General features: G+C 37.6%; 1 long non-coding RNA gene across 1 annotated transcript; it reads left to right on the top strand.

Annotated features, from left to right (window-relative positions):
• The first annotated feature begins 32,725 nt into the window (after nucleotides 1-32,725).
• Nucleotides 32,726-68,874, top strand: LOC126059361 (uncharacterized). The gene is made up of 3 exons (XR_007513432.1): nucleotides 32,726-32,805; nucleotides 66,882-67,106; nucleotides 68,787-68,874. It is a non-coding gene; the product is annotated as an uncharacterized LOC126059361 (long non-coding RNA).
• The last annotated feature ends 3,215 nt before the right edge of the window (nucleotides 68,875-72,089 follow it).

Here is a 72,089-nt window from a genome sequence, read left to right as displayed (position 1 = left end):
TATACAGTGGGATTAGCCTGAGTTTATCCATATGGGCCCACTAAGCACCCCACTCGATGGCAGTGGGTTTGGTGGGAAGCACAGATTCTTCATTTAATGTTTCAGCTCAAGAGTTTAGAAAAGGATCTCATAGTTTATTTGGTTGGGTCACTGAAGCATGAATTATGCTAAATAAACTTGAAGTGCCACACCTGCCTTGGTATACTGTAGAAGAAGGAATCCAAATGCTTAGGGAAATTGGCATGCTAGAGTGAATTTTATCAGGTTAGACTCACAGACCCAGTCCCAGAGGACACAACTTTTACCACAATGGTGAGGAACAAATTTGTGAAAGGAGCCCCAGCATTCTTGAAGACTGCTGATTGCTATTTTATGTAAATCAGGTTTGACAGTGGGAACTGCCCTAACTGAATTAAGACACCTAACTACAATGGGGCTGATTGGACCCCGTGGTGGTAGGGGCCAAGTGGTGGCACTCAGTCAACAAAGACAAGATGGGAATGATTACTATAATGGACAGCTGAGTCACAGCAATAGAATAGTCTGACTCGTATGGACTTAAGGCATTGGGTACTTAGTTATGGTGTCCCCGGGAGTAAAATAGACGGGAAATCTACTAAATATTTACTCGATTTGTACAAGCAGAAGAATTCTAGGCCAAGTGAATGGCAGCCTAACTTGAATCACCAGGATAGAGAGTCATGGCCCCTCAATCAAATCCCAGACTTGAGCCAGTTTGTAGACCCACAATCCATTTATGAAGAGGAGGCCATGTCCTCCTGAGGAAGGACCCCACTACACTGCCAAAAATTTATACTGTTAATCCTTCTTCCAGCCTGGCCCAAAGGGGTCTACATACAGCCTTTTACGAGAGTGACTGTTCAGTGGGGAAAAAGAAATAATCAGACTTTTCAGGGATACTGGCTCTCAACTGACACTAATTCCAGGAGACCTGAAATGTCACTGTGGTCCATCAGTCAAAGCAGGAGTGTATGGAGGTCAGCTTATTAACGGAGCCTTAGTTCAGGTTCCACTCACAGTGGATTCCCGAACTCATCTTGTAGTGATTTCCCCAGTTCTGGAAAGCATAATTTGAATAGACATACTCAGCAACTGGCAGAGCACCCACATTGGATCCCTGACAAGTGGAGTAAGGGTTGTTATGGTAGGAAAAGACAAGTGGAAGCCATTAGAACTGCCCCTGCCTAGGAAAATTGCACACCAAAAGCAATATTGTATTTCTGGAGGGGTTGCAGAGACTAGTGCCACCATCAAGGGCCTGAAGGAGGCAGGGATGGTGATTCCCATACATTCCCATTCCACTCATCTATTTGGCCTTTGCAATAAACAACAACAACAAAACCAGATGAATCTTGGAGAATGATAGTAGATTATCAAAAACTTAACCAAGTGGTTACTCCAATTACAGCTGCTTTTCCAGATAACGGTTGCATTGCTTGAACAAATTGACACATCTCCTGGTACCTGGTATGCAGCTATTGATCTGGCTAGTGCCTTTTTGCCTCTTTCTCCATACCTGTTTCTAAGTAACACCAGAAGCAGTTTGCCTTCAGCCGGCAAGGCCAGAAATACACCTTGATTGTCTTACCTGAGGGCTATATCAACTATCTAGCCCTATGTAATAATTTAATCTACAGAGATCTTGATTGCCTTTACTTTCCACAAGACATAGTAAGGAAGAAGTGTCAATGAGTCTTGACTTATTGGTAAAACATTTGCATGCTAGAAGGTGGGAAATTCATCCTACAAAAATTCAGGAGCCTTCCACCTTAGTGAAATTTCTAGGAGTCCAGTATATAAGACATGCTGCAATATTCCTTCTACAGTGAAGGATAATCTATTGCATCTGTTGTCTGCTCTCACAACTAAAAAGGAGACACAATGCTTGGTGGGCATCTTTAGATTTTGCAGGCAATATATCCCTCATTTGGGTGTGCTACCCCAGCCTATTTATCAAGTGACTCCACAAGCTGCTTATTTTGAGCAGAATCCAGACCAAGAGAAGATTCTGCAAAGGTTCATGCTGCCGTCTCAGGGGCTCTGTTGCATGGGCCATATGATCCGGCTGAACTAATGGAGCTTAAAGCATCAGTGGCAGATAGAAATGCTGTTTAGAGTCTTTGTCAGGCTCCTATTGGTGAATCACAGCACAGACTCTTAGAATTTTGGAGCAAAGCCTTGACATCCTCTGCAGATAACTACTTTTCTTTTGAGAAACAACTTTTGGCTTTTTACTGGGCCTTACGCTTAACCATGGGCTACCAAGTCACCATGTGGCCTGAGCTGTCCATCATGAACTGGGTGTTGTCTGACCCACAGAGTCATAAAGTCAGATGTGCACAGCAGCACTCAACCATCACATGGTAGTGGTATATACAAAATCAGGCCTGAGGAGGACCTGAAAGCACAAGTAAGTTGCATGAGGAAGTGCCCCGAATGCCCATGGTCTCCACTTCTGTCCCCTTATCTGCCCTTTCCCAGTCTTCAACTATGGCCTCTTGGGGAAGTTTCTTATCAGTTGACTGAAGAAGAGAAAGTTGGTGCTGGATTTACAGATGGTTCTACACAATATTCAGGCAATACTCGAAAGTGAACAGCCATAGAACTACAGCCCCTTATAGGGACCTCCCTGAAGGCAATCCTCCCAATGAGCAGAACTTGAGCAGTAAACCTGGATGTTCATTTTCTTGGAAAGACAAATGGCCAGATATGCAATTGTATGCTGATTGATGGACTGTGGCCAATGGTTTGACTGGATGGTCAGGGACTTTGAAGGACCATAATTGAAAAATTGGTGACAAGGAGGTTTGGGGAAGAGGTATGTGGTTTGACCTCTCTGAATGGGCCAAAGAAGTGAGGATATTTGTGTCTCATGTGAATGCTCTCCAAAGTGTGATCTCAGCAGAGGAGGATTTCAACAATCAAGAGAATAGGATGACACATTCTGTGGAAATCAGTCACCCTGTTTCCCCAGCTGCTCCCGTCATTGCCCAATGGGCTCATGAACAAAGTGCCCATGGTGGCAGGGTGAAGGTTATGAATGGGCTCAGCAACATGGATTTCCACTCACCAAGGCTGACTTCGCTATAGCCACTGCTGAGTGCCCAATCTGCCAGCAACAGAGACCAACACCGAGTCCCTGATATGGCCCCGTTCCTTGAAGTGATCATCCAGTAACCTGATGACAGGTTGATTACATCAGACTGCTTTTATGATGGAAAGGGAATCATTTTGTTCTTACTGGAATAGACAATTACTCCAGATATGGATTTGCCTTCCCTGCATGCAGTGCTTCTGCTAAAACCTTCTGTGGGCTTACAGAATGCCTTATCCACAGTTATGATTTTCCACACAGCATCACCTCAGATCAAGGGACTTACTTTACAGGAAATCAAGTGCTGCAAAGGGCCCATGCTTATGAAATTCACTGTTCTTACCATGTTTCCCATCACACTGAAGCAGCTGGCTTGATAGAACAATGTAATGCCCTTCTATTGTGCCAGATAGGTGGCAATACCTTGTAGGGCTGGGGCCATGTTTCGTAGGAGGCTGTGTATGCTCTAAACCAGTGTCCAATATATGGTGCTATTTCTCCCATAGCAAGGATTCATAGGTCCAGGAATCAAGGGGTGGAAATGGGAGTGGAACCAATCACTATCACCCCTACTGACCCACTTGCAAAATTTTTGCTTCCCACCCCCATGACCCTATGCTCTACAGGCCTAGAGGTCTTAGTTCCAAAGGAGGAATGCTACTTCCAGGAGACATTACACTGATTCCATTGAACTGGAAGTTAAGAATGCCACCCAGCCACTTTGGGCTCCTTAAACCTCTGGATCAACAGGCAAAGAAGGGAGTTACTGTATTGCCTGGTGTAATTGATCTTGATTACCAATAGGAAATTGGATTTATATTACATAATGGAGGTTGTCATGGATTGAATCGTGTCCCCCAAAAATATGTATATCAGCTTGGGTAGGCTATGATTCTCAGTATTGTGTAATTGTCCACCATTTTGTCATCTGATGTGATTTTCCTATGTATTGTAAATCCTATCACTATGATGTTAATAAGATGGATTAGTGGCAGTTATGTTGAAGAGATCTACAAGATTAGATTTTGTCTTAAGCCAATCTCTTTTGAGATAGAAAAGAGAGAAGCAAGCAAAGAGACAAGGGGCCTTGTACCACCAAAAAAGAAACACTGGGAGTATAGTGTGTCCTTTGGACCTGAGTCCTTGCACTGAGAAGCTCCTAGACCAGGTGAAGATTGATGACAAGGACCTTCCTCCAGAGCCAACAGAGAGAGAAAGCCTTCCCATGGAGCTGATGTCCTGAATTTGGATTTCTAGCTAACTAGACTGTGAGAGAATAAACTTCTGTTTGTTGAAGCCATCCCATTGTGATAGTTCTGTTATAGCAGCACTAGATATCTAAGTCAGAAGTAAAGAAGAATATGTCTATAACATGGGAGATTCCTTAGTATTTCTCTTAGCACTACCATGCCTTGTGGTTAAAGTCAATGGAAAACAACAGCAACCCAATTCCAGCATGAGTAATAATGGCTCAGATCTTTCAAGAATGAAGGTTTGTGTCACCCCACCAGGTAAAGACTCATGACCAGCAGAGGTGCTTGCTGAGGGTAAATGGAACACGGACTGGGTGGTAGAAAAACGTGGTTCTAAATACCAGCTACAACCATGTGACCAATTGTAGAAATGAGGACTGTAATTGTTACAAGTATTTCTTCCTTGTATGTGTTCATCAAATATTTTTGTTTTCATCATTTATAAAATATACGATACAAACAGGACTAGTGCATTTTTGGTATGTGTATTAATTGTATCATATTAGATGCAAGTATGACTTTATAATTGTTTTTATTTAGAGATGTGTATGGGTGCCAAGTTTATAAGGGGTGGACTGTAATGCTAAAGGTTATGTGGGACATGATTCTCAGTGGTTTGGCAGTTATGTAGTTTGGAAACTATGTAATAATACAATCACCTCAACAATGAGATCTGTTATGCTCAGCCAATCAGTTGAAAGGGATTTCCCTTGGGGTTGCGGCTTGCATTCAATAAAGGTGGGGTTTTTTGGCAAAGCTTGTTGGCTCTTGCTCACTCTGGATTCTGCAGCTGGCTCCTCCACTGGTTCTTGGGACTTGAGCTAGCAGCTTACCTGCTAATCTTGGGATTTGTCAGCCTCCACAGCCTTTGAGCAAGAGGTCTGCTGTCTGACCTGCTGATCTTGGTTTCACCAGCCCCTATAACTATGTGAGTTAGCAGAAACCTCCAGCCTGACCCATGGACTTGGGACTTTCCAGCCTCTATGACCCAGTGAGCCATTTCCTTTATATAAATCTCTCTGTATGTATTTATACACTTCGCTGGTTTTGCTTCTCTAGAGAATCCAGCATACATTCTACTATGATATTTATAACAATATGGGGCTTGGTGAGTTGTTTTTATATTTTCTAAATGAATTGATTCACTTAATCATCTGCCAGATCTATCTGGAAATCCACTGGCAGCCTTAAAAAATTGTATACTAAGGAGAGTTCCATAAATAATTTGTCAATTATCTTTTCTCTGTTTATCTGTTAAGGTTTATGGGCTTAGTAATAATACAAGTATAGTTAATAGTCGTCTTGAAGTTTGGGATTTTTTTCCCTCACTCATGCTTTATAATGAAAATTTTATAGCTCCATTAATGAATCAAAATAAAATTTAAACACTATACCATGGACAACCACCAATCTGCTTGCTCTTAATTTCCCATTCACATTTCTGTGTTCCTGTGTGTGTGTGTGTATGTGTGTGTGTGTGTGAGTGCATGCCTGCAGAAAGTAGAGAAAGTCAATGCTGACCAAACCAGAAGGAAGTACTTGGAAAGAAGTATTAGAAAAGGATGTGAATTTATCCTTTTATTTGACTTTAGATTCCTATTTTTCCCTCACTGTTCCTTGATTTACTGTGCTCTCATTCAAGTAGCAAATAATATTATTTGTGGTTTGAGGCTATGTTTGTGGTATGACATTATGTTATATGTCTGATGGAGGCAAGAGAGTAATAAAATCTAAGATCAGGAAAGATGTACATATTTAAAGTCTGAACAATAAAAGGTTAGTCTTTTCTTTAGGGAATGTACTTCTAGTGCAGACACATAAACACACGTTTACAAATCACCACCAAAAAAATTTTATATAGTCATTCCAGAAATTATCATTTTAATTTATTACTCATCCTACTTTCTATTTTTCAAAGTCTTCACAAGTCAAATCTAAAAATTTTGCTGAAAGTGAAGAGGACTTGAAGCACTTACTGCTGAAGATCAAAGACTACAGCCTTCAGTATGGATTACACCTCAACATAAAACAAAAAAGAAAACAAAAATCATCACAACTGGACCAGTAAACAACATCATGGTAAATGGAGAAAAGATTGAAGTTGGCAAGGATTTCATTTTGCTTGGATCCACAATCAACATCCATGGAAGCAACAGTCAAGAAATCAAATGACGTATTACATTGGGCAAGTCTGCTCAAAAGAGTTCTTTAAGTGTTAAAAAGCAAAGATGTCACTTTAAGGACTAAAGTGCACTTGACCCAAGCCATGGTCGTTTCAATCATCTTATATGCATGAGAAAGCTGGACAATGAATACAGAAGACCAAAGAAGAATTGATGCCTTTGAATTATGGTGCTGGTGAAGAATGTTGAATATATAGTAAACTGCCAGAAGAAGGAACAAATCTGTCTTGGAAGAAGTACAGACAGAATGCTCCTTAGAATTGAGGATGGTAAGACTTTGTGTCGTATACTTTGGACATGTTATCAGGAGGGTCCAGTCTCTGGGGAAGGACATCATGCTTGGTAAAGTAGAGGGTCATCAGAAATAGGAAGACCCTTAATGAGATAGATTGACACAGTGGCTGCAACAATGGGTTCAAGCGTAGCAATGATTGTGAAGATGACACAGGACCGGGCATTGTTTCATTCTGTTGTACACAGGGTCGCTATGAGTGGGAACTGACTTGACAGCACCTAACAAAAACAACTATCAAAGCTATAAGTCCTTGGGTGGTACAAACAGTTTGTCCACTCATCTATTAACTCAAAGGTTGGCAGTTTAAACCCACCCAGTGCTACCATGGAAGGAAGGCCTGGTGATCTGCTTCTATAAAGGTTACAAACAAAACATCCCTATGGAGCAGTTCTACTCTAACACATATGGGGTCACTATGAGTCAGAATAGACTCAATAGAATTTTTTTTTTCTTGTTCTCTAAGCCATATCTTATAGGGAAATGGTATCTGATTTTTTTCCCCCCAGATACACCAGTTTGCTTCCCACCTCTGACTCTTCATACATACTGTTTGCTATCAGGAATATCAGTCATATGACTGATTCCTTTTCATCATTTATATCTAATACCATTTCCTGAGGCTTTTCCTCATTTAATCTGTTTAAGTTAGCACATCCATTCCTTGACTATCCTAGCTGAAACAGAGAATTTACTGACCAGCTCATTACCATGATTGAAATTCTTCTTTGATAACCACCCCCTGGCACTCATACACTTGCATAGTCCCCTCACAATATACCAGAGGTATTCTGTGCGACTAATAGCATACAGCAGAACACTAATAGCATATGGCAGTGGCTTCTGAGAAGAAGGTGTAGGTCACTCAAAGCTTGGCATTTTGGGGAAACTTGGGGGTTGGGATTTGGAAATTTAGAACCTGAGACAACTTTTACTTTGTTAGTTACATGCTCTCATTTCTGCTTCTTACTATATGTGTTTGATGTTTTTTTGTTAAACATCTTTTCTCCATTCAACTTTCTTTCCTATTCTATTTTCAAAAATGTTTTTGGCTACTACAGAAGTGGACTGTTAGTATGGCTACATACCTATTTTCACCTACATATGTGTCTGTTCCTAAGATTAATTACAAAGCTTCCAGATATGTAACTGAGAATATTTAAGAGTTAAAGAATTCATTTTTGGACTATTTTCATCCTTCTACTTATTCCTATAAAAATATCAAGATCTCTTTATGTTATGGATTAAATCCAAAATATATGTTGACGTCCTAACTCCTCTACCTGTGAATTTGATCCTGTTTGGAAATAGAATTTCTCTTGTTATGTTAGTGAGGTCAGAGAAAAATAGGGTAGGTCCTAAATTTAATCCCTTTGAGTGGTGTCTTACAAAGGAGAGTACAAACACAGAGAGGAGGTAAGCAGCAAAAGAATGCCAAGGATTGCTGGCAGTCACCAGAAACTAGGAGAGAGGCTCACAGAAGGAATTGACATGCTGAGGCCCTAATTTTTATGTTTAGGCTCTAGAACTGTGAGAAAATAAAGTTCTGTTCTTTAAAGTCACCGTTTTAAAGCCATCTTATGGTGTTTTATTATGGTCAAGCAAACAAAGATACTTTATTAAGTCCTGGCCACAATTTCCTAAATAAATCTTAATAATTCTTGATTTGTGTAGATTTGTTTTGTCCTCTTGGTTTTGTGTCTTTAAGGTATGTACATAAATAGTAACTTAATTAATTTAGTTGTGGTTCCCTCTAGAATTCCATATAAATACAGAGGATTTTGTGAGCAGTTAATAAGGGCATATATAAAGCCAGTGTCTTCTGCCTTCCAATAGAATTAGATGCACTTAAGTTCTGTATAATATCTGCTGCCAGTACATATGCTCAATGAAATTTCACAATAGTTCTGAATTTATTTCACAATTTTATCTCAGTTCTTAAATGATTATTCTATAGTATAGTTATTACATTGGATTTAGGAGACCAAAAAAAAATCATACTTTGCTCTAGGGAAGATCGTTTTTTGACTGTAGTCTGTTAGAGTTCTTCTTGGAAGGAGATTTAACTCCTTGAGAATAGTATTCATCTTATATCAATTTTCTTTCCTATCCATGAGTTTTGTATATTCAATAAGTGTTTAATGAGTTGAATTAAATTCTTCTATACTCTCACAGGAAGGCAACCTTCTTTTTCTTCTAAATTCTAAAATAGAAAAGTTTGCCAACAATTGAAAAGCAAGAAATGATATTCCATTATCACCCATCATGTGACTCACTCACTCTGATACAACAACCCTTGTCAGCATCCTTGCCATCAGATCTTAAGCTCTTTCATCTGTCGCATCAAATCTTGTGGTTAGAGAAGGTAAGGAGTTGGAGAAAAGAGGCAGTTATTCAAAGCAATGCTAAAAGGATATATGAAAAAAAAACCTTAAATGCTTTATGGTTTCTACACCCTTCTCAATGTCACCGGGATGGATGGGCAGTGCTGCCTTTTAATTTAATGGGCATATCTGTTGGAGTATTGTTTGAAGGCTTCTTTAATCCCATTAAGACAGTTTTTCTTTTTGTAATAACAAACATGCTCTCTCTTGGATAAAAAACAGGAAAACAGAGACAGACAATGTGATCCGTCATATGCATAAACACTTCGCATAGCTGTAAGTATCTCTTCATAAATTACATTCTGATTAGAAATGCCTGATCTACAGAGCTTTCCAAAAATTTTCAACTTGCTCCCTTCCTTTCTTTGGAATAATAATCCACTTAGGAAGAATACCATGGAAGAAAAAGTCATAGCGATTAGTGAAAACCCAGTTTTGGGATTTGCATTCCCCAATTCCCTTAAGAATTTCTGTTCTCAGGGGGAACATAATTCTTCAGCCTAAAGGACACAATTACCATTGCCATAGGCATCCAGACAAGGTGTGCATCAGAACTGTATATAGTTCCCAGTATCTTTCTTTTCCTTTCGACTTTTTAAAATAACCACTGCTGTTGAGAACTTAAGAGGAGTGTGCAATGCTCTTACCTCTTATTTAAACTTAAAATTCTGATTGCCATTTGGTAGATATTGTCTAGACTTGCATTTGATCCCAAATGTTTTTATCCTTACAGACCAAATAAATAAATAAAAACCTGCCTGCATGGTCCTATTATCCTGTTGCTGCTAGAGCTAGCAGGAGGCTGTTCTATCTCATCTATGAATGATCCGAGTCCAGACTAACAGAAGGGCATAAGGGCTTAAAGAAAATAAATAACAAAGCCACTTGGCTAATGTCAAAACCAACACTAAATACTAAGTCTCTTTATTCAGGATTAGTGGATACAAAAAATGTGCTTTCTCTGAAGCAGCACTCTACAGGGGAATATTAAAATCTATCTCTGTTATTCTTCAGCTAAAAGGAATAGAGTGGAGCATTCTGTGTAATTTTAACCTTGTTATGACAAATGCTGCATGAACTCAAGTGAGACTCTGCCTGCCTTGAGAGCTGAATGAAATGCATCCTGCCCTCCGTCGATGCTGCAGCAGGGTATTGGAAAGAGTGACAGAAGGAAGAGATGGGGAAGAGGCAAGAGTTCAGAAGTGAGGGCGAGACAGACACAATGGGAGGGAGGAGGCGATAAATGCCTCTCAGGTCTTTGAAAGAACAGAAAATGAAGGCACGTGGAGAGGCTGCAAGTTGTGATACTCTGGGAGTCGATTTATAAGAAATACAGTTTAGCCTAGGTGACTTGCAGTATACTGTATGCCCTTTATTTCCTTTCCTGCCTCAAACTTGGCAAAATCTTTGACTAATTTCCCCATGAACATGAATTACTGCCACAGTGCTTAGTTTAACTACGTGCATTTCTCAAAGCAGTATCAGGGTATTCCAGTATACCTTAAATATGTTTTAAGTACACGGTTTGCTTATATTCAAATTTTTAAGGGCCTATATAAACACCATCAGAATGCCTCCTTATGATGTATTGATGTATTTCCAAGGCTAAAAAGAAAATGCTGCTAATGCATATATGAACAGAAAAAGCCTTGTGTGTTCAAGAAGGAGCCCTGGTGGCGCAATGGTTAAGTGCTCAGCTGCTAACCCAAAGGCTGACGATTCAAACCCACCAGCTGCTCTGCTGGAGAAAGATGAGGCAGTTGGCTCAGTAAAGATTACAGCCTTGGGAACCCTATTGGGCAGTTCTATTCTGTCCTATAGTGTTGCTTTGAGTTGGAATCATTCAAAAGCTATGAGTTTAGTTGAAACGGGTGTGTTCAAGGGACTTCTGTTCCTAGAGCTCATTGCTGTATGAAGGTTTCTGCCTTTATGAAGGAAAATGTGTAGATTTTAACTAACTCTGTGTTATATCTGTGATTTATGAAAGAAAAATATGTTTCTGTAGTAAAATAAAATAATTGTAATTAAAACTTTAAAGAGCCCTGGCAGTGCAAAGGTTAAGTCCTCGACTACTAGCTACTACCCAAAAGGTTGGTGGTTCTTAAACCACCCAGTGGCCCCACCGGAAAACGACCTGGCGATCACTGTCTGTAAAGATTTCAGACTAGAAAACCCTGTGGGACAGTTTTACTCTGTCACATGGGGTCGCTAGAGGGAAAACAACAACAATCAAACTTTTAAAATTAGCACTTGGAAAAGAAACAGGACTTTCTCATGTTGTCTCCAAAGTGTTTTTTATTTGTTTGTTTTTAATTTTATAAGAATTCGGTCTTTGACTAGGATTCTCAGAACCTTACAATCCAACTGAGAAAGTCAGTGAGTCCATTTGTGGAGTTCTGGCTTGTCTCTCAGTGAGATACTAAATTTAGGATCAAATCCTCAAGGAGATTGAAAACTGACCGTCGAATTCCACTTTGGTTATCCCTAGAGAGGACTCCATTCATTCATTCTCAAAAGGAGGCATTTGTCTGTACCTCCTCATCGTGTAGAAGATGGCAATCAGTTCTCATCTCCTTTGCTATTGAACTGTATTAAAGTGTTGATCCTTGAGCTCCAGGATAATGCTTTCTCTCACTTTGCTCCATTGCCAAGATAGCTTTCAAGATTTATCCTACCCAAAATCATTTTCTTTTAATTTTTAAAAACCGGGGTCAATTTCTTCACTCCTTTGGTAGCACATTCAGATATACTACCCAAGGCTGGCTGGGTTAAACTGTTAAATTTCTCCTCCAGCTAATGTTCCCTCAAAATCAGTCAAATTAGGCAGATTGGACTATTGAAATTATTTCAAAAGATAAACAGTCAGAGGAAGGAAATAAACTACAGAAACTCGGGAACTTGAGCAACTAAATCTCCTAGGAAATATTTATAGCAGATGGTAAAGTACCCAGTCTTATTATAAATGAATCTCAAAGATATTCAGGGCAGCTCTACAAATTCTTACTACAATAACAAATGTCAGCCAACCTCTGCAGTGAACACAAGTGCTCTACCACTCTTTGTACCTTCTTAAATTAAGCCTGTTTCTGCTTACACCGAAAATCTGTCTGTAGTAAAGCACTGCTTAGAGAATATGCAAGCACATTAATCTAGAAGCCACAAGCGAAGCCTGCTTTGGAAAACTTCATAATACTTTCCTTGTGAATTATTCTCTTTATGTTTTTCAGATAATATTGCCAAGTTCTCATAAAATGTATTTTATTCATTCCCCAAACAAGGTAAGACTCAAGTCATTGCTGGAACGCATGCACTGTCTAAATATGAGTTTGTATGCTCCTACAATGACTCTGGAAGCAGTACACATGAATGCGACCACTACTGCTATATGACTGGGATCAAAAGCCAACCCCTGCAACTCACTGGCCATGTAAATGGGGGAATGTGGCTATTCAAATCCTCTAAGGTTTAACCGCTTCAACTCTTAAATGGATTCCCATCTATTTACCACATAAACTATTTGCATGGATTAATTTTTGTGCTTAGAACATTCCTGACTCATAATTTATTAATACAACATTTATCAATATATAATTTTAATGCAGATTATACTAATCCGGGCCATACATTCAATATTTAAACACCAGAATTATAATATCATGAACTTAACTTTGTACCAAGATTAGCTAAAAATTAACCTTATAATTATCTTGTACATTTATTTTTATGTCATTGGTTCAATGCAATGACATATTCCTGTATTGTACGTATATATTTATTTATGCAACTAATAGTAAAGTGCTTAAGATCTTTCACAGGGACTGAGGTTTGAACCCAGGTGCACCATTTAACAGCTGTGTGTTCTTGGACAAGTTGTTTAATTTCCCTGTACCTCAATTTCCTCATCTGTCCAATGTAAAAGTACTTACCTTGTAGCTTTGTGGTTTGTGTGAGAGAATCCACAAAAGAAGCTTTGCACATTTACTGGCACACAGTAGATGCTCCATACATTTCAGACATCTGTATATGATTAATATATGAAACCCCAAAACTAACCATAATCTCTGAAAAGACATGTCATATGTCTTTGTACGCTCCCTGCAACTGGCACAGTGTCATGCATATGTTAGGCATTCAGAATTTATTTGGTAATTACTTTTTTTTCCTCCCTGCAAATACCACCATAAAATTCTGCCACTCCAATTCACATACTACAGTGTTGAAAAGCAATTCAGTGCTTGTTTTTGTTTTAGTGAATTTATATAGCGTTAATTTGATACTTCTTTGCTCTCCACGTGCTTACCCTCTGCCCTCTAGTTCTTCAGGACTCTCTCTGTGACCCTGTTCTCTACAGATACCCTGTATATCACCCCTCGTCTTAGCCACAGACAACATTAAAAAAAAAAAAGTCCGAATGTGCCTGTACTCCAGTCTACGAAAGTTCACATTCTATCTAAGCTCTGACTTCAGCTAACTCAATAGAACAATATGAGATGATAAACTAATTTATACTAAAGTGATAACAAGGCAAGGCTTTTATCTAGAACAACAACAAACTTTAACTGTGGAATCTTAAGCAATGAGTTCTTTAACAGGTTATGGATTCATTTCCACAAATACTTATAATTGGCTTGGGAACATAGGAAAGGCAACTATTATATCTATTTTTTTTTTTCTATTAATTCTACCATAACTGCTGGGATTTTGTATTTTTAATATCATTAACTGGGAAATTTAAGACTATTATAAGACATTTTTTCTATTTCTAATTTCCTATCCTATTTGTAAATTGCTTAAAGTAAGTTGGTAGCATATGCTATGATATCTCCGAATGTATCAAACATTTTTTAATATGTTCAGAATAAAAGCAAAGACATTTGTTACTAATCCACATAAAATATAATCTGCTGCTATTTATTAATCTTAGGTAAATGATTTGGGTTCAGGAATGTTTATCAAGTTTTTATTCCCTTTCATTTAATGGTACTTTTTTGGTTGTTAAAGTTTGTGTTGAATTGGAAAATTTGATGACTTTTTCTTATAGTTTGTTGTTATTTTGTCTCTTTGATTTGCTTGTTTGTTTTTTAAAGTAAGCTTGAGATATAAAACTGTATACTACTTAAATTTCAAGTTCAAATCCAGCCAGATCTCGGTTCTAATCCAATGCCAATTTACTCAGTCTCTCTAAAAGCCTCAGTTTTCTCCCTGTGAAACTGGAATGAAGTCAGTAACCACTTCTTAGGGTTGCCGTAGAATTAATTAGATAATGCTGTTATACCATTTGACAGCCTGAAACTTTCTGGTGACAATAAGCCTTGGGGTTATTCTACTTAACACCTAAACTGCATGCTGACCATCAAGTTGATCATAATTTCCTTTCAGGAAAAAATAAAAATTAACAATGTTTTATGAAAATGTAATTCTCAGACCCAGTATAACACACCTGAGGGGCAAAGGTGGTAGCTGACTGAGGTAGAGGTAGAAACCATTAATTTTGTAACTGAGAAAGTAGGAAACATGATAGAATATGAAGTTACCCTGCTGATGGTGAAATATAAATAAAAATTCTATTTATTATACAATAAAATAAAATTTAACATTGTTTTTGTTAAAGAAAAAATTGAAAATAAACACTATCGAGTGTCATCTAATGAAGAGAACATCTGTGACATCTTGCAGTGTCTTAACCCTCAACCTAGTTATTTAACTCTGGGAAATTATACAAATTGACGTATCATCACCTTACTATGAATTCTTTTATCCCACATACTGCGCAAACATCACCTTGGTGTGACGAGAATAAAAGGAGGAAGATAAATTCTTGAATATGCAAGAGTGTCTAATAAAAGAAGCAGAGTTTTGAGAACCAGAGAGTAGGATGACATCATGAAACAACAGAAGGGCAGGAGAGAATGGACTGGAAGAGCACAAGCAACAGTTCAAAATGGTGGCTAGGCCTGGAGGCCCTGGGGCAACATACCTGGGATATGAATCCTGACTCGACCACAAGAAATATGACTTGGGGTAAGATATTTAACTTATCTGTGCCTTTGCATCTTTAACTGAAAAATATAGATAACAATCATCTCTACAACACTACAAACCCATTGCCATCAGGTCGATTCTGACTCATAGCAACCCTATAGGACAAAGTAGAACTGCCCCATAGGGCTTTCAAGGAGTGGATAGTAGATTCAAACTGCCAACCTTTTGGTTAGCAACTGAACTCTTAACTACTGCACCATCAGAACTGTGATAATTCTGTGCATGAAAAACATGCAGGGCCAGATTAAATCATGGGAGTACCCTAAACACTGATAATCTTTACTGCCCTCTTCTTTGCTTACTCATATATTCAAATGGGATATGTGAGTTAAATATATACATATCTGTGTGTGCGTGTGTCCTAACTATCCATGATATAACTTCTTTTTAAATGCAACTATAATATTAGTGATGTAATGCAAAATGGTGTATGACATTTTAAGGAAATGAGATAACTGGATTACAAAACTTTTTGTGGATGTGGGGTACTGAGATTTTTACTATATACCACCTTTCCTACAAAAATAATATTCCACACATTCTATAAGAAAGAAAATGAGTCAGTTAACTCAGTTGTTTCGACAATCAATGTAAAATTCTCTTGATCTCCCACAAGGAATTATTGACTTTTAACCCATTTTGCTTTAGACACAGTTCAATTTTGAGGCTCGTTTCATAATAAGTGCTATCACTGTAAGTGAACAAATGAAAAGATGTCATAAATGAACATTTAATGATCAGAAAACAAATATTACAACAAATTTCCATATTTTATTTTTAGATATATGTTTAGTCTCCAACTTGTTATAATTAACATTTTTATTCTTTGCTTTTACAAAATTCTTCAATAATTTTGTCACAGTTAAGCTGCCGAACAGTATCTACTTCCATACATAATAAGAATAATGAACTGAGTCTTTCTTGAATCATTGTTGTACACTGAAGTTTTTTGAGTCTCTTTAGGGATGAAAATGAGCATTCTATTGTGCAGGGTCACTATGAGCCGGAACCGACTCAACGGCAACGGGTTTGGTTTTGGTTTGGTATTGCGCAGTTTGTGATCATTAAAGTTAGGAATATGGGTAAAGCAATTTCAACACTGGGAAAAACGCATTGTATTTTGTCTTCTATTATGGAATCATACCTTCCTGTGTGAGTAAAATTTGTCTTTCCTGAATCTGTTAACTTAAGTTCTCATGTAAGAATGACATTGCTGCACCTCTCTGTAAAGCATATTTAAGTCACCAGGAAAAGCCTGCACTAATTTCTGGGATGCCTTTATGCATTCTTTATCAGGTATATTCACACTGTTTCAGAAGGAAAATCTATTTGAAAGAACATCATACACTTTTGCCCTTCTTTTCGTGCAAGAGTCAAGTATGTCAGTTACGGTGTGATATTTGGTTATGTGGAATGGGTCTCTGGCACTCAATACTTCTGGAACATTTACTTCCTTCTTTCTAATGCTTCTGTGATGGTGACTATTTGGCAGTATTTGTTTTGTTGTGTTTTAAAAATAATTTTCAAAATCTTCTCTTAAATTATGTAAATACAGTTTTAATGACTGGTAAAGATCTGTGCATGTCTTTATACTTACATCTGAGCTTGGCTCATCTGATGAAAATGCTGCAATATGGTATTCCTCATAACCAACATAGATACATACTCTAGTGTTTGCATGTGGTCAGTGATGTTTTCAGCTTCTCTTTTGGTATCTCCTTTTTGGGTCCTGTCGTCAGCAATATTTTCTAAGCAATCCAGTGTCTGAGTGTACCATTCTAGAATTGCACTTGGTGCTACAGCATGTGCTTCCCAATGTGTATTAGAAAGACATTTTAACACTGAAACATGGCCTAAATATGTTTTAAGAACTGCCCATCAGTGAGGAGAGGTGGCAAAAAATCTGTAGAGTAACTGAATGCTAGAAAAAAAAAAAAAATCAACTGCTTCTGCTGTGCTACATCCTACAAGATTAAGGGAGTGCGAAGCACGTGGTACGAAAATGGCATATTCCTTATGTTCTAAAATTTTCTGTTGCTTGCTTTTGTAATGTCCTGATGTATGAGCAGCATTGTCATATCACTGGCCTCTGACAGACAGGCACATTCTCACACACTGAAGCTGGTATGAGTTTCATTTAATGCCCTGCAAATTCTCTTTCACTTCGGGGCTCACTTTTCCTTGTGTCCTGTCTGCTTGGCATTTATGGGTCTTTGCTTTGGGTAACTGGTGCCCCTGTTTTGTTGATGCCCTAAGCACATGTTTACCTTGCTTACTGGGTAATCTGTCCCTGCATACACGTATCACTCATTCACTCATTGCCGTTGAGTCAATTCCAACTCATAGAAAAATATGTATAGTGCTCGGCATTTAATTCAGTTAAAAATTAGCTACTTTTGATACCTAGCTTGTCATAATGTTGCCTGAATCTGACCCTATAAGAAGGTCTTCACCACCAGAAACAGGTCTGGGAGTTATCAAAGAGCAGTAAAAATGTATAAAAATAAATGTAACAGAGGGACAGGTACATAAAACCATTTGAAAGGTCCACTAAGCTCAGAAAGATGGCACATGTTCCCTTTGTACATGTGACTTCCTTCCCCATGGGTCATCACACTGTCTTCTCTTCAAAGGTCCCAAGACAGACTCTTTTATGATTATGACTACATTCACAGTCATGTTTGATTTATTGGTGTTTTTTTTTTTTTTTTTTAAGTGAAGTTGAGTGCATGTCACTTAAGAAACAAAAAGGTTTATTACATTGGCATAGTATAGAGGAAAAATCACGGACTTGAAACCAAGCAGATCTTGTTTGCATTCTGCCTCCACTGCTTACTAATTTTGTGACCTGGGCAATTTATATCATTTATGAGTCTTTTTTTCATTCTACAAGATGGGATAATAATTTCTACTTTGCAGGATTGTTATAGGAGTGAAATATAAATTACTTTCTGGCTCCTAGTATTGGTACACAGTACTCAAAGAATGATAGTTAATATTATGAATATGATCTTAACAGTGAAACATAGGAAAATAATGTAATACAAATTCTTAGAGTCCATCAAAACAAGTTGTAAAAATGACTTAAAGAAACATTCACCATAGCAATGACTAACATTTTGAAAAGCTTTATTCTTCCGGTGAGAACCATAGCCCAACACAGTGTCTCCGCTTCTGTGTTTCTTTTGTCAGGAAGGATAGTATCTGTGATGCATTGACTAACTCTAATGAAAATTTTTTTCTTAAGACACAAAACATTTCCCAACACAGCACGTAAGGTCTTTGTGCTCATGTCAGCATCGGAGATGAATTTCTGGGAAAGAAGTAGAGGAACTGCTCATTCCTACAGATAACAAAAACATTAAAGTGAAAATGAAAGTCCACAGCAGATACTTCTAAAATGCCTTAACTGCAAAGCGTACCTCTCTGTCAATATCAGGAAACATACAGCCCGTGAATTAGAAAATTTTAAACACAGTGTGTGAGTGTGTGTGTCTATATGTGTGTATCTAGTGCTGCTATAATTGAAATACCACAAAATGAGTGGCTTTAACAAACAGAAATTTATTTTCTCACAGTTTAGGATGCTAGAAGTCTGAATTCAGGGTGCTGGCTCTAGGGAAAAAGGTTTTCTCTCTCTGTCAGCTCTGGAGCAAGATCTTTGTCTCTTCTGAGCTTCTGCTTCTGGGCAATCTTCATGTGGCTTGGCATCTCTCTTTCCCCATCACTGCTGTACTCACTTCAGTGGTTAAGCATTCAACTGCTAACCAAAAGGTCAGCAGTTCAAATCCATCAGAAGCTCCTTGGAAACCCCACAGAACTACCCCACAGGGCAGTTCTGCTCTGTCCTATAGTGTCACTATGAGTCGGAAGCTACTTGAGAGCAACAGGTTTGGGTTTTTTTTTTTTTTAATATCTCAAAAGAAATTGACTCAAGATACACTGTACACAAATCCTGCCTTATTAACATAACAAAGACAACCCATTCCCAAATGGGATTATAACCACAGGCATAGAGGTTAGGATTTACAACACAGATTTTGGGGGGACATAATTCAATCCATAACAGTGTGTTACATAAGAAGATATTCCTGCAGTTTTACTGACGTTCCCCCATGCCTGCTTAGTGTCCCCTATGCATGATGCTTAGTGTCATCCTTGGAGATATAAAAAAAAAAATTTTTTTTTTTTTAATATTTCCTCTGCTACACCAATGGGAGGAAACAAACTGACCATCCCTCACATAAACCATAGAGGGTTTCCTTCAGTGGGCTTACATCATCAGCAAATCATGTCAAATAAGCCCTTTTGTTATTTTTAACTTAATGCTATTTCTAGCTGACAGGGTTCAGTGACTCCCAGGAACCTAACTTTAGCATAAATTTAATACACTCTCTTTTAAAAAAAAAAAATTTTTTTTTCTTTTATTAAGAGTCAAGGTGGAGGTGGAGCCAAGATGGCGGAATAGACAGATGCGTCCGGTAAGCCCTCTTTACGACAAAGACCCCCCCGCCCAAAAAAAAGTGAAAGGAGTATATCTGTGACAAGCTGGGAGCCCTGAGCATCAAAGGCAGGCTTAGACAACGAACGGAGGGGCAGGGGGAGAAAGAGACTGTTCAGAACTGGAGAGGAATTACTGGACCTGAATCACGGGGAGCTCTCAGGCACGATTCCTGGAGCGGTGGCAGCAGTGGCGGTGGGCTGGTGTTAGCGTCTGACTGCAGTATTCTCAGGGAGAAGCAGCCAGCCACACAGCCCACTCTCACATCTGGAACCTGAGGAGAATGGTGCTCTCGGCAAAAGCTAAGTACTTGCGTATATTTTACCATGCCCTCCCACCCCCAAGCCGGCTTCAGCGACTGAATCCCTGGGCCTGAGATAGATCCTGGTGAGCACCTATAGCCATCCTCTGGGCCTTGGGGAAGAAAAAAATTTGCAATTGGGAGAAAAGATAATTTGCTAGCTCCATTAACTGGGTTTGCTCAGGACAGAAGTGGCTTCTGTCCAGGCATAAACTGTCCGTGGAACTTGAGCACCTTTCCCTTCTGCATGGACCTGTGTGGGCCTATAGAAAAGGACGGAATACTACCAAACTCATTCTGTGAAGCCACCATATACCTGATACCAAAACCGGGTAAAGCCACCACAAGAAAAGAAAACTATAGACCTATATCCCTCATGAACATAGATGCAAAAATTCTCAACAAAATTCTGGCCAATAGAGTTCAATAATATATCAAAAAAATAATTCACCATGACCAAGTGGGATTCATACCAGGTATACAGGGATGGTTCAACATTAGAAAAACAGTTAATGTAATCCACCACATAAATAAAACAAAAGACAAGAATCACATGATTTTATCAATTGATGCAGAAAAGGCATTTGACAAAGTTCAACACTCATTCATGATAAAAACTCTCAGCAAAATTGGACTAGAAGGAAAATTCCTCAACGTAATAAAGGGCATTTATACAAAGCCAACAGCCAACATCACCCTAAATGCAAAGAGCCTGAAAGCATTCCCACTGAGATCAGGAACCAGACAAGGATGCCCTTTATCACCGCTCTTATTCAACATTGTGTTGGAGGTCCTAGCCAGAGCAATTAGGCTAAATAAAGAAATAAAGGGCATCCAGATTGGCAAGGAAGAAGTAAAAGTATCTCTATTTGCAGATGACATGATCTTCTACACAGAAAACCCTAAGGAATCCTCCAGAAAACTACTGAAACTAATAGAAGATTTCAGCAGAGTATCGGGATACAAGATAAACATACAAAAATCAGTTGGATTCCTCTACACCAACAAAAAGAACACTGAAGAGGAAATCACCAAATCAATGCCATTTACAGTAGCCCCCAAGAAGATAAAATACTAAGGAATAAATCTTACCAGAGTTGTAAAAGACTTATACAAAGAAAACTACAGTACACTTCTGCAAGAAACCAAAAGAGACTTACTTAAGTGGAAGAACATACCTTGCTTGTGGATAGGAAGACTTAACATTGTGAAAATGTCCGTTCTACCAAAAGCGATCTATACATTTAATGCAATTCCGATCCAGATCCCAACGACATTCGTTAATGAGATAGAGAAACAAATCACCAACTTCATATAGAAGGGAAAGAGGCCCTGGATAAATAAGGCATTACGGAAAAGAACAAAGTGGGAGGCCTTACTTTACCTGATTTTAGAACCTACTGTACTGCTACAGTAGTCAAAACAGCCTGGTACTGGTACAACAACAGATACATGGATTAGTGAAACAGAATTGAGAATCCAGACATAAATCCATCCACACATGAGCAGCTGATATTTGACAAAGGCCCCAAAACAGTTAAATGGGGAAAAGACAGTCATTTTAACAAATGGTGCTGCCATAACTGGATATCCATCTGCAAAAAAATGAAACAAGACCCATACCTCACTCCATGCACAAAAAGTAACTCAAAATGGATCCAAGTCCTAAACATAAAATCTAAAATGATAAAGATCATGGAAGAAAAAATAGGGACAATGTTAGGAGCCCTAATACACGGCATAAACAGCATAGAAAACATTATTAAGAATGCAGAAGAAAAACTAGATAACTGGGAGCTCCTAAAAATCAAACAACTATGCTCATCCAAAGACTAAAGACTTTGACAAAAGTAAAAAGACTACCTACAGACTGGGAAAAAGTTTTTAGCTATGACATTTCTGATTCGCATCTGATCTCTAAAATCTACATGATACTGGAAAAACTCAACTACAAAAAGACAAATAACCCAATTAAAAAATGGGCAAAAGATGTGAATAGGCACTTCACTAAAGAAGACATTCAGGTAGCTAACAGATATATGAGGAAATGTTCATGATCATTAGGCATTAGAGAAATGCAGATCAAAACTACAAGGAGATTTCATCTCATTCCAACAAGGCTGGCATTAATCCAAAAAACACAAAATAATGTTCGAGAGGCTGTGGAGAGATTGGAACACTTCTACACTGCTGGTGGGAATGTAAAATGGTAAAACCACTTTGGAAATCAATTTGGCGCTTCCTTAAAAAGCTAGAAATAGAACTACCATACGATCCAGCAATCCCACTCCTTGGAATATATCCTAGAGAAATAAGAGCCTTTACACGAACAGCTGTATGCACATCCATGTTTATTGCAGCACTGTTTACAATAGCAAAAAGTTGGAAGGAACCAAGGTGCCTATCAACAGATGAATGGATAAATAAATTATGGTATATTCACACAATGGAATACTACGCATCGATAAAGAACAGTGAGGAATCTGTGAAACATTTCATAACATTGAGGTATCTGGAAGGCATTATGCTGAGTGAAATTAGTCAGATGCAAAAGGACAAATAATGTATAAGACCACTATTGTAAGAACTTGAGAAATAGTTTGAGAAGAAAATATTCTTTTGTGGCTACGAGGAGGGGGGGAGGGTGGGAGGGGGCATATGCTAATTAAATAGTAGATAGGAACTACTTTAGGTGAAGGGAAAGACAGCACACAATACAGGGGTGGTTAGCACAATTGGACTAAACCAAAAGCAAAGAAGTTTCCTGAATAAACTGAATGCTTCGAAGGCCGGTGTAGCAGGGGCAGGGATCTAGGACCATAGTTTCAGGGGACATCTAAGTCAATTTGCATAATAAAATCTATTAAGAAAACATTCTACATCCCACTTTGAAGAGTGGCATCTGGTGTCTTAAATGCTACCAAGCAGCCATCCAAGATGCGTCAATTTGTCTCAGCCCACCTGGATCAAAGAAGAATGAAGAACACCAAAGACACAAGGTGAGTAGGAGCCCAAGAGACAGAAGGGGTCACCTGAACCAGAGACTACATCATCCTGAGACCAAAAGATCTAGATGGTGCTGGCTACAACCAATGACTGTCCTGACAGTAAACACAACAGAGAACCCCTGAGGGAGCAGGAGAGCAGTGCGATGCAGACCCCAAATTCTCATAAGGCCAGACTTAATGGTCTGAGTGAGACTAGAAGGACCCCGGTGGTCATGGCCCCCAGACCTTCTGTTGGCCCAGGACAGGAACCATTCCCAAAGCCAACTATTCAGACATGGGTTGGACTGGACAATGGGTTGGAGAGGGATGCTGGTGAGGAGTGAGCTTCTTGGATCAGTTGGACACTTGAGACTATGTTGGCATCTCCTGCCTGGAGGGGAGATGAGAGGATGGAGGGGGTTAGAAGCTGGCGAAATAGACACAAAAAGAGAGAGTGGAGGGAGAGAGCGGGCTGTCTCATTAGGGGGAGAGTAATTGGGAGTGTGTAGCAAGGTGTATATGGGTTTTTGTGTGAGAGACTGACTTTATTTGTAAATTTTCACTTAAAGCACGGTAAAAATTATTAAAAAAAAAAAAGAGTCAATGTGTTTATACCCAGCAGTTATTAAGTCTATGTTTCATTTTTCACATATACATGGATATAATGGCCTTTTTCTTACAGCTCCTTAAAAAATAAAAAAAAATAAAAAATACGTATTAAAATCACATCTTTGCATTGTGTATGCACCAAAAGAGCAGATGATCCATCATTTACTTGAATCAAATTTACAACAAGAGGCTGAAATTAGGAGATGTCGGAAAGAGTATCTGAAATCAGTCTTAATGGTTATAATGTAATTATTTTATCAAAAAATGGAGCATCATTATTTCAGTTATGTTTTAAACGTTTCTAGCTGTGAAATATATACATGTAAAATCTAACTGAAAATTCTTTTTTCTACTGTAGCCCAAGGCCTGATTTGTATTGCTTAAGATAGTGCATGTTTGCTTTAAGCAGAACCACTAAAAGCCCAACCATGCCTGTGGCCATGTCACCATTATCCCACTCAGGAATTCCTTGTTTATAAACTGCCCAGGTGGTCTATCTTCAGGACTCTGTGATGAGAAACTTGCTCTCTCTGCAAAGGCAGCCCATTCCATTTTTTCAGATTGTTCTGAGTATTTGAAAGTTCTTGCTGATTTTAAGTAAACTATGCTTTGCTGTAACATTCAGTGTGTTTGCTTTTGCATTTGAAATTGTACAAGATTAGACTATCCTTCCACATGACACACTCCAAAAAGTTTGATGCAACTTACATGTCCAAACCATCCTCCCCAACCATTTCACCTCATTCTTTAGGACAAACAACCCCAGTTTTTACAGTCACACTTCACAATGTTAATTTGAACCCCTTCATCATCCTGGTTATTTTGTGTTTGGACTATCTCTAGTTTTTTGAAGTTAAAATACACATGAAAACCTAGACTTCAGGTATGGCCTATTTAGAGAAAAGCAGGGCTTTCATTAACCTTGCTCTATATACTCTAGTTATCAGAGAAAATGAGAAAATCAGCATTATTAGAAAATATTATAAGAAAATATGCACACATTACTCTAGTAATTACTCTGCTAATTGTAACCAGGCAGGACTTAGTAAACTTTTACTGTAAACTGCTGGAGATTAAATATTTTAGGCATGACAGGCCATACAGACTCTGTTGCAACTACTCAACTCTGCAGTGAGAAATCAGCTGTAGACAGTACATAAATGAAGGGTGTGTCTGTGCTTCAATAAAATTTTATTTACAGTGACCTGAATTTGGCCCAGGAGCCATAGTTTGTCAACTCTTGGTTTAAGTCGTAGCTAACTAAATCCTGTTTGTTATAGTGGTGTCATTCTTTTAAGACATATCTGTCTCACCTTAAAATTGTATATTTTTTATACATATGTATAACATTTAAAAGTATTCTCTAATAATTTTTTTTTCTAAAAATTGATCCACAACCTTAATCTGCTGACACCTATTTAGATTTTTATTTTATTATTCAACCTATTAGTTATACTTTAAGGTTTCTAAGAGTTTCGGGAGCTAGAAGTCCAAATTAGGGTCTTGGCCATCTCTATTTATTCCTTCTTGGTAGCCCCAGACATTCCTTGGTTCTTGGTAATTCTTACATGGCATCTGTTGTCCCCAGGATGTGTGCAAATCTGTGTCTAATTTTCTCTTTTTATGACTCAGAAGTGATTAGGACACACCTACACTTCACTACATTACATTGTTATGGACTTATTATCATAACGAAGAAAACCCTATTTCCAAACAGGATTACATCTATTAAGTATAGGGGTTAGGATTCCAAAACGTATTTTGGGGGGATACAGTTCAATCCATAACAGCCAGAAAGTTAAGAATATTTTTTACACTTTTGAATTCTTTAAAAAATATCAAAAGAATAAAAATTTCTCATGCCATGTGAAAGTTATATATAATTTGGATGTCAATATCCCTAAATAAAGTTTTATTAGAAGACAGCAACACTCATTAATTTGTGTATTATTTATGGCAGCTTTCTACCACCTACCTGTCAGTTTGTCATAGTATGGTGATTTGAGTATTGCTATGATGCTAGAAAATATGCCACTGGTATTTCAAATGCCAGCAGGATTACCCGTGGTGGACTAAGAAAGGCATGGTGAACTCCTTCTGAAAAATAGCCAGTGAAAACTTTATGGGTTATAACAGAAGAGTGTTCAATATAGTGCTGGAAGATGAGTCCCCTGGGTTGAAAAGATCATGAAGATGGCGTAGGACCAGGCAATGTTTTATTGTTATACAAAGGTTGCCATGAATTAGAGCCAACATGACAGCAATTAACAATCACATGAATGCTTGTATGTGACAGTGGCAGGGTTAAGCAATTGAAACAGAAATTGGCCCACAAAGACCAAACTATTTATGATCTCGTCCTTTATAGTAAAAAAATTTTAACCCCTGGTTTAAACTGATGGACAGTCTGGTGGGAGAATGTTATTGATCTTCACTTCCAATCCACCCAGCAATATTTTTGTTGGCCAGGCTCAGTTTAGAACATCTACAACCTTTCTTAAAATTACCTCATCTATCTGGGAGCTTGATTCTCTCATAACTGTATTTTATCTCTACGATTTTAAACTTGAGATTTTTCTCTTTAGAAATAAAGAGAGTAATAAAACAGGAATTGAGTGGTCTCATTTCTATTGTGTTATCTGTAAGGATCTATAACACCGAGTGGAACCCTGGTGGCACAGTGGTTAAGCACTGGGCAGCTAACGAAAAAAAGGTCAGCAGTTTGAATCCACCAGCCGCTTTTTGGAAACCCTGTGGGTCAGTTCTACTCTTTCCTGTAGGGTCACTATGAGTCAGAATAGACTCAATAGCAACTTTTTTTTTTTTTTCTTTTAATACCACCCAGTGGTGTGTTACTAAATATTTAACAATCTATTCTCTAAGAAAAGATGCTTGCTGATTGTAGTGGTTGGGAATCTATGGCCCTTCCTCTTGAATTTGGGCCAGTTTATAATCGCTGTGATAGAATATGGCAAAAGGGATGGTGAGGCTTAGGTGAACAAAGGGAAGAGGCTAGGATTATCAAAACCTGTAAGCTCAGAAGAGCAGCCTTGCTGAGATAAGTCTCAGATCTCTGAGGGAGGAATACATTCCAGGCTGCTGCTGCTACCTCTGAGGAGGTGTTAAAAGACTGGTCCTGGGAGTGCTAAAAACAGCAGTCGGCTTGAATCAACTATTGCTCCTAGGGTAAAACTTTGCTTGTGAGGGAAAACAGAAAGAAAGAGTCCTTACTTCTCTTGCTTTCAATATTTTACTAGTGCCTGCCAATAACAGAACTTTAGAGGAATTCCACTGACAAAGAGGCCTAAGATATAAAGCTTTCTGGGCGTAATCACAGAATCATATCGAATTTGTTGTAGAAAAGCATGGCTAAATAACTAACGGCACACTATCCTTCAATGATCTTACCTAATTCTTGATTGTCCTTGATTCCTTATAACATGGATATCAATTATTATAGAATACCCAGTATGCTTTTCCTTTCCTTCTGCAATAACGTCCTGATTTTCCTTTGGGGAGCCACCTCTCTCCCCTACTTCTAGTTCACATTATTTGAGAGGGGCTTTTTTTTTTAACTAAATTGGATCCACTATCAACACCTATGGAAGCAGCAGTCAAGAAATCAAACACGTTGCATTTGACAAATCTGCTGCAAAAAACCTCTTTCAAGTGTTAAAAAACCAAGATGTCACTTTGAAGCCCAAGGTGCGCCTGACCCAAACTATGGTATTTTCAATTGCCTCATATGTGTGTGAAAGATGGACAGTGAATAAGGAAGATCAAAGAAGAATTGATGCTTTTGAATTACGGTGTTGGTGAAGAATATTGACTATACCGTGGACTGCCAAAAGAATGAACAAATCTGTCTTAGGACAAGTACAGCCAGAATGCTCCTAAGAAGCAAGGATGGCAAGACTTCATCTCACGTATTTTGGACATGTTATTAAGAGGGATGCATCCCTGCGTAAGGACATCATGCTTGGCAAAAGAGAGGGTCAGTGAAAAAGAGGAAAACCCTCAGCTAGATGGACTGACATAGTGGCTGCAACAAGGGACTCAAGCATAACAATTTTGAGTATGGTGCAGGAAGGGGCAATGTTTCCTTGTGTTGTACATAGGGTCCTTGAGAGTTGGACTTGACTCAATGGCACCCAACAGCTACAACAACTGAATTATCACCGTCAGTGGTGAGAATATGTCTCAGGCTTGTCCAAAGAAGGCATTATCCTTTTAGCCATAGTGGTTGATTTGGTAATGACCACAAGACTCAAGCAAGTACAATGAGAAACACCCTATTCCATTAAGCAAGGTGGTTGATCTGGTAATGAGCACAAGGCCCAAGCTAATCTAATTAGAAACTTATCCAGGAATTTTGTTAAAATTATAGAGAAAAACAAATTTTCTTTTTCTGAAGAAGTAGCTAAGCTAGTGTAAGCTCAGTGCTACTGATGCTCATCTTGCTGCCATTTGGGAAAAGGCTGCAAGAAATCTACATAATATAAAGAAAAGCAGAGCCAAGTTATACTGAAAAACTTCTTTTAACCTATAATCAGTTGAGTCTGAAATTATCTTTAATCAGAACACTTAATACTACTACTACTACTAACTAACACTCACACGGCAATTGCTATACTAGGGAATTCATATAGAATGATTCATGTAATACAAGTACCCTATGAGATAGATACAATTATTATCCCAATTTATATAGAAATAAATTGAAGCAAAGAGAAGTTAGGTCGTTCGCCCAAGGTCATAACTAGTAAATAGGCTGCCTGAAGAATATTTGCTATGTTTTACTTCTCTATACAATATCTCACACTCCAGATATGAGAATACTTTTCATTTAACTTATGACAGCTTGAGTTTTTGTTTTATTTTATTTTTTAATGGCCTGCAACTAAAATGATCTTCCTCATAATATCTTCTCACCAAAAGTAGTCTTTCTGTTCTCTGAAAGCCAATTTTATATGCATTCAATTATTTTATATCATTTATTATTTGATTTCTTGAGATGTATTGATATGTGTTTAAATATTTTGCCTACTATTGGAATTTGCAGAAATTTGAAGGCAAAGTCTCATATATGCGCTTATCACACACATCAAATTATAATAGGAATCGGTAATCAATGATGTACTCAGAATTATAATCAAATCGTAGGAAAATCTCATTGTTTAAATACTAAGAGATATAAAAATTGTATCAATTTAGTTCCAAGTGTTTACCTCTGAAAAAAAATTTTTTTTAATGAAAAGTTCCGGGGGAATTCGGTTAATCATGATATTTCATTTTTGTCAGTTGAGAAAATGGTAATTTACGCTTTGGTATTCCTAGCACATCATTTGTTTCCTCACACCAAGATAAGAAAGGTTGCAGCATGTGCTTGTTTTGTTTTTGAGCATAATGGTTAATGGCTTTTTCTGCTCTCAGAATTTTTTAAGCCATTAATTTTATCTCAGCCCTTTTTGCATTCCACACCTTCCTGCATACTAATTAAGTGTGTAAATTTCTCTTACAACCACATCCCCTTACTAAGCCAAATCAATCCACTCTTCTTCTACCACACTTATTCAGGCTCGGAGTCCTCTTCCGTTACTTCAGTGACAGGTTGAAAAAATGCAATACTTTTTCATTTATTTATGGTGGTAAAGTAATGATACAATGGATTTAGAGCCTCATTTTATCCGTTATTTAATCATAGACATGTAGGCTCTAAAAGAGTTCAGAAATCTTTATTGTCTAGCTTCTGTGGCACCCATGGATTCCATTAACAGAATGAATTCACTCTATACTCAGGTATCCAGTAAACCCAGTGCTGTCCAGTCGACTCAGGTAAGACATCAAAAACAAACTTAGTTTCTTTCTATTGTTTCATTGCATGTCAACTATAAAAAGTTGATTAGGATTAGGTCCATACTTTCGTATCAAAACTGCCTCCATAAAAGAGGTGCAATTTGGTTCCAGGCATGAGACAGGAAGCTATTAGGATAAGGCCACTTTATCCTATTCTCAAAACTTTCTATACTGTATGCAATATTCCATCACATAAGTCATATATTTTATGTAACCTCCATTGTCCAGATTTTATAAAGCAGAGGCTAGAGACTGTCCTCTTCCCATTTTCTTCCAATACTCTAAAGTTTCTGGTATAGATGGAAGACTGAATAATTGTGCCTATCTCCTCTCTGCAAAGATTCCACTAAAATGAGAATAAAGGTATAAAAAATGGTATAAACCTTTATATAAGAAGAGAATGAAAAGGAAACTTCAATAGAGAGGGCTTTCCAAAGATTTCTCGTGGACAGAAAGAAAAATAATGGCAACTAATAAAGCAGGCCAGAGAACTGCTTAACCTAGAGTACCTGAGGAAGATGATATAATCAAGAAGGAGCATGTTAGCATGGCAGAAACCCAGAAATTCTTGGCACTGAGAATATCCGAACACAATTGAGAGTAGGAAGGAAACGAGGGACTGAAAATATGGGGATTAATTTAATGATTATATATGGAAGAGTATATACACTTATTTGACCACTACAATTTCTGTGTATTTGGATGGGGAAATATTACTGGACAAAAGAATACAAATATATATGATGTAAGATAATGTATAACATTCTCATAGGAGAATATATGTATTAGAAGACTTTGTAATGTATGTGTACACATACATACATTGCAAAGGCTTCTATTTTCTAGCTTTTGGTATGTAATCCTTCAATGTTAATGAAACTCACTTAGTGAAATACCCTACAATGAACACAGAATTGCCAAGCAAATTTTCCCTTCCTGAAACAAGCGAGCAAAAATGGTGGAAAAAAAAAATCCTCCAAATGTCGTATACAGAGACATCTAAAAAAAAAAAAAAAAGATATAGTCAGCCCATAAAGCAAGAGTCAGATGTTATGAACAAAAATAACAGAAAACTTCCTGGAAATTAAAAAAAAAAAAAAATGCGGAAAATATTTAATCAGATTGTATGGAAAATAATGTTGAAATCAGTTGAAAACCATCAAAGAAAAACATATGAGCAAAAGATCAATCCAGAGGGTCCAAAAAAAAAAAAAAGAACTAATAAGTGTGCCATAAAGAAAGAACAGACAAAATGGAAAGTAAGTAAAAGCAAAACAATGATACATGAGAATTACTAAAACCAGGGAACATCAGTCTGCAGAATGAAAGTATTGATCAAATGCCCAGGACAAAAAACTCACACCTAATGAAAGATTCATGAAATTACAGAAAAATAAGCATAAAGAGAAGTCCACGTATGCTTCCAAAGAGGAAAAGAGAGGTTTTCGCCTTGAATAATGGATAACTAAATTTATATAAACCAAATTGCTCATAAAAGTAGTCTGGAGATATATATATATATATATATATATACACACATATACAAAACCTAAGTGATTAGTAAGACATTAGATCAAACTTTAACAGAAAGCCAAACAAATTAGTCAAAAAATGGCAGGCAACCCACAAAAATTGGTAAAACTTGAATATTGTTGTTGTTAGGGGCCATCGGGTCGGTTCCAATTCATAGCAACCCTATGTACAACAGAATGAAACACTTTCAGGTCCTGCATGATCCTCACAACTGTTGTTATGCTTGAGCATTCCCAAAAAGAGATGGCTATGAGTATATAGAAAGGCGTTCCATTGTATTAGTTATCAGGAAATTCAATACTATTGGTCTGATGGTTTTAAAATATTTTTGCAAATTAGTTGATATTCCTCCCATCAAGAGTTAGTGATCTATGTCCTTTCCATTTGAAACTGGGCCAGTGTGTGACTGTTGCGATGAAAAAAAATCCAAACCAAACCCAGTGCCATAAAAGGATTCTGTATCTTTCAAGACTAGGTAATGAAACGCCAGGGAACTTTCACTTTGCTTACTGGAACACTAGGTCTCAGAGCCTTTAGCCTCCAAGTAAGAAGTCAGACTACCCTGAGATCACAATGCCATGAGGAATTCTAAGCCACATATATGAGAACCCATATGTAGATGCTTTGATTGAGTCTCAGCTGAGCCCAACAGATGCTTTACATGTGAGTAAAATTTTTCCATGTGCTTCCAGCCCCTAGCTGTTCAACTCACTCTGGGCTGATCTAGTCTTCTCAGATGAGTCCCCGGATATGATGGAGCAGAGACAAGGTGTCCGCACTGTACCCTGTCTAAATTTCTGACCCACAAGATCTTTGAGCATGATGATAAAATACTTCTGATTTATACCACTAAACTATTAGGTGGTTTGCTTTGCACTAATAGATAAACAGAACAGAATTTTGTACCTGGAAGTAGCTTGCTACTAAAACAAAACCTGTACCAAAACTTGGTATTGGTAGAAGCATAATGGACTTTAAAGAGGCTGTTGGTAAGAGTTGGTAGGAAAGTGGGAAATTTTGTTGAATTCAGGAAAAAGGGCGACACTTAGTAACGGAGGACATGGCTACTTGAGGTGATATGTAAAAGAAGAAATGTACCTAATGAATTTGCTGATTTAGCTAAAGACATATTCGAGCAGAATGTTGAAGTGCCATTTGGCATGTTCTATATCCAATATGGAAACTCTGGTGGTGTAGTGGTTAAGTGCTATGGCTGCTAACCAAAAGATTGGCAGTTTGAATCCACTAGGCGCTCCCTGGAAACTCTATGGGGCAGTTCTACTCTGTCCTATAGGGTTGCTATGAGTCGGAATCGACTCTATGGCAACGTTTTTTTTTTTTTTTTCCTGTATATATCCAATATAAATGTTTTATTATTTAATATGTATATATATATATTATTTTCATTAGCTAATATTATAGATGTGAGAAGCCATGGTGGTGCTGTGGCTAGGCATTTGGCTGCTCGCCAAAAGGTCGATTTTATCTTAGCTCCACCTTAACATTTTATGTTATACTTTAAAGCATTTTGTTTTAATTGTTTCTACATTTTATTAATTCCATGCTTTGCTCTTTTCCTGATATTAATAAGGTTTGCATTTTTGTTTAGTGATCAGTTTATGACTAAAATTTGAATCTTCGATACTCTTCTTGTTGTTGTTAGGTGCCATTGAGTCTACTCCAACTCATAGTGACCCTATATATACCAGAAGGAAACAGCTTGGTCCTGAGCCATCCTCACAATAGTAGGTATGTTTGAGCCCATTGTTAGAGCCACTGTGTCAGTCCATCTCGTTGAGGATCTTCCTTTTCTTCACTGACCCTCTAACAAGAATGATGTCCTTTTCCAGGGATTGGTTCTCTCCTGATAACATGTCCGAAGAAAGTGAGACAAAATCTTGCTATCCTCGCTTCTAAAGAGCATCCTGGCTGCACTTCCTTCAAAACAGATTTGTCTGTTCTTTTGGCAGTCCATGATGTATTCAATGTTCTTCACCAGCACCAGAATTTAAATGCATTAATTATTTCTTGGTCTTCCTTTTTCATTGTCCAGCATTCTCATGCATATAAAGGTGATTGAAAATACCATGGCTTGAGTCAGGTGCATCTTTTCAAGATTTTAAAGAGGTCTTTTGTGGCAGATTAGAACTCAATTTTTGAGAGAGTAGCCCTCTATACGTATTCCTCTATTATTTGATTTATCCTTTTATGAATGAAATCTTTCAATTTTTAGTCATTTAAGGTGAGAAATCAGTTTTGCTATACAGCCTTCCAACTTTCACCCTTGCCTTCACAACATAGTCAATATCTTTTCTACATTGAAAGAGTTTATATTTTTAACATAAGCCTTTCTTTTGTTTTAGTCTTAATTATACTGTCAAACATGCACTGCTCACTTGCAATACTTTGGCTGTATTCTTCCTCATCATTTTTTAGTTGGGTGAATCTTCTGCAGTAGATTCTCCAAGAAGGACAGGTAGTAATAATATTCTGTGAGTTGTTGTATGTTTTAAAATGTTACTGAATTTATATTTGAAAAGGTTTGAGTGTAAACTTTTGTGGCCCCAGTTTCATTCCTTCAGTGTTTTATAGGCATTATGCAACAGTTTTCTGGTGTTCAATCTTGGTTTGGATAAGTCTGAGACCCTATGTAAGTATCTTCGTGTTTCTACATGTGCAGAATAAAGTCTTTGTCTTTGAATTTCAATAACTTTAGTAGCTTATATCTTTCTGGTTTAGTTATTCTGAGGTATGGTTTGCTCTTTTAACATGTACATTCAAGTGTTCTTTTATTTCAGAAATATATTTCTTTAGGAAAAAAAACAAACCAAACCCAGTGCCATTGAGTCAATTCTGACTCATAGCGACCCCATAGGACAGAGTAAAACTGCCCCATAGAATTTCCAAAGAGCAGCTGGTGGATTTGAACTGCTGACCTTTTGGTTAGCAGCCATGGTACTTAACCATTACACCACCAAAGTTTCATTTTCTTTCATCATTTTAAGGAAACTCATTTTTTAAAATGATTTTTACTTGTCTCTTTCATGCCTGTCATTTTCTCAATAGTTTTTTAAATCTTTATTAAATTCTGTTATTTTTCTCATTTATATGCTATCTTAAAGACCCCCCCCCCACCCCCAGTGTTGCCTTTCTCCTTTTTGGTCTTTCAAATTATGTCTTAATTTTTGTGATTTTTTTGCCTACTTTTTTCCCAAATGTCGTTTATTTTACTTCATTCTATTTTCTTCTTATCTCTTCTCAGACCTTTTATATAGCTGATATGTGCTCCTTAATGTAGTGAATTCTATCACTGTTACATTTTTTTAAAGAGAGAAAAATTTGATTAAAAATTATTTCCACTAAAGCAATATTGTATCATAAGTGTCCTTTACCTGAGAGATGATTTCCCTGATAATCTGTCATCCTTCAGTATTTACATATAGGTTCTGTGCTGATCCATTTCTGATTTTTCAAATCAAATAGGGTTGAGTTGCCATTTTTAGACCAGTTATTTGAAGGAGGTCTATGTCAGAAACAATTCAGGGTTAATTTCCAGATTAATGTGAATTTTCTCTAAGTCCCAAGATTTTGTATATGAGGTTTTTTTTTTTTAACTCTCCCAGCCAATGAAGATAGGTTTTTATTGTCCCCAATAAAAATTCTATCTTCTTTCCCACTGCTATAAAGATGGAACATTCCTTGCTAAATGATTTGTTTCGTATGAGTCCTTGTTTTGTCCTTTCTTTCTGAATATCATTTGGATCCTGCCATAATTTTTGGCACCCAATTCCAACTGACGAAAATAAAATATTTAGATTTGACATCTTATGGTATGCTTATCATTATATGTATGTGGGCTCGTTCTGAGATTTGCAGATCTGATATTCTCTCTCCACTTCATTTCCCACACATCCATGCTTTGTCACTACACTGTTAGCAGTACTTCATTTTCAATTAAGACAGGGTTTATGTTTGCTTCTTGTCATCCTTGTGTCATTTAGAAAGAATGTGAGGAAATGCCTGTTTCACATTTTCATCGTAAAACTTGAAATCTATTCAAAACTATTCAGATGAGTCTTGCATTTTTATTGTAAAAAATGTCTAAAACCATAACATTAATGAAATAAAAAAGTCTTGAATTACTGCTTTGTAATCCTTTTATTCAATCATTTATAATATACGTACCTTTTACCATTACTACAATATTCAACTTTTTATGTGACTATCAAAATGTTTCTGAGTCATTTTCAACCAAGAAAAACATTTTGCATACTTTATTATTTGAGTGCCCCCTTAGGGATTTGTTTTATAAGATCAGTGCGTGATGCACCTGATATAATTTCAGGCCTTAGGTGGCAAAGAGTGCCTTTTATTGGCTTATAGATGAACAGGATATAAGAAGTATATACAATTCTCAATTAATTTTCCCCAATCATGGTGGGTTCTTCTCTATGTCACTTGACATTTAGTCTGAGCATTCGTTTTTGTTGATCTGAACTTTCGATGTTAACACCAATTTTATTCTCTTACATCAGTGTTGATGCGTGAGTGTGAACTTATGTTTTGTGAAAAATTACTGAACAGATGCTGTGTATTTGTCCATCATCATCATTTTATATAATCTGTAAATTTAATCGACTTGACATACTTAAAAGATTGTACCTATTTTTTCCCTTTTTTGTTGATTAATTGCTGCTTCAAAATACTTAGTACTATAAATAATTTGAGTTATTTTGCAAATTGTTTCCAAATTAATGATACTAATTTAAAATAGCCATGAGTAATTGGGGAGGCTGTTCTCTCACACACTTTTCAGCATTATGTAGTACTGGTAGTATCCATTTTACAGTCTTATAAATTGTATTAATTTCCATTCCTCTAGTTATTAATGAGCCACCTTTTCCTATATTTTGGTGCAGAAGTGGGGTTGAAGCCTAGCTTGGTCATATACAGCCTCTGTGACCTTGAACATGTCGTACTAGTCTTGAACTTTATTATTAAATACCTAGAAAATAATAGCATCTTCTTCATAGGATTGTTTGCTTTATGACTTAATTCTGGATTGTTTGATTTATGACTTAATTCTGGTAAATAACGTGTATACTCAAGCTCATGATATGTATTTTGTACTGAGGGTTGCTATTTTAATTATTTCTATTATGGATACTATTTTAATATTGTTATCTTTATTACTATTATTGCTCATGTCATATCCCGTTTGTTTTCATTCTTTGGGAATTATTATTTTCTTTATTCTATATCCCTATTGGCCTCTGATGTGGGATTCTTTTTATTGATTTACACAATTTATAATCAATTATTAACATTTTCATATTTGCTCAGATATTTGCCCTTACTTATTTTTCCCTTTTATTTTGCTAAATTCTATGCACCAAATTTTAAATTTGACATAAGCAATCTGACTAGTGTTTACTTTTTTCTTCCTTTATTACTTTAAGCTCATACACAAATTAACAAAATATCAATCACCACCTAAATATCTTATAAGAACCTTATAATCAATATGCACATGGAATATTTTATTATAGCTCCTCCCAAATCTCTCACATCTTGTATTAACATTTTAACTCTTATATATGTAGCTGTATACAGTTCTACATTAGACAATTGTTTCAGCTTCTGTATTAAAGATGACGCAAAGGAGTGGTTAAAACATGATAGATATTTATTGTTCTTATAAGTAAAATTCAGGGCAAGGTAGCCCCGTTATCCTCAGGGACTTGGGCTCCTATTTTGTTACACTCACATTCTTAGAATGCAGCTTTTATTTTGTAGCCCAATAAGGCTGTTCCAACTCATATGCTCAAATCTGCCTTCTACTTAAAAAATGAAAAGGGAGAACGTGCTCTTTTTTTTAGAGGACATAATCTGGATGATGTACACATAACTTCTTAACATATCCCATTGATTACAACTCAGTCACAGAGCCATTTGACTGCAAGGAGTCTGAGAAAGTATTATTTTAGTTTGTAAAAAGAAGAGACTAGTTATCAGCCATCATCTGCCTCTCTGATCACCAACTATCCACACTTTCTCTTACCATCTGCCAAACATACTTCACCCCTAAAAGAGATAACCACACATCCCATCAATTATTATATCTCACTCAAAGTCCAGGATTCTTGGATAATGTACCATCTTCTTCACTAGTTCTGGATTGGCCCTTCATGATTTGACCACCTAGAAGCTAAAAAACAAATTAACTCCCCCTCACACTCATACCCGATTAGCAATGATTGAGTCACAACATGAAAAATGAGAAAAACTCACATTTCTTAAAGGTAAGTACAGAGCAGTCATTGATCCATAGAAATTATTAAATCCTCCTGGGCAGGAACTGAGAAGACTTCATGCTCTGGCCATAGACCTTGGTTAAGGCATATGGGAATCACTGGTTTGATCACTGGGACAAACTCTATTCTCATTATCCTCTGTTGTAGGGTTGCCAGATAAAATACAGGCTGCCCAGTTGAGTTTGAATTTCAAATTTAACTGGGTTTCCTGTATTTTTATTTGCCAAATCTGGCAACCTTAGTCTATGGGCTCTGGTTTACTTTCTAGGCAGGTTATTACTACTTTTTGTTCCCCATGGTCACATCAGATATTGACATTCAGGAACAGGTCTTTCTTGAAGGCTGCAAAACTTCTGCTGACTATGTTCTGCTAGTATAATTTTAAGGGCCTGTGCATTGATTTAAGAACTAAGAAATCATAGAATTTTGGAGATTAGGATTTGTTTTCTTAAAATTCAAGTCTCTCAAATTTTAGTAGGCATTTTTGGTCATTTTTCTTTTAGTCGTTTCCATATCTAAAGATTCATAGCCAAAGACATCCTTTAGAGAGGCATGGAAATTACTTGAGAGTTTCAGAGTAATGATTTAGCTACATAAATAATGTCAAATATAATATTAGATAAATGATTTTTATTAGTTTTATCATACAGTGCCCCATATAGTATTTCAATATTTTTTTATCTATTTGCCTTCAGTCTCTCCCTTCCTCACTCATCTCTCCTCTACTTCCCACCAGGATTTTCCAGGAAATCCAAATTCATCTTCCTCTCATACATGTAGATATTTAGCTCTACCCACCCTTAGCTCTACCCAACCTTAATCTGGAGCCCTGGTGACACAGTGGTTAAGAGCTACAGCTGCTACCCAAAAAGTTGGCAGTTTGAACCCACCAGCAGCTCCTTGGAAACCCTATGGGGTCAGTTCTACTCCTTATAGGGTTAGTATGAGTTGAAATCAACTTGATGGCAATGGGTTTTGTATTTTGTTTTTATCCTTAATCCAATTTTTATCTATAAGACTATATCTAAATTGATCAAGCTATTTAGATAAGTTATTTATTTTTTATTTTAGTTCATATTTTTTAATATTTTATTTTTGCTTTTAAGAAATGTATTCATTAAAGGCTAAGCTTCTGTAATAAAGATATATTAAAATAACATGACTCAAGGAAGATAGATGTTTATATCTTTATCACATAAAAGTGCAGACAGTCTGGATGGGCCCATCGAAGGATACTGGTTTTTTCTATCTTTGTGCTTCACTATCTCCTAGGACAGTGGTTCTCAAAATGTGGACAATGGACCAACATAATTTGCATCACTTAAGGACTTGCTGAAAAAGCACAATTCTCACATGTGTTATTGTTTGTTTTATAGGTCTGTCTCATCTTTGGCTGAATAGTGGACTTCAGGAGAGTCTTTAGTTCTCAGTTAGCAGGGTGTCCGGAGGCCATAGTCTTAGGGATTCCTCCAGTCTCTCTCAGACCAGTAAGTCTGTTTTTTTCTGTGTGAATTTGAATTTTGTTCTACATTTTTCTCCTGTTCTGTTTGAGACCGTCTGTTGTGATACCTGTCAGAGTGGTAGATACGGGTAGCAAGGCACCATCTAGCTCTTCTGGGCTCAGGCTGGTGGAGGCAGTGGTTCATGTGGTCCAATAGTTCTTTTGACTAATATTTTCCTTGTGTCTTTGGTTTTCTTCATTCTCCTTTGCTCCAAACATGATGGGACTGTAGATGTATCTTGGATGGCCACTCAAAAGCTTTTAAGACCCCAGATGCTATTCACCGAAGCAGGATGTAAAACATTTTCTTTATGAACAATGTTATGCCAATTGGCCTAGATGTTCCTAGAGATCATGGTCCCAGCCCTCAGACATAGTAAGTCAGTCCTTCAAGGTGTATGGATGTGTTTAGGAAGTTTGTATGACTTTTCCTTGGTCGCGTTATGCTACTTTCCCCTGTTACATTGTGTGTTGTCTTTCCCTTCACCAAAGTTAGCTTGTCTACTGTTTAGTTAGTCTATCTTTGTGCCTCACTGTCTCTTAGGACAGTATTTGTCAAAATGTGGACCCTGGACCAACATAATTAACATCACTTAGGGACTTGCTGAAAATGTAGATTTCCATGTCCTATACCTGCTGCAGAAACCCTGGTGGCGTAGCAATTAAAAGCTATGGCAGCTAACCAAGAGGTCGGCAGTTCCAATCCACCAGGCTCTCCTTGGAAACTCTGTGGGGCAGTTCTACTCTGTCCTATAGGGTCACTATGAGTCGGAATCGACTCGACGGCAATAGGTTTGGTTTCTTTTGTTTATATTCGCTGCATCAGAAACAGGTGAGAGTGTGGCCCAGAAGTCAGTATTGTAACCAAGCTCTCTAGGTGATTCTGATGCTTGCTATAGTTGGGGAACCAGAACGCCAGAGTATAGTTTTTGTTTGCATGGTTGAAACCTGGGTCTTGGATAAATCCATTTGCCAACTCACAGCAAGAGTTAAGAGAAAAAAAGGCCAGACAAACAATTTCCTTTTATGTAAGTGAGGCTTAGGTTGCAAATATGATTTATATTTTGTCACATGGCCCTATGTAGACTCAAAATAAAAAAACAAAACAAAACAAAATAACCCATTGCCATCGAATCAATTTTGACTCATAGCCAGCCTATAAAAACCAAACCCTATAGGACAGATAAAACTGCCCCATAGTTTCCAAAGACTGCCTGGTGGATTAGAACTGCCAACCTTTTGGTTAGCAGCCGTGGAACTTTAGCCACTACTCCACCAGAGTTGGAATCACTAGCTAGACAGCCATTTTCCCAGTAAGGGAGAAAGATTTAGTAAAAAATCTTCCAAAGCAAGATTTAGTCCCCTGTTTAAACTCATTTAGGTCTCCTACAGAAATGGGCGTCAGGTTGGTCTGTAACATGAGCCTACTAAGGGACATCTCCAAAACATTGATCTTTAATTCCTCTGAGTCTCTCAGCAAATATTCAGGAAAGTACCAGGATTATTTTGTAGTCATTGCCTGCATCGGTAGGCAGATCAATATAGATTCTCTCGTACAGTTGGTTGAGCTGAGACAAGTAGGTATTTAAAACCAGAGTGAGAGTAGCTAAAGTACATTTTTTATGCCAGCAAGGATCTTTGCTCCTCCAATGTGGCATCATTAGCACCTGTATTCTCCTATGGAAAATTCTGGGAGACGGGGAAAGCTCGCATATCTACCTGTTGTTATTAGTTGCCATCAAGTCTTTTCCGACTCATAGCTACCGTATGTGTACAGAGTAGAACTGCTCCATAGGATTTTCAAGGCTGAAATTTTGGAAGCAGATCTTTATGCCTTATTTCCAAGCCTCCTCTGGGTGGGTTTGAACCACCAACTGTTTGCTTAACCATTTACTCCACCCTGGGGCTCCTGCACATCTAACAAGGACCAGTGTATTGTGTCCTTCTTTGAGTAAGCATCTTCAGTTTTCATATCCATTACCATTGAAGAAACTGTGACATCCTTTAGTTCTGTCATTCTCTATTCATCAATCACATCTACTTCCCTTTATGTTATCCACACAGCTCTCCTTTTCTTACAAAATAAGATTAAACACCTTTGATTGAAACACATTTTTCCATATGATTATGCAGTCTCCTGACAATCGTGCCAGCTATACTACCTGCAAGCCCCTTCTCTAATTCTGCATTCTAGCCCCTCAAGCCTTTATAACATAAAACTCGTGCTGAAATTTTGCATGTTGTATATTTGAATCGCTTCTTCTCTTTACCTAGAATTCCTTATGCAGTTCTCCAGATTATCAGTTCAGAACAAGTTAAAATGTCACCTGTTCTGTGAAGCCTGACCTGAATCCTCCAAAAAGTGTTGTTGTTAGGTGCCATTCAGTCGGTTCCAATGCGTAGCGACCCCATGTACAATAGAACAAAACACTGCCAGATCCTGCACCATCCTCACAATCATCATTTTACTTGAACTCGTTGTTGCAACCACTGTGTCAATTCATCTCATTGCTGACCCTCTACTTTACCAAGCATGATGTCCTTCTCTAGGGACCGGTCCCTCCTGATAACATGTCCAAAGTACGTGAGATAAAGTCTCGATATCCTTGCTTCTAAGGAACATTCTGGCTGTACTTCATACAAGACAGATTTGTTTGTTCTTCTGGCAGTCCATGGTATATTTAATATTATTCACCAACACCATAATTCAAAGGCATCAATCAATTCTTCTTCAGTCTTCCTTATTCATTGCATACGAAGTGATTGAAAACACCATGGCTTGGGTTGGGTGCATCTTAGTCCTCAAAGAGACATCTTTGCTTTTTAACATATTTTCATTAGGAGATGAAAATATAGCATTTAAGAGTGCGCACTCTAGGCCAAGCAGCCTGGATGTTAATTACAGTCCTGACACTTAAGTGAAGCTAATTTACCTTCCCTGTAGCTCACTTTGGAAACCCTGGTGGCGTAGTTAAGAGTTCAGCTGCTAACCAAAAGATCAGCAGTTCAAATCCACCAGGTACTCCTTGGAAGCTCTATAGGGCAGTTCTACTCTGTCCTGTAGGGTTGCTATGAGTCGCAATTGACTCAATGGCAATGGGATGCTTTTTTTGGGGGGGGGAGGGGCATAGCTCACTTTCCTCATCTATAAAATGGGATAATACTAACAGTAACTATTCCAGAGAGCTGAGTGGGATGATCTAAGTAAATTGTTTAACATGGTACTATATATCTATAGCCATATCTATGTATCTTCCTGATGATGCAAATGATTAATGTGCTCAGCGACTAACCAAAATACTGGCAATTTGAGTCCACCCAGAAGCGCCTCAGAAGAAAGGCATGGTGATGTACTACAGAAAAGTTGGGCAATGAAAACTCTGTGTAGCATAGTTCTACTCTGACACACGTGAAGTTGCTATAAATTGGAATCGACTCAAGGGCAACCGGTTTTGGGATCTATGTATCTGTATCAATCTATCTCACATGCTAAAAAATGACAAACTTTTTAAATTACTAAGTAGAAACTCTATTCCATGAACCTCCATAAAATATTTATATCTATTTATTCCAGCAGTTCTCAAACTATGCCACTTATTCGTCTATATATCTTCTTCCCCGCCAGGCTATAGAGCTGTGCATGATGATAGCATTGTAGCACACAATAATTATTTCGTTGTTGGAGGAATGAATATAGCATAGATAATATTCAATACATGGTGATTTTTTAGTCCTGCAATAGGCACCCCTTTATGGTTTCATATGCAGACATATGTCTCTTTACTCGTCTTCAAGATTTACTTTTCAACAGAGTATAGGGAAGTAAGGAGCAAAGAATGAAAAACAGGAGGATTTACCTATCCACCTTTTGAAGCATTCTCACTCTACACACCAGCATATCAAATGTGAAAGTTTTTATTAACTCGAATTTGGTTAACTTCATCTCATCATAACTCTGTCAGTGTTTGAAGACCACCAGGCTGGAGAAACTATCGATTAATGTCAGCAAGGAGTCCCTTCTTCATATTGATCTGTTTGATATGTGTCAACCAGTTTGGATTTTCTTCATAGAAAATTTCCCAAACGATGTCAGGAAATGTTATTGCAAGCACTTAATTATGTAACCAGCAATGTGAGATGAAAAGCATTTGTGAATAAAGATTAAGAAGATCCCTTAGCAGAACACAAAAGAGTTAAATTGGATATCAGAATTAAAACCTCCACACTTCAAAAAAACATAAGTATGAAAATACACACACACATGCACATATATCGGACATATGCATGCAATGGCTCAGTTAGAGAAAAAAGGCAAAATATTCAAATAGACAATAGACACTTCCTGCTAGTATGTATACAAATAGCCAATAAGTACATGCAAAGATGTTCAATATCATTGGTCATCAGGGAAATGTAAATTAAAACAATAAGAGATACAACCACACAGCCACTAGAATTGCTGGAATTGTGGAATATTGATAATAATGTTGACAAAAAATCTGCTGATGGGACCTGAAATTGTCAAGCACTTTGGAAAAGTTTGATAGTTACTTAGAAACATACAGTAGCCACTCTATTCTACTCCTAGGTATTTTCCCAAGATTAGTGAAAACATATATCTACCTGAAAAACTTTTCCATGAATGTAGATAGAAGCTTTATCAAAAAGTCTCAGAACTGAATTAAAAAAATATCCATCAACATGTGAATACATGAATAATTGACGTGTACCCCATAATGGAATATCTCTCCATCATTAACAACAAAACTATAGATAAACCAAACACATGAGTTTTTCTCAAATTTTTATGCTGTGTCAAGGGAGCCAGGCACACACACACACAAAGTGCATATCCTGTGATAGCAAGTGTGTAAAATTCTAGAACATGTGAAATGAACGATATTGACAGTAAGCCTATCAATTTTCAAGTGCTAGCAACAATCTGGAGAGAGCACAGGGAAATTAATAATGCACACCTAGTGGGATATAAATGTTCTCATCCTTGAGGATGTACAATTAAAAGTACAAGTGACATAAGGCAGGAAACTAAATGGGTGAAAAATGTGGAAGGCAACTTAAGGGGGAAAATCTCTTCATCTTAAATAAAGAGATGTCAAGATGTCAGCTAAAACAGATGGCACAAGAAGCAGAGACCTAAACGCATTACTTATATTTATAAAGATAATCATTCAAATAAGAAAATGTAATAATATACCATCAAAAATAGGGATAGCCTGTGAAAGACAGGTCTGGAGAGCATAAGTGAGCTCAGTCATCATCTCAGCCGATAAACAAAATCTGATGCCTAACTTTCATAGAATAAAAAAAAAAAAAAAAAGAGTAAGTTTAATACTTAGTATTATAATTATATAATTTTTTTTTCCCTTGGAAGTGGCAAGGCAGAGTTTGATAGAATTAACAAAGGTGAGACACAATGTCCACCTTTTTAGACTTGATTTTTTGGGGGATGTACTAAAATTTGTTTTTCCCAGATCACCATTTGTTAATAGTGCTCTTTCAGAATGGGTTGAATGGAGTGGCATAATATGCAGTGTTAAAGAACAGGACCTTTGGAGGTAGCTGACTGACCTGGGCTCTGTCATTAACCAGCAGGGTGACCTTGAACAAGGACTTGACCTCTCTGAGACTCAAATTTAAAAAACATTTGCAGTTCTTAAAATGAGGGTCAGATGAACGAGATGAAGTGTATAAATGCTTCAATATGCTGGAAAATTCATTTTCCAAATACAACTAAATGGCAAGCAGCCACACCTTAGCTGTCAATTCCTTTTCATAAAATTAGCATATCATTTTTCCCTACATTACTTTGGAATTTGTTAAAATATACATTTTTAGTTGTTGAAAATCCATTTTTATTGTTAGTTTCAAACACTTGAATTATATTTTCAACATGAACCACTAAAGGGTCACGTTTACAAATATTTTTGAGTTCTCAAAAAATTATGAGGATATTGTCCTTAAGAATAATCCTGCTAGAGTTCCAATCCTACCAGCTACACTTCCTAGCTATGAGACCTTGGACATATTTCTTAACCAATGTGTGCCTCAGATCCTCTGTAAAATCAAAACCAAACCCACTGTTGTCAAGTCAATTCTGACACATCAGTGACCCATAGGGTTTTCAAGGCCGTAAATCTGCACGGAAGCAGACTGCCACATCTTTCTCCGCAGAGCCACTGGTGTTTTCGAATCACCTACCTTTCCATTAGCAGTCAATGGCTTTTAACTCAGTGCCACCAGGGCTCCTAGATCCTCTGTAACATAAGGATAGTTAGTAATAGCACTTACCTTATAAGGCTGTTGCCCATTAAAAGAATTAAGGAAAGTTAAAATATGCAGTCTTATATCTTGCATATTGTTAGAAATTTATACCTGTTATTATTTATTGATAATTTCTAAGTCTAGAATCTTTTCTCAGTTTTAGGTCCTTATATCTCGATGGATTTTTGAAAAAGCATAACCTCTATTTTTACTTTTGTATCTAATTCTAATTCAAGTGTACTCTGCTTACTGGAAATGGTACTCAGCAGATCAAATTAATTTCTACATAATAACTCCTTTGTGATCATATCTGGCTCGTTAGATCTGTGTCAATTTTTTCTTCTCTTGATTTTGTTAGACTTAAGAAGCAATGTTAATGGATGGGCCTGGAGGGCATAATGCTAAGTGTAATAAGTCAAGTAAATATACCTGTTGCCGTCAAGTCTATTCTAACTCATAGTGACCCTACAGGACAGAGCAGAACTGTCCCATAGGGTTTCCAAGGAGTGGCTGGCGGATTTGAACTGCCAACCTTTTGGTTAACAGCCAAGCTCTTAACCACTGCACCACCAAGGCTCCAGTCAAGCAAATAAGAACAAATATTGTATGATCCCTATTTTATAAGAAGACAAGAATAGATATAGAGAGACCAATGTTTGTTTGTGGTTACCAGGTAGAAAAGGGGAGGGGAAAGTATGCTTTAGATTGTAGAGGCTTATTACTATTTATTATTGGTGGTGAGAAAAATGGCATCAAATATGGATGTATTGAGCGCAGCACAACAAAAGTAAAAATGAATGAGCACATATGGATAGGCACAGGCATATTGGTATATGAGTACGTACAAGTATGTGCATAGGAAAGAACAGATAGAAATATCTGTATGTGTAAATACAAATATGTGGGTGCAGGCACATATATTCATGTAAGACACAAATATGGATACTCCATAGGCATAACCAAACACCTTCCAAGACTGGTTTTCTGGCTTTGAAAGCTTAGAACCACAGTCCCATGGGACAACTCAGTCAATGGGCATAACATAGTTCACAAAAATCATGATCTCCCTCCTAACGAAGCGAGTCGTCATCTAAAACACAACTCCGGGTCTCTATTCATCAGGAGCATAACAGTAAGAAGGTAACCAAAAGCTCAGAGAAGAAACAAGTGTACGCAAGCCACAACCTCATCTAACCCTGAGACCAGAACAACTAAATGGCACCTGGCTACCACCACTGACCATTCTGACTTGGGCCACAATAGATGGTCCTGGATATAGCAGGAGAAAAATGTGGAACAGAATTCAAATTTTTATTAAAAAAAAAAAAAAGCCAGACAAACTGGAACAGTAAAGAACAGAGGACTCCCTGAGACTATCACCCTGAGACATTCTTTAAACCCAGAACTGAGCCTATTCCCTGTGATGACCTTTTAGTAAAATAGCAAAGTGGCACACAAAATAAAGGATATTACCCATAAGACTGGTGCTTTACTTAAAAATCATCACTATGAGACCAAAAGGTCAACAATTACTCAAAAGCAAAGATGAGAAGAAGATAAGGGTCCAGAGAAGCTAAAGTACTGGAAATGGAACAAACAGAACACAATTAAAGAGAATGTTAACACATTGTGATAAATGTAACCGATGTCACTGAAAAATTTGCATGGAAATTGTCAAATGGGAGCCTAGCTTGCTGTGTAAACTTTCACCAAAAAATCAATACAATATTATTAAAAAAAAAAAAAGAAAGAACGAAACAGCAGTGTTAGACCACACTAAAGATACGCTCAGCTTGATTTGGTCTCCCTTTACACAGTGAGAAAAATCCCTGTTGTTTTTGTTAGGTGCAGTTGAGTCGATTTTTGACTCAGAGCTGTCCCATGTGACAGAGTAAAACTACCCCTTAGGGTTTTCTAAGCTGTGAACTTTCCTGGAACAAATCATCAGGTCTTTCTTTCACATACCCACTGGGTGGGTTCTAACAGCCAACTTTTTGGTTAGCAGCCAAGCACTTAACTGCTGCACCACTAGAGCTCCTTGAGAAAACCCCTAACTGTGTGGAAATCAGCATCATATTTACAAGTATGAATATGAATTGAAGGCCAAGACCTTCAAACTGGTCATCAGCAGCGAAAAGAAGTATAACATGGTTCAGATAAGCCTCCACTCAAGCCCCAAATTCAAATGTCTAAGTACGACCTCGAAGTCAATTTGCCTCTTTCAAAGGTTTCTAGAAGTTTTTTGTTTTTTCCATTTTTTTTCCCACTGAACACTAGTATTTCCTTAAGAATCCACTTCTCCCTTTCTAACAGGTGGGGCTTTAAGGCTTGTTCACTTTTAATTGGTACTCTTTTCTGTTTTCTAGCAAACAATGTCTTGTTGCCTTTTTTCTTCTGATTTTTTGAGAAGTCGCTATGCTCCCAGCAGCCTTTCTCTGCATGCTGCTGATTATATGATTATTCGGAAAGATGAGTTCCAAATATTCTTTTTGGCTATGTGAGTACATAAATACAATAAATAAATAAGTTAAATTGCCAAAGAAGGGCCATGTAGTTTTTTTTTTCTTTTTCCAATTTTCACTATATATAGATATTTTCTGAAATAAATTTATTTTAGTATTTTGGTGATCTCGAGAGATAGCATCTTACTAAGATCTAGCAGAAAGGAAACAACCCTGGAAGGCTTTATTCTCATAAACGGGTTTTGATTCCTTCCCACTTCTTTGTAATGCAAATCCTTTTTTAAACAATTTCAGTAGTGTAATTCTCCAAGTCAAAATGCACACTGGTTCCATATTCAGGAAATTCAATAATATAATCCCAACCTCTGTGTTATATGCATAACTGTTTCCCTGCAGTTCTCTAAAGATACCTGGAAGAAGCAAGTGCTCTCCTGCTTCCTCGCCCCTGCTGATCCTGCTTGCCCTATCTGTAGCACGCTTTCCTCACCTCATGTTCATCTGTGCAATCCACCTGCCTTTGTAAACTCAGTGCCATCATTCTACAAGAGTCCTTTCTTAATCCTCAAAATTTGAAGTGGCTTGGTCCTCCTTTAGGTCACTAGGTGGTGCAAATAATTTGCCCTGGACCCTGGACCTCAAACCTGAAGGTTGCAAGTTGGAACCCACCCAGCAGTGTCCTGAAGAAAGTTCTGGCAATCTGGCTCCGTAAAGTTCCACAACCAATAAAACCCTAAGGAGCAATTCCACTCTGTAATGGATTTGGTTTCTGTTCTTCTTCTTTTTGTCCTTTGAAATCAAAAAGAATGTCGTACTTTCTTTGAGGATCAGCTTTTCACTGTGGCAGGTTTTATAGATACCAGTGTAGTTGCCTCATTCTCCCTATTAATGAAAGAGCTTTTTATGGACACGGTAGGTCTGTTATTCATCTTTCCATTTATTGATGAGCTACCAACCTATTCACCTATAACAGGTGCTCAATACCTTTTTATTAAATTAAGTAATCTAAAGATATAGATGTGATACGGGAAGGCACAATTTGCTGTCTTTGCTTCATTAGAAGCTAGTTTTCTAATTTTGGTAATCAAGGTCAAATGTAGGCACCTATTTGTACTTTAAAAATAGGTCAGACAGTATGCTTAAAACAGAAGGCAATCAGGGCATGAGAGGTTAGCAGCAAGTGATTCAGTCCATTTCATTAGATACCCAATGTCCTGATTCTTTCTGAACAATCACACTTCCCATCCTAGTCAAGTGGAAATAAAAATTACTGGTAGATTATGAACATGATAACTGCAGAGAACTCTTCATTTCTATTGCCAGTGATGTTCTTAGACAAAAACTATTTGTAAAATAACAAAACATGGTTAAAAAATATATATTTATCAATGTTGTTTTAGCTTAAAAAAACAATCGTATAAAAAGAGAGCTAGTACTATATCTTCCTTTCAAAAGGTTTGAGCATCTGTTAAATTGTAAAGGCACCAGTATTTCAGTCTTAGGGAAACATTTTTGTCAACCATGGGCTTCTGACTTACCGTGAAAAATTGTCTCTGAGCTATGTCAACACCATTAAAACACCAGAAACAAAATAGAACAAATGTCAGTCCAGGAATTTTATATACAACTTACATCCTAACATCTTTGGGTAATTTTCTGATTAGTGCATCTCTAGAGATGCCCCTTATAATTTCATTTATTGCCGTTTTATTTATAGCACTTACCTACTTTTATATCTGCATAAGATAGCATGAATTTTCAGGGACCCACATTAAATATTTCACTCAACAAATAAGTTTGGGAAAATTTCCCATTTTACTAATGTTATAACTGTATATGCAGCCATAAAAATAATGCTCAGATTTGATTATTCTGATGTCAACTTCTAAGATGAAAATTATAGGCCCATTAAAAATAAAAATTCATGCACATAAAACATTTTTGCATATAATTTCAGGAGATTTATAAGCTGTAGGAACCCAGAGGGTCCCAAATTGTGACAGTTTTAAAATAAATGGTCATAAGTTTCTTGATACTCCTGTCTTTGAAAGATGAGAGGTGATGTTCCCGCTCCTCGAATCTAGGCGGGCTGTGATTCACTTGTAACCAATAGAATGGCAGATTTGGAAATGCATGGCTCGGGTTTCCTTGTGTTTTCTGGAACGCTCATGTTTGAAGGCTTAACCCACCATGTAAGAAGTCTACCCAAGGCTACCACGCTGTGTAGAAGCCACTCTACATGAAAAGACCATGTGTAGGTTCTCTGTTTGGCAGTTCCAGTGTTTGTGTCCTCCTCATCCTTCCGCTAGATGTAGGAGTGAGCAAGCCTGTAGGAGATTCCACCTTTGAGTGGCCCAAGCCATGGTTATTTTTAATTGCCTCATATACTTGTGAAAGCTGGGCAGTGATTAAAGAAGACCAAAGAAGAAATGACACCTTTGAATTATGGTGTTGGCAAAGAATATTGAGTATATCATGGACTGCCAAAGAACAAACAAATCTGTTTTGGAGGAAGTATAGCCGGAAAGCTCCTTGGAAGAGAGGATGGGGAAACTTCCTTTCACGTACTTTGGACATGTTATCAGGATGGAACACTCCCTGGAGAAGGATATCATGCTTGGTAATATAGAGGGTCAGTGAAAAAGAAGACCCTCAGTGAGATGGATTGGCAGTGGTGGCAACCCTGGGCTCAAGTATAACAACGATTGTGAAGATGGCACAGGCCTGGTCAGTGTTTCGTTCTGTTGTACATAGGGTTGCTATGAGTCAGAATCTATGCGACAGCGCCTAACAACAATGTCCTTGGAGTGACCTCAAAGCTTTGAGCCTGCCAAATGAAGGAATCTTGTAGTAGAGATAAATTGCCTCTGCTTTGCAGAGAAACAGAATCCATGAACAAATACAGTATACCCTTCTAAAATTTTTTCCTTTACTAAGTTTTGAGTGGTTTATTACGCAGAAATGATAACCAAAATACCAACCCATGTTCATAAGTGTCTTAGGCTGGGTTCTCTAGAGAAGCAAAACCAGTGAAGCTTATTTTATATATATATATATATATATATATATATATATATATATATATATGGAGCCCTGGTGGTGCAGTGATTAAAGCACTTGGCTGCTAACCATATGTGTCTATATATAGAGAGAGAGACAGATTTATCTCAAGGAAATGGCTCACATGGTTGTAGAGGCTGGCAAGTCCCAAGTTCGTGGATCAGGCATCAGGCTGGAGGCCTGGGGGCTGATGAACCCATGGTCTGCAGATCAGATGGCAGGGTGCTGGCTCACAGGTTGTGGAGGCTGATGAATCTCAAGATTGGCAGGTAAACTGTTAGCTCAAGTCCCATGAACAGGAGGTCAGATAATGATGAGCCAGACAGTATCCAGAGTGAGACCCTTGCTGGAACATCCATTTATATACTGGAGGTAGGTCACCCTCCCCACCACCCCCCCCCCCCGCCAAGGAAACTCTCTTTCAACTGAATGGCTGCTCATAGCAGATCTCATCATGCAGTTGATTACATCATTACATAATTATCTTACTACATCATAATTGCCAAACCACTGAGAATCACGGCCCAGGCAAGTTGACACACAACCTTAACCATCAGAATAAGCTTAGGTCTATAGGGAATAGAAATCCAGAAGCACTGGATTTGGTTGAACTCAGCTAGTGACCTGAGGAATTGCAAAGAGGAGAACATTTGATATTTTACACGTGCCTGGAAGTACATAAAATGGGCTCAAATCAGCAAATCCAATCCATCACATTATCGTGTGATAAGTGGCAGCCCTGAACTGTAACCTACATTAAGGTAGACATGATTTCAAAAGAGAAAGTCCTAATAATTGAAAGCAACAAAGTTAGGTTAACCTACAGAGGTGATATTTTTGGATACTCCTATCCTGGTGATCAGAGCCTTGCTGGGACAGTGGCTAAGAGGTTGATGGCTAACTAAAAAGTTGGCAGTTTGAATCTACCAGCTGCTTCTTGGAAATCCTATGGAGCAGTTCTACTCTGTCCTATAGGGTTGCTATGAGTTGGAATTGACTCAGCGACAACAGATTTGGTCTTTTGGTTTATCCTGGTGACCACATTATTTCACCCTCTAGGTTTGGCATATTGCCAACATATTTCTTCTTTACAGATCAGGATAGATTAAACTTCTAATTTGTGGAAAAAATTGGCCATCGATCTCTGTGGATTAATGTAACAAAAGTCTAAGAATCATTCATGATAGATATCCCATGCATGCCTGGTCATTCTGGGAGGCAGGTTAGGATTGGTCCATATAGCCATTCCATAACTAGCTTGAAAGCTCCTTCCATCTATCTTATAGTATACCCATGATCAGTGACACATTTTTCTAAGTTTGGATGAGAAGTGTACAGGGAGAACTGAAGAATCACGTGGAGGTTTAACGACCAAGCTTGAAAGAAACTTAAATGTCTTCTGCCCATATTTTTTTGGAGAACTTAGAACTTAGAAAAAATTTGGAATTTAACTACAAAAAAATATGGAAACATAGTCTTTCTGTATTTTCAGAAAAAGAAGACATAATGGAGTTGAACAAACACCTGGCAATGTCTTGTCAAAACATCTCTGCTGAAAGATAAATTTTGATATTTTTATTAATATTTTTTGTACTACATATCTTCCTGATTTTCACCAAAATACTCATCTTGAGATCCTTCATGATATGAATGGCCTGTTATATTGATAATTAGGTGAAAACTAAATGTAGCAAATGAACAGAATTTGTTGGAAATTACGGAAAGTTTAAAAAAAAAACTACGATAACATGCTTTGAATCAAATTAAAAATATCACTTTATTTCCTATTTTTTTTGACCAAGGAATGACATATTAAGGAAAGAAATGAAGGATAATTTTTGGCATAAAAAATGTGATGGGTTTTGGCAAACACAAAATGAAACAATTAGAACAATGGTAGCTTATTGTGGCCTGTAATATATAAATTCTGTGCTGTAAAGCAGTATAATTCATAACGTTTAAGTAATTTTGCTTTCAGAATGGAAATTAATATGCAGATTTCTCTTTCAGTTCCAAATGCATTTAATTATTTCCCCACTGAGTCAAAGTAATTATTGATTGGTAATTATTGATTGGGCTTGTTGAAATGGCTGAGCAAGCAAACACTCTGGTTGAATCTACGTGGGTATAATTATCTGCTTTTATATTTAATTTTTATGATGTGCAGTTATATCTGCAATTAATTTTCTTGCACTTTTAGGTGAAGATGTAATTTGTGGTAATTTTTCTAACTTCACAGAGCTCTGTCTTCTGTTTTTGCTTTCTTGTAGTATAAAAAACAATGGTCTCTTGCATCCCTGCTTATTTAAAACTTTTCTTTCCCTCATCTCTTTTTTCTCTACAAAAACCAAAAACCCACTGCCGTCGAGTCGATTCCAACTCATAGCGACCCTATAGGACAGAGTAGGACAGAGTTTCCAGGGAGCACCTGGTGGATGTGAGCTACCAACCTCCTGGTTAGCAGCCGTGGCACTTAACCACTAGGCCACCAGGGTTTCCTTTCTTTACATACTCAAGTTTAATTCCACGCCTAACAGTTTCTCTACAATATGAGGCCCTGGCCTGGAAGACACCTTTTGTAGTGCAATTTTGAGAGTTCTTAGGAGAGAGCTGCTCTAATCTTCAGTATTCCCATGTACCTTGTTGTAACCACTTGCTATTTGAGAGGGCAAACACTCCCAATCATCCAGTTTTAGCTGATATTCTCAAACTGGCCCATTCAACTTTTTAGTGATCAAATGAATAAGGGAAACTGAAGAAGAAGTGATGCCTTTGAATTATGGTGTTCGCAAAGAATATTGAATATACCATAGACTACCAGAACCAAAAAAAACAAAAGCCAAATCTATTGCTGCTGAGTCAGTTATGACTTGAAAAAATCTGTCGTGGAAGAGGTACAACCAGAATGCTCCTTAGTAGTGAGAATGACAAGACTTAGTCTCACATACTTCAGACATGTTATCAGGAAGGACCAGTCTCTGGAGAAGGATGTCATGTTTGGTGATATAGAGGGTCAGTGAAAAAGATGAAGACCTTCAATAAGGTGGAATGACATCGTGGCTGCAACAATGGGCTCAAGCATAACAGTGATTGTGAGGATGGCACAGAACCCGGCAGTGTTTCATTGTCTTGTACATAGGGTCGGCATGAGTCAGAGCTGACTTGACAGCATCTAACAACAACAACATCTGTTGGTTATTTGGAGAGTCTCAAGTTTTCAGGATCTCCATGTGTCTTGTTGGTTTCCTTTGATACCACACTAACGTTGTAGCCATTAGCGTGTGTATTTTGGAGTTTGTATTTATATTTTGCTATCAAGTTCTTTTGTAAGTGTTTTCCGTTTGTATTTTGTTCTGACATCTAGGTATTCTGTTTGTATATAGGTTTTTGGAGAGATGCAAAATCTTTCCCTTTAGTAAGCCAAAACCAACCTGCCTCCCTCAAGTCTATTCTGATTCATAGCAACCCTATATGATAGAATAGAACTGCTGCATAGGGTTTATAAGGTGTGACTGGTGAATTCGAACTGCTGACCTTTTGATTAGCAGCCAAGCTCTTAACCACTGCACCACCAGGGCTCCCTCTAGTAAGTATATTATTAATCATGAACAAATACCTGGCATAATGCTTTGCTTATAAAAGTTTAATAAAATACTCATTAAATCCATAGTTGAATTGACATATGAATTCATATACAAATAAGTGTCTAAATACTTGTTTACAGTACAACTTTCTCCTCTAGGGTACCTGAATAGACAGTGGCTCTGACCTTGTTTTCAGGTCGATCTATTTTATTGTAGCTGTGCAGCTTGTTCTCCAAACTGAACACATTGAGATATGAAATGAGACACTTCCAATACTTATACTAGAATAACAGGTGGACATATGCAAGCAGAGACCATATAGTCTCCTTATTTATACTTTACCAAAGTTTTCATAAAATGTTCAAAAAAGGCGATGTATACTCCCAAAAAGCATAAGAACTACCTCTTGGATCCGTCACTTTGATAGCTTCTGACCTCACAAATGGAAAGTAATTTTTCAAAATATATGTACTAAGTTCAGAAGCACAGGAGACAACTGATTCCCGACCTTGATCTTAAGATAAGGTAAGAGGAATGTTGTTGTTGTGTGCTGTTGAGTAGATAGATTACACTAAATTTCAAGATTCATGTTTAACTTCAAATTTTGTAAAACTGGAGAGCACAACTGGAAGCCATACTATCAGAAGGAAAGGTATCGTACTGAAAGAATAATAAGAAACAGCTCATATCAATAGCACCTTTTGAACTGTTGCTATACTTAAAAAAATAGGCAATGTGAATTAAGACATGACTGGCCAAAACTGACTATATGTTTAGAGTTCTGCCAAAGAACTAATTGTACCCAACATCTACTTTATTGACAAGAAAATTCCTAGTGGAAGTGCAGTACTAATGTTTGTACCCAATTTATTAGGACAAGTGTTTTAGAAATTATTGACCCATTAAAAAATATATAGCCATAATGTATCAATGTGATACCTGGAGGGCCTATAACCTGATATAAACATTTATGTTCTTCTAACATGTTTCTGTACTTTTCAGAAGGGAAAATAGTTACTGTTATATGTTTAATTTTGAGCTCTGGGAAAATATTTAATAGTAGTTAACAAGAAATTTTTTTATTGAAAATTCATAAAAATATTGTTAAAATTAGAATTCTAAAAATCAGTTCAGATAGCTATAATTTAAGCTTACCTGAATAGTTCAATGGTGAAAATTCTAGCTATACTAAGTACTAGGATCCTGAGGGTTAATTTGTGACAGTAACAATTTACATGGAAAATTCCTGCTAGAATTTATAGTTATACCCTTTATATTTGTCAAGGACAAGTGTAATATTTTTCCCCTCCACATTTAGATTTTCTTGGAGTTATAATCTAGATAAATATAATAGTAGGAATTGCTCCTTACTTAATATTTATATCTTATATTACCTGTTGTGTTGTCATTAGGTGCCCTCAAGTCAGTTCCAACTCACAGCTATCCTATGTGCAACATAACAAAACACTGCCTGGTCCTGCGCCATCCTCACAATCATTGCTATGTTTGAGCTCATTGTTGTAGCCACTGTGTCAGTCCATCTCATTGAGGGTCTTTCTCTCGTTGCTGACCCTCCACTTTACCAAGCATGATGTTTTCCTTCAGGGACTGGTCCCTCCTGATAACATATCCAAAGTATGTGAAATGAAGTCTTGCCATCCTTGCTTCTAAGGAGCCTTCCGGGTGTACTTCTTCCAAGACAATTTGTTCCTTCTTCTGGTAGTCTGTGGTATGTTCAGTATTCCTTGCCAACACCATCATTCAAAGGTATCTTCAATTTTATTCATTGTCTGGCTTTTGGAAACATATGAGGCTATTGAAAACACCATGGCTTAGATCTGGTGCACCTTAGTCCTTAAAGTGACATCTTTGCTTAGTAACTCTTTAAAGAGATCTTTTGCGGCAGATTTGCCCAATGAGATGCATTATTTGATTCCTTGACTGCTGCTTCCATGCATGTTGATTGTGAATCCAAGTAAAATGAAATCCTTGAGCACTTCAATATTTTCTCTGTGTATGATGATGTTGGTTATTGGTCCAGTGGTGAGGATTTTCATTTTCTTTATGTTGAGATGTAATCCATCTGAAGGTTGTGGCCTTTGATCGTCATCAGAGAGTGCTTCAAGTCCTCTTCACTCTCATCAAACAAGGTTGTTAATGCATATCACAGGTTGTTAATGAATCTTCCTTCAATCCTGAGGCCCTGTTCTTCTTCATATAGTCCAGCTTATCTGATTATTTGCTCAGCATACAGATTGAATAAGTATGATGATACAACCCTGACCCATACCTTTCTTGATTTTAAACCAAGCAGTATCCCCTTGTTCTGTTAAAAAAAAAAAACTGCTTCTTGGTCTACGGACAGGTTCCCATGAGCACAATGACGTGTTTTGCAATTCCCATTCTTCATAACGCTGTCCATGATTTGTTATGATCCACACAATGGAATGCCTTTGGGAGTCAATAAAACACAGATAAACATCTTTCTGGTATTCTCTGCTTTTAGCCAAGATCCATCTGACATCAGTAATGATATCCCCTGTTCCACGTCCACTTCTGAATCTGGCTTCAATTTTTGGCCTTTTCCTGTCTATGTACTGCTGCAGCCACTTCTGAATGATCGTCAGCAAAATTTTACTTGTGTGTGATAGTAATGATATTGTTCAATATTTTCCACATTCTGTTGGATCACTTTTCTTTGTAATGAGAACAAATATGGATCCCTTCCAGTCAGTTGGCCAGGTAGCTATCTTCCAAATTTCTTGGCATAGACGAGGGAGCGCTTCCAGAGCTACATTCATTTGTTGAAACATGTCAACTGGTATTCTGTCAGTTCCTGGAGCCTTGTTTTTCACCAATGCCTTCAGTGATGCTTGGAATTCTCCCTTCCATTATATAGCTTCTTGATCATATGCTATTTTCTGAAATGGTTGATAGTAATTTTATGGGTATATTTTATGGACAGTAATTTGGCCATACTATTTTTCTTAGAGGGAAAGAAAAATGATATGGCTTACTGGCATAACCTGCATGTCAAAATTTCCATGATAATAAATAATTAGAAAAAAACATACATTGGGACTCATGGACTCTATAAGGTTCCCCTTTGTTTTGTCTTTTGGTAAATGCAGTTACATTCAATCCAACCCTTTTACTCAAGGAACTCTGGGATACTTGTTGCTGCCATACTTTAGCTTTGGCTTTGTAATATCTTCTACATTACTATCCCACAGATCAGTGTTTTGCATTTTATTCATCCTTAATAAAAAAAAAAAAAAAAATTTTTTTTTTTTTTAATGACACAGTCAACTGCTCCCAAATGGGCTCCTCAGCCTTAATTAGAAAGATTTGGAGCTCAGCCAGGATCACCAAACATGAAGTCCTCTGGTCATAAAGGACTGTGATGACCAGTAATCCTTCTTTTTATTCAGAACTGTGAAATGGATGGGTTGCCTAAGGACAAAATTTATCATATTTGTATCATTTAAAAGTAATATATCTCTTGCAGTGGTCAGAGTGTATAAGCAATTCTCCTACTCAGCATGTTTCCTCTTAATTATTTTTAGGAAAATATTTGACTGACACACACCCAACTGTTGGCCAGGTGGCTCAATTTTGTTAAATTGTCTTTATTCTCAGAGTTTATTTCCTCACACTCTTTTTAGGTTACAGTGCCAGAATGCTTCCTCTAATCAAAAAGCACTATGCATACCTCCTATGAAGCCAAATGGGGACAAGAAAGCCTTAGAAGTCTTATTTTACAATGTAGAAATTCACAGCACAAAAAGTTTATATTGGCTCTTCAAGCACAAGGAAATCCTTGATATGCTAAGATGAGAATTTTCCAATTCTCTTTGAATTACATCTAGTACTCAAAAGCCAGGTACAGCGATAATAGCCCTTTCATCTCCACCATGCAACACAAACATACACATAGAGACATACCCAAACACAGCCACATACATATAAACCATCTATATTCATTAAATATTGCTTTTTAACAAATTATCTGAAAACTTAGAGGTGTACAGTAAACATTTATTATCTCACAGCTTTCATGGACATATTGATTCCAGATACATATTGGAAGTGTTCTCTACTTCAGGGTCATTTTCAGGCTGCAATCAATATGCCAGTTGCACTGCAGTGAGCTCAAGACTCAAATGGGGAAGGAGTTGCTTCCAAACTTAGATATTTGGCAGAATTCACCTTCTTACTGGCTGTTTGCTGGAGGCTGCCCAAAGTTCCTTTCTGTGTGGACTTCAACATGGTAGTTTGCATGCTGGCCAAGAAGGCAGTAGAAAGAGTCTGTTAGCATAATCAAGTCACAATCTTTTGTAACCAAGTCACAGAAGTGATATCACATCAACTTTGCCATATTCTAATTGTTAAAGAAAGTCATTGTGCCCAGCCCACACTCAAGAGACTTCTCTGACATCAGGTAAAATTGAGAAGGCCTCAAATGATCTAACCACAGATTTTCTTCCCACTCTGTTCCCATGGATAAGCTCCCCTAGCCAACTTATGGACCAGGGGCAATTCCAGCTTATCCCTGAGTGTCCAGTTTTAGTTGCTTGTCAGCTTGCAGAACTGTTCAAACAAACCAATCACACCTTCCTACAGGAACCAGGTGAAACCCCACCTTTTTGATTCTACAAAACCTGCCTCCCGCAGTCCCTGCTTGTTCACTCTGTCTATGCATGGGACTTCAGTATGGCCTGCATACTCTGGTATCCTCTGGCCCTTTCCCTGAGCCGTGAGTATGCATGATTAATAAATTGCTGTCAATCTCACTTGTCCAGTGTTGGTATCATGCCTTTGGTCATTCCCATAACCCTAGGACAGAAAACTCGCCCTCATCAACAGGGTGAGGAGGAGGTTGTCGAAGCAGGGAGAAGATTACACAAGGGTATCATGTGGGGTGATTTTAGATATCTGCTTATCATACAATCTAAAGAAAAGGTCTTGCTAAGTCAATTCAACTCTACTGTCAGCCCATTATCCAATATGACTTGTGTACTCCAGAAGCAGGTGCTGTGATGGAGTTTGGGATATAAAGTATTTATTAATGAGATCCTACATGCTGAAGTTAAAGGGCTGTAAGGAGGACAATTTTTTTAATTGCATTCTATTGTTGTTGTTGTTAGGTGCCATCGAGTTGGTTCTGACTCATAGCGACCCTATGCACAACAGAACGAAACACTGCCCGGTCCTGAGCCATCCTTACAATCGTTGTTATGCTTGAGCTCATTGTTTGCAGCCACTGTGTCAATCCACCTCGTTGAGGGTCTTCCTCTTTTCCGCTGACCCTGAACTCTGACAAGCATGATGTCCTTCTCCAGGGACTCATCCCTCCTGACAACATGTCCAAAGTAAGTAAGACGCAGTCGCGCCATCCTTGCCTCTAAGGAGCATTCAGGTTGTACTTCTTTCAAGATAGATTTGTTCATTCTTTTGGCAGTCTATAGTATATTCAGTATTCTTCGCCAACACCACAATTCAAAGGCGTCAACTCTTCTTTGGTCTTCCTTATTCATTGTCCAGCTCTCACATGCGTATGATGTGATTGAAAATAGCATGGCTTCAGTCAGGCGCACCTTAGTCCTCAGGGTGACGTCTTTGCTCTTCAACACTTTGAAGAGGTCCTTTGCAGCAGATTTACCCACTACAATGCATCTTTTGATGTCTTGACTGCTGCTTCCATGGCTGTTGATTGTGGATCCAAGAAAAATGAAATCCTTGACAACTTCAATCTTTTCTCCATTTATCATGATGTTGCTCATTGGTCCGGTTGTGAGGGTTTTTGTTTTCTTTATGTTGAGGTGCAGTCCATACTGAAGGCTGTGGTCTTTGATCTTCATTAGTAAGTGCTTCAAGTCCTCTTCACTTTCAGCAAGCAAGGTTGTGTCATCTGCATAACGCAGGTTGTTAATGAGTCTTCCTCCAATCTTGATGCCCCGTGCTTCTTCATATAGTCCAGCTTCTCGTATTATGTGTTCAGCATACAGATTAAATAGGTATGGTGAAAGAATATAACCCTGACACACACATTTCCTGACTTTAAACCAATCAGTATCTCCTTGTTCTGTCTGAACAACTGCCTCTTGATCTATGTAAAGGTTCCTCATGAGCACAATTAAGTGTTCTGGAATTCCCATTCTTTGCAATGATATCCATAGTTTATTATGATCCACACAGTCGAATGCCTTTGCATAGTCAATAAAACACAGGTAAACATCCTTCTGGTATTCTCTGCTTTCAGCCAGGATCCACCTGACATCGGCAATGATATCCCTGATTCCACATCCTCTTCTGAAACCGGCCTGAATTTCTGGCAGTTCCCTGTTGATATACCACTGTAGCCATTTTTGAATGATCTTCAGCAAAATTTTGCTTGCATGTGATATTAATGATATTGTTCTATAATTTCCACATTCGGTCGGATCACCTTTCTTGGGAATAGGCATAAATATGGATCTCTTCCAGTCATTTGGCCAGGAAGCTGTCTTCCATATTTCTTGGCATAGATGAGTGAGCACCTCCAGCACTGCATTTGTTTGTTGAACCATCTCTATTGATATTGCATTAATTCCTGGAGCCTTGTTTTTCACCAATACCTTCAGAGCAGCTTGGACTTCTTCCTTCAGCACCATCGGTTCCTGATCATATGCCACCTCTTGAAATGTTTGAATATCGACTAATTCTTTTTGGTATAATGACTCTGCGTATCCCTTCCATCTTCTTTTGATGCTTCCTGCATCGTTTAATATTTTCCCCATGCAATCCTTCACTATTGCAACTCGAGGCTTGAATTTTTTCTTCAGTCCTTTCAGCTTGAGAAATGCCGAGCATGTTCTTCCCTTTTGGTTTTCCGTCTCCACCTCTTTGCACATGTCATTATAATACTTTACTTTGTCTTCTCTAGAGGCCCTTTGAAATCTTCTGTTTAGTTCTTTTACTTCATCAATTCTTCCTTTTGCTTTAGCTTGACGCTCAAGAGCAAGTTTCAGAGTCTCTGCTGACATCCGTGTTGGTCTTTTCTTTCTTTCCTGTCTTTTCAGCAACCTCTTGCTTTCTTCATGGATGATGTCCTTGATGTCATTCCACAACTCGTCTGGTCTTTGGTCACTAGTGTTCAATGCGTCAAATCTATTCTTGAGATGGTTTCTAAATTCAGGTGGGATATACTCAATGTCACATTTTGGCTCTCGTGGGCTTGCTCTGATTTTCTTCAGTTTCAGCTTGAACGTGCATATGAACAATGGATGGTCTGTTCCACAGTCGGTCCCTGGCCTTGTTCTGACTGATGATATTAAGCTTTTCCATCGTCTCTTTCCACAGATGTAGTCAATTTGATTTCTGTGTGTTCCATCTGGCAAGGCCCATGTGTATAGTCGCTGTTTATGTTCGTGAAAGGAGATATTTGCAATGAAGAAGTCGTTGGTCTTGCAAAATTCTATCATTCAATCTCCAGCATTGTTTCTATCAGCAAGGCCGTATTGTCCAACTACTGATCCTTCTTCTTTGTTTCCAACTTTCACATTCCAGTCACCAGTAATTATCAATGCATCTTGATTGCATGTTCAATCAATTTCAGACTGCAACAGCTGATAAAAGTCTTCTATTTCTTCATCTTTGGCCCTAGTGGTTGGTGCATAAATTTGAATAATAGTCATATTAACTGGTCTTCCTTGTAGGCATATGGATATCATCCTGTCACTGACAGCATTGCACTTCAGCATAGATCTTGAAACATTCTTTTTGATGATGAATGCAACACCATTCCCCTTCGAGTTGTCATTCCCAGCATAGTAGAGTGTATGATCAGCCGACTCAAAATGGCCAATACCAGTCCATTTCAGTTCACTAATGTCTAGGATATTGATGTTTATAAGTTCCTTTTCATTTTTGACAATTTCCAATTTTCTTAGATTCACACTTCATACATTCCAGGTTCCAGTTATTAATGGATGTTTGTAGCTGTTTCTTCTCATTTTGAGTCATGCCACATCAGCAAATGAAGGTCCCAAAAGCTTGACTCCATCCACGTCATTAAGGTCGACTCTACTTTGAGGAGGCCGCTCTTCCCCAGTCATCTTTTGAGTGCCTTCCAACCTGAGGGGCTCATCTTCCAGCACTGTATCAGACAATGTTCCGCTGCTATTCATAAGGTTTTCACTGGCTAATGCTTTTCAGAAGTAGCCTGCGTGTTCTTCTTCCTAGTCTGTCTCAGTCTGGAAACTCAGCTGAATCCTGTCCTCCATGGGTGACCCTGCTGGCATCTGAATACCTGTGGCATAGCTTCCAGCATCACAGCAACACATGAGCCCCCACAATATGACAAAGTGACAGACACGTGGGGGTGTATTCTATTATATCTTGACTTTTCATACACAATAAGACTTGATGTGGTAACCTGAAATATGTATTTAGCAGTTAAATATGTGTGTATGTGTATTTTGTTTGATGAAATATTCAGAATCTTTAGGAGTTGGATACATAACAGACATTAGACCTATTCACCTGGGAAAGAGGTATACATGGAGTCGTATTTAATATCACCAGCTTAAATATCAGAGTGTCTATTTCCTAAATTCAACTCCATACTTTTCCAGTTATGTGAACTTAGGTAAGATTCGTAACATTTATAAACCTCTGTTGTGAATAAAATGAAAATGATAATAATAGATTACAGGATTCATGTGAAGATTAAATGAGACTATCCATTCAGAAGGGTGTAAGAGTGCTTAGACATATAAACAAATGTTATCCATTACTCTTCCTTTCTGCAGAGAATTAACAATATAGCAAGAAGGATTCTAATTTAAATGGAGGAAAATGGAAACTATCCAGCAGTGCTTGACTGAGCTGTGCTGTTTGGTTTTGCTGAGTGGGTTTTTAGCTTAAGTGGAGCTTTGACTAAATGGTAAATATATAAAATGGTAAAAGGAGATGCTATATTAAGAGTAGAATATCAGAGTTATTAAGGGTTCCAATACAGTTATATTTAGCTCAATCCTATTTCCTTCCAAACTTGTTCACTGTAACTTTTAGAGAAAGAAAATGTTGGTGGATCTCAGAAAAAAAAAAAAATGCTATATAGAAGATTTCAGAATAGTTTGCTATAAAAAAATTAGTGCACACTGCTTTGGGCGATCTACTAGATAATCAAAATAGATTTGCTCTAGAGGCAACCCTTTATTGTTATGCATGGCATTTTTTTGCTTTGACTATTGCATAGGCTTAACAAGTATTGAATGGTATTGGATGGTAGGAGAACTGCCTAGAGGTTCAATAGACCTTATTGTTGTTAGTTGCTGTCTATATGGCCTCAACTTCTGGCAGTAAACAGAACAAAACTTTGCCCAGCCCTATGCCATCTTCATGATCATTGATATGTTAGATCTTAGAAACCCCATTATCTGCTACTCCTTGTAATCCGATCATGTTTAATTCCTGGGAAAGGATTCAATTTAAACACAGAATTTCAAGGACCAATTCAAATTTAATATAGTTAAAGAGCCCTGGAGCAGAATGGGTAAGTGCTCAACTGTTCACCAAAAGGCCAGGGGTTAGAACCCACTAGCCACCTCATGGGAGAAAAGACCTGGCAATCTGCTCCCATAAAGATTACAGGCTCAGAAACCCTATAGGACAGTTCTACTCTGTCTTATATGGTCACTATGAGTTGGAATCTACTCGAGGGCACACAACAACAAACAACAAGGGAACTCCTAACTCTCCTTCTGTTCTCCATTAGTGTCTGTCGTGTTAGGTTTCTTGTCGACATGGGCTAATATATTTTTAGTCTGGATAATTTATGTAGTACTCAATTTTTTTGTCTCATATATGGGCACAATAATAATTGTTCATGCCATTATTGTGAAAATGAAATGAAATGAGATAGTGTATGCAAAATGTACAGTACAAAGCTGACGCTCTCATTACCAGGGAAGGATAGGGATAGGCCTTAGCCATTAACTGAGGCTAAATGGCAGTGAAGAAATAACCTGAAACATCCATCTTAGTCAGACTCAGAAGTCACTAATAGGAAACAGCCACATATAGAAAACACTTTGAAAAACTGTCAAGTTTCTAAGTTGGGTAAAGAAAGCACTTCCTAGATTTTTTTGAATGCTACAATTGGTGTAGAGACTAGTTTGTAAACAAAAATAAAAACAAAAAACAAACCTACTGCCGTCGAGTTGATTCTGACTCATAGTGACCCTGTAGGACAGAGTAGAACTGCCCCATAGTGTTTTCAAAGAGCAACTGGTAGATTTGAACTGCCGACCTTTTGGTTAGTAGCTGAGCTCTTAACCACTGTGCCACCAGAGCTTCTTATAAACATACAATAAATAAGATGTATTTTTATTAGATATGGGAATTATTTTCTCCTTTTCAGATTAAATAATGCCATAGGCTTCAGATATGTATACTAAATTGTATTTTGAAATATCTGTGCTACATTTCTCCAATATAATAGCTTTATTAAATTTTACCTGAAGCTGGAGACCAAATTCTGTAAACTTAAAGTGGCATCTAAAATAAGGCATTTACTTAATATTATCTACTGCTATTGTTTTTCTCTCAAGATAAGTATAAAATGATACTTGATAGGTTATTATATGCTTATTCAATTAGAAAAGCATTAAAGTCAGAAATGGAAAATGAAGAAGTAATATCTGATCACCTTGATCTGGCATGCCCATGATATTACAGGCTCATTACAACTCAAAAATACTCAAAAGGCTGCTCCTTTTTTTGTTTCTATGCTTTTTTGTAATAAATGATGAAACTGAAACCTTACAGTTTAATTGAACTTGACTCTTCTTCTAACACAGAAGTCCTAAATATGGAAAAAAAAAATTTTTAATCTACCAATTGAATGGTCACACTTAGTAACACGCTGTGGCCAGTAAAAAGAAGAGAGAATGAATGCCATTACCAGTTCTCCATTGCCTTCAGTGAACATTTCTTGTCCTATGTGCATAACATTAAATGACATTTCAACAAAGTTATTCACAGTAAAATCTGCTGATGCCCGTTCAGAATTATAAACAAAGGTACATTTTTGAAGTTAACCTAATAGGCCTGCTACCTGTCCATCTGGTAGAGAAGGTAAATGGGAATGGACAACAGCTGGAAAATCTCAATCACACTGAAAGCCATATCATTGCCTTTCCACAGAGGATGCATTAACTAAGTGATTCAACTCAATAGGACCAAATATTTTATGTGTGTCTTATTTTTACTACACACTGTGCTGGGCACTGAAAGGAATTCAAAATAAATGAGCCTCACAACCTTACATCATGACATTGTGAGGATTAGAGAAGAATTATTAAGACTAGAATATGAGATTCTGTTGTGATATGCCATCAAGTTGATTCTGACTAGTAGCCATCTTGTGGGACAGAGTAGAACTGCCCCACAGGGTTTCCTAGGCTGAAATCTTTATGGGAGCAGATCGTCAGTTCTTTTCTCCTGTGGAGTCGCTTTTCTCCTGTGGAGTCACTTCCATTACCAGCCAAGAGCTTTAGCCATTGTGCCAACAGGGCTCCTTGAATATGAGATAGTATAATTTCCATAGAAGAAGTTTATAGAAAGGGCAGTCAATATTCGGAAGGTAAACCATACATTGTAAGAAGAGGAAAAGTTTCCTTGAAGAGGATGGAATTTAGACTGGACTTTCGATAGTGGGAAGTTTCTATCCTGGGGAAGAGGGGATAAGGTAATAAAATAACAGAGCTGTGTGGTGTGGATTGTGTTCTTAGGACCCAGCCTAACATCTACAGGTTGTCCCCAACTTATGACATATTCAAGTTCCGGCAAACTGCACTTACAGCTGTCTGTGTTTTTTTTTGAGGGGGAAGTTACACAAATGATCAATAGTAACATATATTACATACAATTTTGCAGCAAATTAAAGTATCGTACAGACAACTCTCACTAATTTTCTGACTAAAAACACCATCCCGGTTCCAAGGAGTAATACAGATATTCCAGAACCTTCCCCAGGTGAAGTTATTACCACAACTGCTGATGTCGCTCACTTTTTTATGGATATGTTTTTTTTTTTATGTAATAAAAAAATCTGTAAATTTATATGTAATGTTTCCAACCCCCAAAGACAAAGATCAGATTTATAAAAATACTGAATAAAAGGCAATAATAATGAAAACCAAAAAAAATTGGGTATTCGACTTACATCAGAACTGACTTATGATGGAGTTGTCAGAACAGAACCCCATCATAAGTCGGAGACTACCTGTATAGAATCAAGTCATGGTACAAAAGACCATGTAAGAGTTTTTGGGAGGGCAGGGACAGTAGTGTCAAGTACCTTTGTCAAGGTGTTGAAAAACCATAATAAATAACCTTAATGCAGGAAAACAATAGAGCCTTTTAAAGTTTTGTTAATAGGAAATTGATGATTGTGGAAACTAGCTTCCAAGATGGCTCCCAATGATTCCTGCTTACTGGGATACATACCTTTTGTAGTACCCTCCCATATTGAACCACATTTGGTCTGTGTGACCGACAGATAATGGCAGAAGCAGTGGTATGCCACAAGGTTAGGTTATAAAACATACTGTGGCTTTCTTTTTTTTTTCCCTCTCAGATCACTCCTTTTGGAGAATCCGTGTCGTGGTCAGCCTTATGGAAAGGCATATATGGTGAAGAATTGAAGCCTCTTGCCAATAGTCAAGTGAATAAGCTTGGAGGCAGATTTTCCAGGCCCAATCTGGTCTTCAGATACTACAGAAGCACTCAAAATCTCGACTGAAAGCACAAGAGAGAACGGCCCAGTGAAGCCCCTCCTGGATTCCTGGCTATTAGAAATTGGGTAAATAATAAATGCTTGTTTTCAAACTGATAAATTTTGGGACTATTTGTTATGCAACAATAAAGAAGTACTACAATGATAGATGGAATTTGTGGCATAAAATTACTTATATGGCAGTAGGGTTCTAGGTAGATTAGTAAAGAAAGCTGTAAGTAGTAAAAAAGGAAAATTTTAATAGTTTACAATGTACCAAGCCTCCTGTTTTGTGCTTTTCATGTATTTTCTCTTTTAAAGATGTTGGTAATCTTTTATGATAGGTACTATATATGTATCCCTATTTTATAGAGACATAAATCACTAAGCAACTTGCCCAAAATCAAGCAGCTAATAAGTGATAAGCCAAAATTCAAGCTCTAATCTGTTTATACAGACAAATGTTGATTGACAAATGACTGCATAAAAGGGTGCCCAATTCATTTCATTAGTTATTATAATGCAAAGGCAATATTTTTCTCTTGGCTTGTATAAAATTTCAGAAGATTATAAATTAAGCCACAGGTATTTCCTCTGTATTTTCCCAATTAATGGAACCAAAGAAAAATTTCCAAGAAAATGCATGGTCTGGCATTCTTCAGTGGTCCAGAAGTAGTTAAAGATTTTGTAGTGCAAATCTTTGCAAAAACTATTGAAACCACCCTGCCTGGACTTTTATATATGACTGATTTCTGGGAAGTACTTGCTTTTGTTCTTTTTTTTTGTTTTTTTTTTTTTTTTTTTTTTGAGGTTTCAAGCAATAAAAGCCATTGAAAAAATACTCCAGGACAGAGTCTGAACTCCTGAACTGAGGTTCACTTCAACACAATTAAAAAAAAGTATTAGACATGAGATCCAAGCAAGGTTGGAAAAAAGACTCAGGTGGTGAAGAAGAAGGAAAAGGAGAAGAAGGAGGAGGAGGAGGAGGGGAAGAAAGCAAACAACAGCAACATCCACAAAATACAATTTGTAAAATAAACACTCAGCTAAAAATACAACGATAAAATCCCTACAATATCTTAAAGATGTATTTTGAAGGCAGTATATCCATGTGACTTCAGAAAGTTACTTGTCCTTTGTGTCTTGGTTTGAAAAGGGATAATGATTGTGCCTACCTTATAGATCTTTTTGTAAAAATTGAATGAGTCAAATAAGCAAATTGTTTTCAAGAGTGACTAGCATAAATAAATGCTACATACCTATTTATTATTACTTTGTGTGTCTGTGTGTGTGTTTAACTTCTTGTTCTAAACATGAGAAGATGGTAAAGGGTTGGGTGGACGAGACAATGTTTTCAGTGGAGCTGTGTTGGTTCTTACTTCCAGTAACATGAATGCAACCAGGCTTGAGGGAGTTAAGAGATTTATACAGGAACTGATTGACCCCAGAGGAGAGGACAGAAGGTCAGCCAGTTAGATTGCATGATTATCCACTGAGAAGGTTAAGGTAGTGTGTCAGTGTGGCTGACCATGGTTCTCAGTGGTTTGGCAGTTATGACATAGTTTGGCAGTTAGTTAATGATGCAATTACCTCATGATGAGATCTGATATAATGTAATTACCTCCATGATGGAATCTGCTATGAGCAGCCAGTCAGTTGAAAAGGAGTGTCCTTGAGCACGTGGCTTTTTCTCTGCTCTGGATCCTCTAGTTTGTGGAACTTGAGCCAGCAGCTTAACATCTTACCTGCTGATCTTGGATTTGTCAGCCTCCACAGCCCGTGAGCCAGCAACCTGCCATCTGACCTTCCGATCTTGAGTTCATCACCCCCTGTAGCTACATGAGTCAGAAGAAACCTCCAGCCTGATGCCTGGACCCATGGACTTGGGACTTTCCAGCCTCTACAACTATGTGAGCCATTTCCTTGATATAAATCTCTTTCTCTCTGTGTCTCTGTCTCTCTCTCTATATACATATACACAGATATGTGTATGTATATGTACATATATATATACATATGTGTGTGTGTATACTTTTTCAATGGTTTTCTTCTCTAGAGAACCCAGTCTAAGACATTCATAAACAATAAATCAGTTATAACTTCAAGAAACATTTTGAAGGCCATTCCTCCTTAACTTTTGTACCACAGGACTTTACTCAAGTCCTGGCCTTAGACATAACAAGGCAAAGAAAACTCACAGTGAATCTTGGAGAGACTGGCTACTGTAAGAACAATCCTGCTGTACTCTAAGGGAGCTATGAGACAATGCTTAAGCACCTAAAAAACTAACCCTTGTGAATAATCCCTGTGTTTTTTCTTCCTTTTAAGACTTTAAAAAAATATGCCATTTTTAGCAGATAAGAGTTGCAGTTGTATTTCAGACATCGGAGGAAACTGAAAAATAGATAAATTACTTCCAGCTGAAGCCATCTACGGTCCAAGGGAATACATGCTATTGGTGCAAGTTGCTTACATTTTATTTTAAGAAATCATCCTGGGAAAGACGGGATAAGGCAGTTTAGCAGAGACAATGTAATAAAATAATGGAGCTGTTTTACTGTGTTTGTTAGATCAAATAGTTCCAAACCTAACTGTATTGAAAAGGTATTGAACTGTGGAGGTAATACATGGGGGAAAAATATTCTTGCCCTAGGCAGAGTTCTCCCATCCTACCATTGTTTTCCTCCAAGTTATTACGGATGGGTAATAGCCACACTTGACAGCAAGGTAAATGGTTTTTTAAACATAGATTGTTTTTTAAACATAGATTTTATTTAGTGAAATTTTTTTGTTCATAGTTAAAGCAAAATGCATAGTGCTGTTTGAAAATTTTTATTAGCAGGATACCTTTGAAGAACTGTCCAGTCTAAATGAACATTAAAAAAAAAATGATTGTTGCTTAAAAGGATAGCTATAAAACTAAAGAGTAGATATGAGGCAACCTTTGAAGGCATACGAGGAGAAAATATCTAAAAGTGGGGTAGTTAGTAAGAATAAAATTTACAGGATTTATCCAAATATACCGAGTACTATGTTAAGAGCTTTATTATCTTGTTCCAATGGTACAGAGGCTTAAAAAACAAAAACAAAAAAACCCACTTCCGTTGAGTCGATTCCAATTCATAGCGACCCTATAGGACAGAGTAGAATTGCCCCTGCCCGATACAGTTTCCAAGGAGCACCTAGAGGATTTGAACGGCCGACCTCTATGGTTAGCAGCCGTAGCACTTGACCACTATGCCACCAGGGTTTCTGCAGAGGCTTACAGGGTAGAAATTACTATTATTCTTCTATTACATGAGAAAAAATTAAGGCATAAAGCATGTTTTTTCATAAACTAATTTTTGGTGGAGCTACTTTTTGAAGACATGATGATACAGTGCCCTTGAAACAGTGTACAACTTTGCCTCCAAGAGCTTAGGTTTGATGTGTTAGGTAAATGGGGGTAGAGATGGGAGGTAAGTGAAAACTCTGAACAGAAGCCTGAGGATAAGGAAAGTGAAACTCTGAAAGATCAGTGTGCAGAAACATTGGAAAGAAAGAAATCTTGGCACCAGGCTTGGAATTATCAAGACTAAACAATGATAGAAGAATGAAAAGATGAGTGAAAAAATCATGCAATACCTATCACATTTTGATTTCTACAACAGTGTTAATAGCCAACATTAACTGAGAAATTGTATGCCATTTGGTACCATGTTAATCATCCTACATACATTATTTCAAGACATCCTAAATTAACCCTGTGGGGTGTTGTGGGGTAGGTGCTATTATTGTCCTCACTTTGCAGGTGAAAAACTAGGACTTACAAGAGTTTAGGTAATTTCCCCAGGCCGCAGTTAGGAAGTCCGGGTTCAAAGCCAGGTCTATCTGTGCATAGGGCCCATGTAGTCAACCACCAATTTGTATTCATCCCATTATTTCCTATCCATACATTCTTTTGAGCCTTACAATAATCTTATAAGGTACATAGTAATAACACAAAAACTGAGACTCAGAAAAGTTAAGGAACAATCCTAGATCATATATCTAAAATTCAAACCCAAATTTGGTTAAAGCGAGGGTAAAGCTGTGTGAAACGTGCACTGGAAATGAAGCACTTTCAAAGAAAATAATTCCCCCAAAACATATATCCAATCTTACTTCTTTGCCGAAAGATTGTTCTCAATTATATACTAAATAAAATGCTCCTTTGGGATGTTTTCAATACTGAACAGTTGCTTGCTTCCCACGAAGATCATTTTATACTTTTCTTTGAGAGCTTCCAGGTATTGCTTATTGATGAATTCATTGAGAACAGCATTTCTAGAAATGAGGTAATTAATCAGCATTTGGTTGCTTTATTTCAAAAGAAAAACACAATAAAGAAAAAGAAACATTTATGGCAAACTACTCAAATTGATTTAATTATATTAATTATTTCCATCTGAGAGCTTGCAACAGACAGTATCAGCTTTGTATGGACTTATGCCACCTATTACACACTGAACAATGCACAGTGGTTAAGAGCTCAGCTGCTAACCAAAATGTTGGCAGTTCACATCTACAAGGTGCTTCTTGGAAATCCTGTGGGGCAGTTCTACTCTGTCCTACAGGGTAATGATCCTATAGTTATGAGTTGGAATCGATTCACCTGCAATTTTTTTTTTTTTATAGCAGGATATAAGGAGTCCTGGTGACACAATGGTTAAGTGCTCAGCTGCTAACTGAAAGGCTGGCAGTTCAAATCCACCAGTCACTCTGCAGGAGAAAAGACCTGGCAATCTGCTCCCATAAAGATTCCAGCCTAGGAAACCCTACGGGGAAGTTCTATTCTATCACACGGGGTTGCTCTGAGTCAGAATATACTCAACAGCACACAACAACAACAACAGAGCGAGATATAGCATCAGTGCTAATGGGCATGTTGAGGGAGAATGAAAACAGGAAAACAAAAATCACCCTCCAAAAATGCGATGACAAGAAGCAGCTGAGATCAGACGTAGTAGAACAACAGAAGAAGACAAATGACACCCTTACAATTGGTGAGAATTTCCCTTGTGCCCATCAAATAGACATGTTTTTCTTTTT

The sequence above is a fragment of the Elephas maximus genome, chromosome 16, assembly GCF_024166365.1.
Source record: "Elephas maximus indicus isolate mEleMax1 chromosome 16, mEleMax1 primary haplotype, whole genome shotgun sequence".
Taxonomy (NCBI): Eukaryota; Metazoa; Chordata; class Mammalia; order Proboscidea; family Elephantidae; genus Elephas; species Elephas maximus.
This window is presented reverse-complemented; position numbering and strand designations above follow the sequence as displayed.